General features: G+C 37.4%; 3 protein-coding genes across 7 annotated transcripts; 1 reads left to right on the top strand and 2 right to left on the bottom strand.

The window, feature by feature from the left end:
• Positions 1 to 11,910: 11,910 nt before the first annotated feature.
• On the bottom strand, positions 11,911 to 21,146 carry LOC107766539 (ent-kaurene oxidase). Of its 2 annotated transcripts, none has more exons than XM_075232576.1 (9): positions 21,007 to 21,146; positions 20,683 to 20,906; positions 19,868 to 20,028; positions 13,695 to 13,856; positions 13,442 to 13,582; positions 13,093 to 13,347; positions 12,833 to 12,994; positions 12,553 to 12,747; positions 11,911 to 12,352 (listed from the first exon to the last, which is right to left on the bottom strand). In XM_075232576.1, the coding sequence occupies exons 2-9, from the start codon at positions 20,837 to 20,839 to the stop codon at positions 12,041 to 12,043; spliced, it is 1,545 nt and encodes a 514-aa protein (XP_075088677.1). In that variant the 5' UTR covers positions 20,840 to 20,906; positions 21,007 to 21,146; the 3' UTR covers positions 11,911 to 12,040. The 2 variants fall into 2 exon arrangements, with proteins under 2 accessions (XP_075088677.1, XP_075088678.1); XM_075232577.1 differs by having other exon boundaries at positions 20,683 to 20,850; positions 21,007 to 21,129.
• A 1,585-nt stretch (positions 21,147 to 22,731) lies between these two features.
• On the top strand, positions 22,732 to 29,807 carry LOC107766537 (B3 domain-containing protein Os01g0723500). 4 transcript variants are annotated; one of them, XM_075232575.1, is made up of 8 exons: positions 22,732 to 23,361; positions 24,317 to 24,857; positions 25,609 to 25,742; positions 26,366 to 26,635; positions 26,735 to 26,849; positions 26,940 to 27,103; positions 28,536 to 28,890; positions 29,445 to 29,807. In XM_075232575.1, the coding sequence occupies exons 1-7, from the start codon at positions 23,296 to 23,298 to the stop codon at positions 28,848 to 28,850; spliced, it is 1,605 nt and encodes a 534-aa protein (XP_075088676.1). In that variant the 5' UTR covers positions 22,732 to 23,295; the 3' UTR covers positions 28,851 to 28,890; positions 29,445 to 29,807. The 4 variants fall into 4 exon arrangements, with proteins under 4 accessions (XP_075088676.1, XP_016440817.1, XP_016440816.1 ...); XM_016585331.2 differs by having other exon boundaries at positions 22,738 to 23,361; positions 26,732 to 26,849; XM_016585330.2 differs by having other exon boundaries at positions 23,145 to 23,361; positions 25,597 to 25,742.
• A 3,579-nt stretch (positions 29,808 to 33,386) lies between these two features.
• On the bottom strand, positions 33,387 to 35,171 carry LOC107766538 (putative transcription elongation factor SPT5 homolog 2). Its single transcript, XM_016585333.1, has one exon. It carries the CDS (start codon positions 35,169 to 35,171, stop codon positions 33,387 to 33,389), a length of 1,785 nt encoding a protein of 594 aa, XP_016440819.1.
• Between the last annotated feature and the right edge of the window lie 36,918 nt (positions 35,172 to 72,089).

Here is a 72,089-nt window from a genome sequence, read left to right as displayed (position 1 = left end):
AAGAAAATATCTACAAGTAAACTAAAGAAAGAGACGACACAGTAATCAATGAAGAGATACCATCAAAGGCATACTCAGTAATAGAATAATTAAAAAAGAGGAAAAGGACCTTCATGGATTCATATATAACAGAAGCAAACAAACAACATTAGAGGCATTTCATGAGCTAAAGCACTTCACACCATTTAACAAACTAACAAGAGCATGGAGGAACAAAATAGATCGATACACGAACCTGTAATGTAGCAAAAGAAATTTATCCTTCTAAATATAAACAAAATCGGAAGCCGATACGAGGCAACAACCTTGAATTCTCATAACCGAAAACCGTACAAAACCTTTACTTCAAAATTTCGCCGGGACCTTGGACCTACTCAACTGGGTTTGGATATTGTTGAAATTGCAGTCGTTGGTCCAATCATACCCAAGGTCAATTAGGCTTAAGGATCACTATTTTAACGAACAGTAGAGAGTGGAATTAGTGTGGCTTAAATGTATTTGCTGGAGCTTGGCACACTGTTGTCAATTTCAGGCTTTTATTTTTCACATTCATTTGTTCTTTGTATCCCAATAGAGCATCTTTAATTGGAAAATGGCTGAAGCTTGGGAGTAACGTTCGGTTGATGAAAACAATGGTCACTGATATTTTTGTGGTTTTTCTTTTGATCTTTTTGGAGAGGACGAAAGCTCGCCGATCCTATATTTTTGGTCTACCTTTATTTTAGGTGTTATACCATTATATAGGGGTAGGGATTAGGTTAGGGGTATGGTCCTAGGAATTATGAGTTAGGGAATTGTCCCAAAGACTAGAGAAATAGACTATAAGATTTATAAAGACGGGATAAATCAACCTAAAACTAATTCCTCCTTCTAAAATTATGTACAATTATAATATAAAAATATAAAACTAATTTTAATTAATTGAACTAAACTATAAAACATAAAACTATTTTTTGTGTTTTCAAGATTATATAAAAATAAAGATAAAGTACTATTTTTGTATATTTTTTATTTAAATTTACGAAAGATACGTAAACTAAAATATTTTTTTTGTAATTTTTATTTTTTGTGACGAAATAAAGTAAAAGAGTCAAAATTAGCTGAAATAGCTATATTAGGCCTAAATTAAATATTTACGTGCTTAAAAAATGAAAAATCTTGGGGAGGGTCAAAAATCACATGTCTACAGCTCCCGTCGTCTACCTTAATTCTTTTTACATTGGTATCTGAAATTCGGAAATAATGACAAGAGCGTCGAAATGAGGAAAGGTCAAACCTTGGGTATCTGACTTATCGAAGATGATATTGTCTTCGAGGTCATCATACCGTTCATGGGTGATCGACCGCTTCAATTTGTGTGTGGTGGTGAACTTCACATGGTTGATTGTTGCTTCGTCGCCTCCGCCGATGATCATTAGGATGGTGCATGCGGGGAAGGGTGGCTTTGGGGGGCCTTGATGTGGTTCTCGTCCACGGCAAAATTGGCTCTCCCTTGATCGCTCATCAACTTCTTTAAATGTCCTTGGTGGAGCATGTTCACTGCTTCTTGTCGTAGGGCTATGCAATCCTCGGTCTTATGGCCTCGTTCCTAATGGAACTCATAGAGGGCATTCGACTTTCTGGAACTTGGGTCCAACATCATCTTTTGTGGCCATTTCACTTTTGGACCGAGCTTCTATAGGGCGTAAACTATTTCTGAAGGAGACACACAAAAATTATGAGCAGATAAAAGTGAAGGCATACCTCTTCATTTCGGTGAGTTCCTATTTGTGGCCGGGACGCCCCTTTGGCTTGGTGGGGAGGCAGTGGGATGGTCGCTCAGATGTACGGTTGGTACCTTTCCAGATTGAGGCGTGGACCTGCATGATCTCTTCGACTGTCATTCCGACGATCTTTCCTTGATTCCATTTGGATTGTCGTTAGCCATTGGGTTGGACGACACAATAAGCGTTGTGAATTTCTTCCCAAGTAGTGGGAGGGTATTTTATGAGTCTGCTTAATAATTTTCTAGTCGCCCTCGACCTGTTCCTGTTTAACCTGTTTTGAAAGGCCGCTACCGCCATCCCTTCTGATACGTTTGGCAGGCTCGTTCTTACTCTGTTGAACCGGGCGAGGAAGTCCTTGAGTCCTTCTCCAGGCGATTGTTTGACTGCGAATATGTCATTCACTCTGTCTTCTACTTTCTTGGACCCGATATAGGCGGTGACGAACTTGTCCGCCATTTTTCCGAACGTCATTATGGAACGTGTTGATAATTGTGAGTACCATGTTAAGGCTCCCCCTATTAGGGTTTTACCGAACTTCTTTAGCAGCACCGACGGTACCTGGTCTTTCGAGAGGTCATTGCATTTTACCGTTCTGACGTAATAAATGATATGGTCTTCAGGGTCCGTTGTGCCATCGTATATTTTCAAATATGGTGGCATTTTAAAAGTTTTGGGTATAGTATGTGAGGCTGCCTCCTCACTGTATGGTTGTTCCACGAACCAGACGGCATCTCGTTTTGGCAAGAGTTTCGGGGCGCCTAATTTTATCAACCATTTCTTGGTGCTCGCTCATTTGGTCGCGGAGCGCTTTATTCTCATTCTCCATTTCTTTCATTTTCTTCAGAACAGCTACAAGGGTGTCGTTACCTGCATCAACAACGGTGTGAGTGTTACCTGTTAGAGGAGTAGCATGTTGCTCGTCGATGGCTATTGGGGTGTCAATTGTGTGGTGTTCCTACTCTCCCCTTGAGCGGGTTTGTCGAGTATGCTACTTGGGGAACTTGTCAGCCACGCCTCCAATAACTTTTTCACCGCGGGCGACGCTTCTTGCATCTTAGACATGGAGGATCCCTTTTTATGTGAAGCGGTTACACTCCCATGGGGAGGAGGTGAGTCAATTTGTTTGGGTGAGGCGCTCGGCGTTACATTCTCCTCGTCTTCCCTGACCACCTCATTGATGGTATCTAGGAGGTTAGTAGTGACACCCATCATTGCTTTCAGTCCTTCCTCTCCTTTTTCTGTTATTGTTATTGTTAGCTTGTGCAAACAAGAAAAGTGGGGTTTTGTTGTTGTTGCTTTTTTTTATCTTAGAAGAAACTAAACTTTTTAACTAAGACCTCCCTACAGATTGTGCCAAATTGTTTGACCAAATAGGTTTTAACAAATTGTTTGACCAAATAGGTTTTAAGACTTTTTTGTTAAACCAATTTATTAAATAGACAAAGGGTGTATCCAAGTTAAAAGTAATAAATTCCAGATCTGAAGTTCAACAACTTGAACGATATGGGACCGTGTTTAAGTCAACGAATGCCAAGTTAATGCTCAATGACTGTTAATAAATATAAGAATGAAAACATGCAATAAATGTGACAAATAGCATTAAATGTAATAAGAAGAAATTTATCACCGAATATTGGATGAGATGGATGATTCCTTCTTCTAACTACAACGTGTGACAACAGATAGTGGAAGTGAATAAAGTGTTCTTGGATCTTGTAAATAAAGAGGAATATTTCGTAATGGAATCAAACAGAGGAGACAAGACAAGCTTTTTGTATATTCTTGATAGTCAACTCTTTACAAGATGTTCTTTCATAAAAGGTCCCGGAGCTTTTTGTTTCCTCTCTCCTCTTATTTATAAAGGATATTCTTAGAAAACCCTAAAAAGTACAATTGGGGGAATATTACTATTCATAATCCTAAGAACATTCCAACCGTTGTTGTTGTTTGTTTTCTACTCGACCTTGGCGCCAGTCTCTCTCTCTAGGGGACTCCTCGCCACTGGACCGTGCTTGGTTTCTACCTTAGCCTTCGCTCATTCATTTTCATTCGCTAAACTTGACGTAATTTTGACCCAACATTGATGCACTACTAGAATTCTTGTAAAAAGCGACCAAAAATTAGCGACAAAATTTGGTCTGTCAAGAAAAGCGACCAAAGTTGGTCGCCAAACTGCCGAAAATAATAAAAAAAAATATTTGAAATACTTTAGCGACCAAAGTTGGTCGCTATTTGGCCGCAAATTTAGTCAAATTGTTGACTGGACTGGTCAGACTTGCTTGGTCAAATATATACTGAGATTAGCGACCAATATTGGTCGCTAAAGTGGGACCCACATTAAATTTGTTAATAATTTTATTATTATTTTATAAAACTTATAAAATATAAATATATATAATTTAAAACTTGCGACCAACGTTGGTCGCTAATTGAAGGATAAGTTGATAGCGACCAACATTGGTCGCTAACATGGGACCCAGTTATAATATTTTAATAAATATATATTTATTTAAAAAAAATATAAATAAATATAATTCAAAAGCTAGCGACCAAAGTTGGTCGCTTAATGAAATAGAGACCAACGTTGGTCGCCAATGTGGGACCCAGTTCTAACGTTTAACAATTTTTATTATTAATTTAAATATTATATAAAATATAAATAAATCTGATTAAAATTTAGTGACCAAATTTGGTCGCTAAATTAAATTCATGTACTGTTAGTGACCAACTTTGGTCGCTAAATTAAATTCATTTACAGTTAGCGACCAAAGTTGGTCTCTATATGGTCAAAATTAAAAATCACTTTTGTATTTACTATGTAAATAATATAAATGTAAGTCGTTAACACTTTTGTAATACAAGGGATGAATAGTACTACGAAGCGGGCGTGTGTGTCTATATATATAATATATATATACTTACGCTATATACTATGCACTAAGTATAAGTGTATTAGGTAATACTGTATCGAATATAGCTTATATATATAATATATGTACTTACGCTATACTATGCACTAAGTATAAGTGTATTAGGTAATACTGTATCGAATATAGCTTATATATATATAATATATGTACTTACGCTATACTATGCACTAAGTATAAGTGTATTAGGTAATACTGTATCGAATATAGCTTATATATATATAATATATGTACTTACGCTATACTATGCACTAAGTATAAGTGTATTAGGTAATACTGTATCGAATATAGCTTATATATATATAATATATGTACTTACGCTATACTATGCACTAAGTATAAGTGTATTAGGTAATACTGTATCGAATATAGCTTATATATATATATAATATATGTACTTACGCTATACTATGCACTAAGTATAAGTGTATTAGGTAATACTGTATCGAATATAGCTTATATATATATATATATAATATATGTACTTACGCTATACTATGCACTAAGTATAAGTATATTAGGTAATACTGTATCGAATATAGCTTATATATATATATATATATATATATATATATATATATATATATATATAATATGTACTTACGCTATACTATGCACTAAGTATAAGTGTATTAGGTAATACTGTATCGAATATAGCTTATATATATATATAATATGTACTTACGCTATACTATGCACTAAGTATAAGTGTATTAGGTAATACTGTATCGAATATAGCTTATATATATATACTTACGCTATATACTATGCACTAAGTATAAGTGTATTAGGTAATATTGTATCGAATATAGCTTATATATATATAATATATGTACTTACGCTATACTATGCACTAAGTATAAGTGTATTAGGTAATACTGTATCGAATATAGCTTATATATATAATATATGTACTTACGCTATACTATGCACTAAGTATAAGTGTATTAGGTAATACTGTATCGAATACAACTTATATATATATATAATATATGTACGCTATACTATGCACTAAGTATAAGTGTATTAGGTAATACTATATCGAATACAGCTTATATATATATAATATATGTATTTACGCTATACTATGCACTAAGTATAAGTGTATTAGGTAATACTGTATCGAATATAGCTTATATATATAATATATGTACTTACGCAATACTATGCACTAAGTATAAATGTATTAGGTAATACCGTATCGAATATAGCTTATATATATATATAAAAGAGGAAAATAATTATTTTATTTATTTATTTTCAAATATAGCGACCAAAGTTGGTCGCCATTTTGGTCAAACGGTCAAAAATGGCGACCAAATTTTGGTCAAACGGTCAAAAATAGCGACCAACGTTGGTCGCTATTTTGGTCAAACAGTCAAAAATAATTTGGCTACCAAAATAGCGACCAAGTTTGGTCGCTATTTTTTTTAACAGGAGCCAAAACGGGTTTCAGGTCCATTCTTTCAAAATTATTCCCCAAATTAAAATCTTTCTCCTCTAACACTCAAAACCCCTTCCCCCTCCGACTTCCAGCAGCAGCGACGCCCCCGCCACCGGCGACCCCTGACGGCAGTAGCAAATTCCGGCGACCTCCACTCCCAAGGTTAGTTTCTCTCTCCTTTCTTTTATTTTTCCGAAAAACAGTGATTTTAGGGGTTTAACTCCAATATATTAGGGTTCAATTCCAATATATTAGGGTTCAAAGTTATATATTATTTGTTCAACTATGTTTAGTTCAAAGTTAATTCCATGTTATGGTTTAATTTCTCCATGTTAGGGTTCAATTTCTCCATGTTAGGGTTCAATTTCTCCATGTTATATATTATTTGCAATTTTTAGGGTTCTTATTAATACTTTTAGGGTTCAAATAAATTAACTATTTAGGTAGACTAATTTATATATGGGGTTAAATTTCATTTTATGAAGCAACAATAATAGGATATGAATTGGACTTTTAGTTAACTAAAAAAAGATTAGGCTATGAATTAACTAATTTAATTTGTTCTTGCTTTATTTAAATAGATGGAACATCGTTCTTGGATGTACAATAGGAATTATCCTAATCGGCGGGGATTGCGGGAGGATTTTGTAGAAGGGGTTGAGGACTTTATTAGACATGCAATGTCACTTCCGCCATACATAAAAGAAGGAGTAATTAGGTGCCCTTGTGTTAAGTGCGACTGTATGAAGTTTGGAAAACCGGAGGAAGTTAAGGTTCATCTTTATATGGTGGGGTTTATAGCGAATTACTTTGTGTGGACTAATCATGGAGAGATGGATGGTAGCCATGGGATATTTCATAACATGGTTGTTGGTGAAAGTAGTAGGTCGAGGGAGAATAGAAATAGTGATTCCAGAATTCATGATATGGTTGCGAATGCTTTTGGAATGCACTTTGGGGGTGAGCCCAACGAAAATGTTGAACAAACTCCTAATGATGAAGCAAGACATTTTTATGAACAGTTAGAGGAAGCTAGTCGTCCACTACGTGAAGGACGTCCGCACTCTGAGTTGTCTGTTGCAGTTAGATTACTAAGTATCAAATCTGATTGGAATATTTCTCAAGCAGCCATGGATTCTTTCATTGACCTTATGCGTGAACTAGTTGACAAGGAAATCGAATTACATGGTGATTTCTATAAGGCAAAGAGATTAGTTTCTAAGTTAGGACTTTCGTCAATGAGAATTGATTCTAAGGGATGATTTGCAAAGGCAATGGCTTACTGCAGAGTTCTTACAGTAGAGCGAAAAGGGAAAGAAAGCTTGCGCATCTGAGAAGGGAGGATCATTGCACACTGGAGGTGCGGTCAGCCAGGGGACAATAAAAAGAAGAATAGTACGTAATTGCTTAATTTATTTTAATTTTCAAAGTATATCTATTCTATTTATTAATTAAAATTTATGAGTTTTCAGGAAAAGAAGTTGGGTCGTCCGATGAACCAAGATTAGCTATTCAGGTAGACTCATATTGTGAAGAAGAAGAAAGAGACGGATCAAGAAAGGTGGGTCGAGGGACGTGCCTCGACTGTACATGTAAGTTTTCACTTTTCATTAAGTATTTTCATTTACTTTTATATAAATTTTGAAATACTAATTCAATTTACTTTTTCTTATAGGATCGCTTCAGAGTTGAAGCTGAGGAATTCATATGCAACCAGCCACCTAATGAGTCGGGCGCGCCATTTCAACTTTCGGCCGGGGATGTTGAAAGACTATGGACGCAGGCTGCAGGCGGTCCAAAATGGGGGAAGGTATACGGCCTTCCTACTAAGACATTCCATTGCTATAGGTGTGAAATGCAAGGAATAGGGACTTCCTCGCAAGTCGAGCAACTTGATGGGGAGAGCATCTCCGCTATGCGGGAGACTGTGACAAAGCTCACATCCGAGCTAGAAGCGTCCAAGGAAAGAGAAAAGCTTAGAGATGCTCAGTATATTGGCGTGGTCGCTCAGTGCCAGAGCATGCAAGAGCAGATCAAAAATCTCCTAGCTGGATCTTTTTCAATTCCCCGGTCTCGACCATCATCGCCAGAGGCTGCCCGTCCCCGTGCTCATTCGTCCCGTCCTCCAAGTGGTCGTTCCTCCCGTCCTCCCCGTGATCATTCTTCCCGTCATCGACAAGTAGACCATTCTCAATACCGTGATGATGATGAAACTTCATCAGACGGTGATGATAATGATATACCAAACAATAAATGAATTTTAGACAATTTGAACTAGACAAATACAATTTGTTTTCCATTGGGTTGTAATAAGAGTTAACTTAGTTTGGTAGTTCTATTGAAATTTACACTTTCTTGGTTTTAATGTAGCTTTTAATGTTGTTTTTGTGTTGTTGTTGTTGTTGTTGTTGTTGTTGGGTTGTTGTTTGGTATTGTTATTGGAATTGTTGTTTGAATTGTTGTTATTGTTGCTTGTTAGGGTTTTGGTATGACTGGCAGGTGGTGTAGCTGCCAAAACAGGCAGTTTCTACCAAAATAATACACAGAAAAGCGACCAAAGTTGGTCTCTATTTGGTCGCTTTTCATGTTAAAAAAAATAATTTTCTGGAGAATAGCGACCAACGTTGGTCGCTATTTACCCAGATTTCTACAAAAAGCGACCAAACTTGGTCGCTATTTCATTAAAAAAATAAAATTTCTGGTGATATAGCGACCAAAGTTGGTCGCTAATATTTAAAAAATAAATTAAATTCATGTATTTAGGGACCAAAGTTGGTCGCTAGTTTAATAAAATAAATAAATAATTGAATAAAAAAGCGACCAACATTGGTCTCTAGTTTCCAGATTTTAAAATATAATATTTGGATTAGAGACCAAAGTTGGTCGCTTTTTAATGATTAATAATAAATAAATAAAAAACGTATTTTATATTTAGAGACCAAGTTTGGTCGCCAAATTTATATTATTAAATTAATAAAGCGACCAAAGTTGGTCTCTATAGTCAATATCCAGAAAAATTGGTCCATTTAGCTTAGAGACCAAAGTTGGTCGCTAAACTTTGGTCCCTAAATAAAAGGGACCATCAATATAGCTATCAGACCCTTTTGGTCGCTTTTTAGCCCAATAGTGACCAACTCTGGTCGCTTTTTCCCGGATTTATAGTAGTGATGGCTGAGGAGTCGGGAATCAAAGTAACACAAAATATAATTTGAGGAACCAAAGGTAATGTGGAAAAAATGGGAAAATAGTTATACCTATAGCATATGTCTGGCATGCGCTATATCCTCATGACCAAACATCCCAACCAAGTTTGACTAGGTAATCTGTATGCCTACCATGCGCTATACCTTTCCATCCTTCGTAATCGGATTCCGCTAAGCTTGTATTTGCAAAAGTTGAAATATTACCTATGGCTAAACAGATTATGTGTATCTGCAAATACACATACTCAAATTACTATTCAAAAATACTAAATTTAGTATTTGCAAGTAAAGAAATACTATGTTTAATTGTTTATGCTCAAAAGGACCGAATATTATGCACTTATTAGTGATTTTTGAAGTGTTTAAAACTTGCACCATTCCAATTTGATACACTCTCTTCATTTCAATTAATGTGTTTTACTCTTTTTTCATCTGTTACAAAAATTAAATTTTTGTATTTCGTAAGTTCTTAACTTTTGCATTTCCATCTTATCATTTTAACACTACTCCCTTATAAGAAAAGAATGTCATAACATGTCTAAGAACATAAGATTCAGAAAGTATTTTGTAATATGTTATACACACCTTGGTTAAAGAGCATAAAATCCAAAAAAGTTCTTTATATTTTTAAATTTCACGTTCAATTAAATTAAAACACATAAATAAAATAGGAGTACTAAACATGTATCAAAAGTATAGAGCACTACAGAGAGAGAGATTATGGTGACTCGTTGCTAGTCCTATGTTTAATGCAGGAGCGAAGAAAATACGCGTTCGGAACCCAATTGTGATCTTTTTGGACAAGTGTGACATAAATATATGTAAAACAAAAAAGAATGACCATTCTATATATAACGCAGTTTTAAACTGTGCTATACTGCGCTATACATATAAGTGTTGGGTGGTGCAATGGTTAAATGATAGCTGAGAAGTTAGCTTTGGCCTTGAGGTGTTGGGTTCGAATCCCTACACAAGCATTCCTTTGACGGCCAGCACCTCAAGGCCAAAACTAACTTCTCAGCTATCATTTAATCATTGTACCACCCAGCACTTATATGTATAACGCGGTTATTAAAGACGTTATACATGCAATTTTAAACCGCGCTATATTTTGATGGCCAAAACACCGTTAAAGTATAACGCGGTGTAAAACCGTATTATATATAGAATGGTCACTCTTTTTTTTTTACACATATTTATGTCACACTTGTCAAAAAAGACCGCAATTGGGTTCAGACCCATCCAGTAAGACCAAATCACGGAATGGTGCAAACATTGGTCTGATATTTGTTTTTGTTTTCACTATCGTTTTCTTATAATTTCAGCCTGTCTTTGTTTCAGAACTACACACAGATATATGCCAAACAAACCCGGCAAGCATGAGGCCTGTCCCTCTTGCTTAATCCCAGAAATTGTATAACTCATCACTCATCTGATGTGATCTCAACTCACTCTGACTTGTAATTTTATGCAATTGTCGCTTTCACTGCTGTAGTCTAATGAAACCATTTGGAAAGGAGTGACTTCAGTCCACTGCCTCACCTTTTTCTATTGCCTTATTTGTGTAAGAATATACTCCATATGATATGCTTTCTGGAGCATTCAATTGTTTTCTGCCATTTTATAGAGATAAGTATATATTGTAAATTTAAACCCTCTATTCTAGTGAAAATCCTAGGTCACTTATATTCATTACCCCTATATTTGAAAATCAATTAATTCCTCTAAATCAGTCTAGATATCCCTATTTTATGCAAGATTTTTCATTGTCTGGTTGTTTAAGTATTTGATCTTGAGATATAAGGAGATTTATCCTAATTAACATGAAACAATTAAAATAAAACTGTGTTTCTTTTTATTTCTCAATTACTTTACAAATGCAAATTATATTTAGAACGACAACCTAAAAGTGGATACAGGTAATAAAAAAGCCACATTAAGACCTAGTCCGTAAACTCTCCGGCCATCAGCATGTGGCAAAATCTCAAAAAAAGAAAAAAAAAAAACAAACAAATTCAAACTAAATGCTAGGTGTGCCTCTATCCTTCTCCACTTAAATACTAAGGATTCAAATCCATGACTTAAATACTAAGGATTCAAATCCATGACGTGGGTCTAACTCACACATTATATGTTGTGCTCTTACCACTAGATCAAAGCCCTATAACCGATGGCATCAAGGTGCGATATTTCTTAGTTAAGTTTAACTCGATTTTTATGGTTTAAGCTCAAAAGTGTCTACTTTTGGCATAACGCCAGGATTCAAATCCACGACGCGTGTCTAACTCACTCATCATATATTGCGCTCTTACCACTAAATCAAAGCCCTATAACCTTGGGCATTGAGATGTGATATTTCTCAGTTAAGTTTAACTCGAATTTTTAGGGGAACCGTTAGTTTTATGGTTTAAAATCAGAAGTGTCTTCTTTTTGGCATAACTTAAGGACTAGTTATGTTTAGCAGTACATATTAAGAACCAAAACCACTTTGATCATTTTCTCCGTCCCTGAAAGTCTATCTCAGTGATCATTGATCCATAAGACTCAAGTCGGCAACTCTAGTATTATTATCGTTGTGAGTTTAATTGGATTAAGCTGGAACTAGAGAAGTTAAAGTAAGAGGTCTGCATTGATAACAAAAGCTATCAAACACAAACTAGCTTCCCTATTACAGAGATGACAGATGTAAATCTCAAGGCATCATTTTCTTGGCTTGATATTAGCTTGCATTGGATGAAGTTTATGAGTAGTAAGACCCATTGTTGCAACATTTTCTTGTTCCCCATCTTTTAGACTCCATTCAAACTCTTGTATCAATCTAGCAATAGTTGTGCAAGTAATTGTCATTGCTTGAAGAGCACCAGCACATACCCTTTTTCCACCTCCAAATGCCATCGTCTTCTGTAATTCCATTGGATCATACTTTCCATCAAGAAATCTCTCAGGCTTCCACTCTTCCGGACTCTCCCACACTCTATTGTCCCTATTGCAACCGTATATATTTATAGCGATCTGCATATACAATGTGTATAAATAATTTAGATTATCTGATAATAAGAAATGCAAGGTCAGGCTGCGTACAATAGACCCTTATGGTCGAGCCCTTCCCCGCGCATAGCGGAAGCTTAGTGCACCTGGCTGGCTGCCCTTTGCTGCCCTTTATCTGATAATAAAAAGGAAAAATTCACAAGTACTATGAAAAGGCTAATTACCTCAGCTCCTTTAGGAACATGGTACCCTCCTAGCTGTGTGTCTTCGTGGACGTATCTTAAAGGAACTATAGGTACAGGACTATGTTTTCTCAAGGTTTCGTGAAAAACAGCACATAGGTACGGAAGTTGGCAAAGTTTGTCTTCTGTGATCTTGTTAGATCCACAAACATTTTGTATTTCCAAAAAGAGTTGTTCCTATGTGATTAACAGTCATGAGATACAACTAACTTTGGAGAAAAACAAGGCAGGAATAAGAAAAATGGCGAAACTATGATACTACCTGCCGTTTTGGATCTTTGGCCAATTCATACATAGCCCATTCTGTGCTCACTACTGTGGTGTCTGATGATTCAATAATTGCCTCCCAAAGCAACATTAGGATTTGCTTCTCTGTTAATGTATTGGCTTCAGACAACAAGTAGTCAATATAACTGTTCAGTTCCTGTATATACATTCCGCCGATTTAGAAAATTAGCAAAGGACCAAAACATAATTACTGGAGTGGTATATTTATATGCTTAAAAGGAAGAGCAAGATCACCTCTCCTGAATTAATACGTTTTCGTTGCTCCATAATTAGGGCCTTCATCACGGCTTCCCTGCGCAGATGTTTTCGCTGAATTCTGTTCTCAAAGCTTTTATTAGGAACCCATTTTAGATAGGGGAAGAAATCTCTCCAGTCCACATCAATCGCACCCTCCATTATATCAAGTACTAGGGTCTTCAGTACGTCCTCTCTTGGCAATGTGGCATCGAGTTCCTCCACATAAATAGACTCGATATCCTTTCCCAAAGCCTGCAAATAAAGTTAAAAGTTTCAAATAATTGAGCAGATTAAAAGAATTGCCAAAACCACAAATTAGTAGTGAAACCGAGTTTGAAAAACTCACTTGTTTCATTGCCAAACCAAAAAGTTCTGACTGGAATATCTTCCTGAGATTTACTGCTTCATGAGGATACTTCCTAACCAAATCATGCAGTTGCTTAGACACATTTTCTATCAAAGTGTCCCTGTGGATACGGTGGCGTTTCTGCATATTAAGCGGAACTTCCCGTTAGAAATCTAGTATACGAATCAAAAGAAGAGAACCAAATGATAATGCAAAATAATGAAATGTGGAGGCCAATTTCTAAATGACAAACCTGGGCATTTGGTCCTAGAACATTGGTCAGTACGTGTCGCTTCACTGTCTTGTGAAACTCATCATAATCACTTATTGCAACTATACTCTTGTCACAAGTTAGGATTTTCAGTGCATTTGTTAGCTTTCTTGTTGAGATGGCTGAATATCTAGTCACCATAGCCTAAAAAGATGAACAAGCACAACAGCAAAATTTCAAAAAATTTATCCTATCATTCATTATGAGTACAGATATGATAAGCCACACAAATCACACAACAGTGCTTAAAAAACAATCATCAAGCATTACTCTATGTATTGGCTTTACATCAACTTATTGGTGATCTTGATATTACCTGTGTCGTTCTAAGTAACAACTACTTTGGTATTGATGCTTCTACTACATGATAAAGGACTATTATACTTGTTAGGACCGAAAAAAACAGGTATCATGCGGAATCTAGCAAAGCAAATCTTGAACGACGATAAATCATACAACAAGAGAAATATACCAAAAGAGACACAAACATTTAACGTGGTTCAGTCAACTGACCTACGCCCACAACGAAGATAAGCAATCCACTATAATAAAAAGAGAGTACTAAATATCGAGAGAACAACCTCAAGAAGAGGCAAACACAAGTGACACACTAACACTTGTCCCGTAAAGTTCTCCCCTTAAACACGACTCTCAAGCCCTCTATGGCTACATTGTGGATGCTACTGAATGAGAAGGACGGATCTTCAATTTATAGAACTCCAAACCTTTTCCTACAAGAAAAAGGACTAGCCAAATACAGGAGAATTATAATTACCTTAATTGGGTTTTCCTCTTTGTAGAAGGAAATTATAATTCTCCTATATTTGGCTAGTCCTTTTTCTTGTAGGAAAAGGTTTGGAGTTCTATAAATTGAAGATTCGTCCTTCTCATTCAGTAGCATCCACAATGTAGCCATAGAGGGTTTGAGAGTCGTGGTTAGGGGGAGAACTTTATGGGACAAGTGTTAGTGTGTCACTTGTGTTTGCCTCTTCGTGAGGTTGTTCTCTCGATATTTTGTACTCTCTTTTTATTATAGTGGATTGCTCATCTCCGTTGTGGACGTAGGTCAGTTGACTGAACCACGTTAAATGTTTGTGTCTCTTTTGATATATTTCTCTTGTTGTATGATTTATCGTCGTTCAAGGTTTGTTTTGCTAGATTCTGCATGATACCTGATTTTTCGGTCCTAACAAGTGGTATCAGAGCGAGGTTCAAGATAGGTTCATCTTGGCGGGTTCAGTTCTAACCGCAACATATTTGACGATAATCGTGATTTTTGTCTGAGAAATTTGACCAGTGTGCTACGCACATAGAAACAAACTTTGTGGTGGAGATTTGGAGATGCAACCTGTTGAAGGCTATGTGAAGAAGGTGGATCAAGTTTATTTTGTCAGAAAATTCCGGCCAAGGGGAAAAATTGTTAGGTGTTTGCCATAAATTTTTTTCCCATAGTTACAAAACCCTCAGGTTGCTCCATATAAATCTCCTCATCTAAATCACCATGAAGAAAAGCAGTCTTGACATCCATCTGCTCAACCTCTAAATCTAGACTTGCAGCTAAGAGAAGACATCTTCACAACAGGGGAAAAAATTTCATCAAAATCAACTCCCTTCTTCTGGCCAAAACCTTTAACAACTAACCTCGCCTTGTATCTAGGCGCAGAGGTATGATTATCTTGCTTTATTCTGAATATCCATTTGTTAGATAAAACTCGCATACCTTTCGGCAATTTCACTAACTCATATGTGTCATTCTCATGGAGTGACTTCATCTCATCTTCCATCACTTCGATCCACTGATCTTTGTGCGTATCTTGCATGGCTTCATCATAATTTTCAGGTTCTCCCATGTCAATCAAAAGTACATACTCATCAGGAGGATAGCGCATGGATTTTTGCTTCTCCCTTGTAGATCTTCTAAGAGAGGTTTCAGGAGCATTCGAAGTAGTTACCTGTGCAGGAATTGGTTGTTGATCAACCACAACTTCATCAAATGGAGCATCCATAACATCTACACCATGATGATCATTTTGATCTTGATCACTATCTCTATCATTGTCTTGGGTTCCTTCATGTGCAATACATGCCTTAGCAATTGAAACTGGATCAATATCAACTAAGCTCTCATTACTCTGAGAATCTATCTTCTCAGCTTTGTCAATATCTTCAATAGTTTGGTCTTAAAAGAATATTGCATCACGACTTCTAATAATTTTATTGTCAACTAGATCATAAAAACGATACCCAAACTCATCTTGACCATAACCGATAAAGATGCACTGCTTAGTTTTGACATCCAGTTTCGATCTCTCATCTTTAGGAACATGCACACAAGCTTTACACCCAAAAACTCTCAGGTGATCATAAGAAACATCTTTGGCAAACCAAACTTTGTCTGGGACATCACCATCCAAAGCAACTGTAGGAGACAAATTGATAACATAGGCAACAGTGTTAAGTGCTTCCGCCCAAAATGTATTTGGAAGTTTAGCCTCTGAAAGTAAGCATCTAACTCTCTCAACTAGAGTTCTATTCATCCTCTCTGCCAAACCATTCAATTGAGGTGTCTTGGGCGGAGTTTTCTGATGACGAATTCCTTTTTCCTTGCAATAGTTATCAAAGGGACCACAATATTCACCACCATTGTCAGTGCGAATACATTTTAATTTCTTCCCCGTTTGTCTCTCAGCTAAGGCCTGAAATTCCTTAAACACGCTAAGTGCTTTTTAAAGGATACACCCAGAGCTTACGAGAATGATCATCAATGAAGGTCACAAAGTAAAGTGCACCACCTTTTGACTTTACTTTAAAAGGACCACACAAACCAGAGTGTACTAGCTCCAATAAATCGGGCTTTCTTGAGGGAGGATGGCTATGAAAGGAAACCCTTTTCTGTTTGCCAGGTAAACAATGTATGCACATTTTCAACTTTGCTTGTTTCACTCCAGAAAGCAAACTTTTCTTGGCCAAACACGTAATCCCCCTCTCACTCATATGACTCAATCTTCGATGCCACAATTCTGACAAAGTATCACTTTCCACCAGATTTATCGAGTCATTAAGAATAGAGCCCTGTGTCACATATAAATAACCAGACTTGACTCATCGAGCCACTACTAACGAGCCCTTGGTGAGCTTCCATTGGCCATTAAAGAGGGCATTATGGTAACCTTCATCGTCTAATCTTCCTGCGGAGATCAAATTGAAAGGAAAGTCTGGAGCATGCTTGACATCTTGAAGAACTAACGTTGAACCATTATTAGTTTTCAAACAAACTGTGCCAACACCAAACACCTTAACTTCACTGGCATTGCCCATTTTTAACACTCCAGAATCAACAGGAGTATAAGATGAGAAAAAGTTTTTCTTGGTATGACACGTGAGGTAGCTCCAGAATCTACTATTCAGCTCGTCTCATGGGATATCAAATTGATGACATTTTCATCATAAGCAAAAAGAAGATCATCTCGAACAATAGCAACAACATTGATCTCGTTATTTTCAGCTTTCTTTCCTTCTCTAGTGTCTTGATTCAACTTACGGCAAAACCTTTTGATGTGTCCTTTCTTGCCACAGTGGTTGCATGTTATATTATAGTATTTGGACCTTGACTTACTTCTACTTTTACCTCTATTCCTTGAGCCTCTTGTTCTATGTCTCCCCGGTCTTCAGTAACCAAGATATCTGCTTGTGAGGACGAACCCTGAGATATTCTCCTTACTTCCTCGTTCAACACACCACTCTTGGCATATTCCATGGTCACCTTACCTCCAGGAGCTGAATTTGTCAAAGAAACACGAAGAGCTTCCCAAGAGTCTGACAGAGTATTAAGAAGCCAAAGTCCTTGTATCTCATCATCAAAATTAACTCCCATTCCAGATAGCTGATCAAGGGCGCCCTGAAAATCATTTATGTGATCAAGGATAGGGCTGTCTTCCTTGTATTTAAAGGTCATCAATTGTTTTAGCAGAAACAATTTGTTGTTCCCGGTTTTTGAAACATAAAAAGTCTCTAGCTTTTCCCATAATGATCTCGCATGTATCTCGTTCACAATATGGTTGCGAACATTATCTTCAACCAATTGTCGTATATATCCACATACTTGTTGGTGCTCGAAATCCCAATCTTCATCGAATATACTCTCGGGTTTATGAACTGAAAAAACGGGTAGATGCATCTTCTTCACGAACAACAAGTCTTTTCTCTTGCTTCTCCAAACATTATAATTTCTCCCATTTAAACATACCATCTTGCTCATATTCACCTTCATTCCGTAACAACCCGGATAAATAACCAAGGTTTTGATACCACTGTTATGACGAGGAAGAGGCAAATCCGAAAATAAAGAAGATAAAGAACACCAAATTTTAACGTGGAAAACCCTTCAAATCGAAGGTAAAAATCACGAGATCATAAAGAACCAAACACTCCACTTTTCATTCTAAGACCAAACATATAAATAGAAAGTATCATTGGATAAGAATGGTCGTGAAAGAGAAATTATTTGAGGTTGAGAAGATACACACTGATGAAAATCCTTCGGATATGCTGACAAGGGCGGTGGTTGCAGATAAACATGAATTTTGTAGAAATTTGGCAGGCATGAAGCCTGTCAATAGTTCCTCTACTTATAGACAGGCCCCTTGGCTGGAGGGGGAGTTTGTTGGGAACATGCCCATGTTGTCCAGCCAAAGGCCCAATGGCCTAATCCTATTCTCTTTTGGTTTCCATTCCTATTTGGAATTAGAGTCAGTTTATTCCTATTTTGAGTGGGTTTTGGCTTTAAGAGAAAACACCAATCATGATCTATAAATAGGACAACCTTGGAGAATTATTCTATGCTCATTGATACAAGTCTTTGAAAAACTTAAGCACATAAGAGTGGTTTTTGAGAGAGCTTTCGTCAAGAGAGAAGAGAGAGAAAAATATTTGTTTTGCTGCAAATTTTTATTCCGACCAGCCAACTTCAAATCACATTTTCCGATTCGTTAACCGTTGGATCGGGATGAAAATTTGACTGAATGTTCATAACATCTTGGTCTTTGATTTGAACGGTGGAGATCGGATTTGGAGGCTCGTAACATCTGATTTAGAGCCTCGAACAACAACTTCGTTTTTGTGGATTATACTCTTTCTTCAATTGATTAGTTGTTACTCTTGTTACAGTTGTTGCTCCGTGTTTGGCACTTGTTGTGTATCCAATTTGAAGAACTTTTGTAACCCTCTTATTGTTATAGTAGAGCTTTTTGGATCTTTGTGATCTCGTGGTTTTTACCTTCGATTTGAAGGGTTTTCCACGTTAAAATTTGGTGTTCTTTATCTTCTTTATTTTCGGGTTTGCCTCTTCCTCGTCATAACAATACCATGAATATTATGATACTCCGTGTTTTATCTCAAGCTCTCCTCTTGCAAGGAAACTGGTGTACTTACTTTTAAGCTCTGTGCAATAATGTGTGATTAGTTGTCTAACCTCAACATTAGTTTAGAAGGATCTTCCCATTCTTTGTATTTTCTCCGATATTATCAGAAACTTATAAAGCCTCAACCATCTGTATAGTGAAAAATGGAATTTTTGCTGATACATGATCAATATATACCACGAATGAGGTGGTACACGACACTCTTTTGTCATATTTAGTATAGTGACTTAGACCACAACACAAGAAGCTTTTCCAATAGAACAGTTGAGGACTTGAGGCCTTTCCAGAGACCAATCAACATATAATCCAGGGATATATATAAACCAAATATGCAAATAGCAGTTGTCTAAACCACCAACTACTTCACCTTCATAGTATGGCCTAGTCTTTACAAAGAGGAACTAGGGAATGCATTCCCTTTAGCAACTATCTAGAGGTTGTGGATGCTTACTTTATGTTCGATCATATAGGTAAGCAGATTCTAATATCCTAATTCAGTGAGACTGGATTGAAGCTTTTCTAATTCTAACTACTTATTAGAAAAGAAGCATGTCCAAGTCCAGCTGAATTGTGCGGTCTGAAGGACCAAGTTTATCTGTCTATATTTCTCCGTCAGTCACTCTCCTCTTTCTGCTTAACATTTTAATTTACACTATATTAATAAGTTAGGGTTCAAACTGCCTTTATTTTTGGATTAATACAGTAAAGAGGTTTGAGAGTGGCTATTTCGATTACCTCCTTGGCAAGTTCATTAGTATTGAGGACAACAATTGTATTGGCGCCGGTTTTGATGGAATAGATAGGTCCATAGGTTTCAGCCCAATTTGTAAATGTCTTGTGGGGTTTTTTCTCAGTAAGCTGCAGTAAATTCCCAATCACTGGTAACCCTGGAACCTCTGCACCAAATTCACACATATTTCTCATCAGCATTTACCTATCTACATGTTATATATGTTACAGCTTACTCTGTTATACATATTGTATCATTTAACTTCAATCCATATAATCAGAGGCAGATGCAGCCTTTGTACAATGGATTCAACTGATCCTAGAATTTTCGACACGGAACATAGATATAAAACATCACTAAAACTTCAACAAATATCAAATTAAGAACCCATAATTTTAAAAGTACAATAAGTTAGTCTAAGAAGCTTAAAGATTGAACATATTAAGCTCCCGTTTGGTCATAGATTGTGACAACTTTTTTTCATTTTTTTATTGGAAAACATTGCTTGTTCACGGAATATGATCAGTTTTTGAAAAAATATTGATTTTTTTTTCAAGTTCCCAAATCCGGTTAAGGGCAGTTTTTGGGAGAATTTTTTCTTACGCTCACAAAACTTAACATTTTTTCAAATAAAATGCATGTTCAAACACAATTTCTAACTTCCAAAAATTATTTTTTAACACAAACTTCAAAAACTCTTTTTTCAAGTTTTAACCAAATCTATGTCCAACGCTAGCTAAATTTAAATCTTGGATTCGCATTTGTAGATAACAGAATGAAATGAAATTGATCACACAAGATTCAGAAGAAGTGGAAATACCTGGCAAAGGTGGAAGAAAATTAGAAGATTTCCTCTTTTGATCATTAACATACTCTTTAAGAAACCATAGTGAAATCCCACCAAGAGCAACTGCTGGACCACCTATTGTAATAGCAGTTCCTAACGGCACTGTTTGAAGATTCAAAATTGCATCCATTTACTCTACTTCTGTTCTCAAAAAACCACAAGAACAGCAGGAGAAATGAAAATCCTCAAGCTGAAAACTGAAAGTATAAAGAGAATAGTAAGAAGAAGCAGAGTAAAGTTGGTAAGTACGGCTATGCATGGAATAACAAGTGTCGATATAAACAAGAAAGTTCTTACCTTTTGGAACTTGATACCCCCAGAAACTGATGAACAAGAAGACAGAGAGAAGGGTCTTTGTCGTATACTTAACTTGAGTTATGGATCGAATATACCAATCTTATTAATTATCATAAAAAGTTGCAATATTTGGAGGTTTCTTTACAGGTATAGCAATCAAATAAAGGTAAAACAGAGACCATCTTGGACGATCATTGTTGTTGGTGGTGGGTGTTTGGACTGGCTAGACATGTTCTGTCCCATTGGCGTGTTTGTGTGTGCGCATATTGTAATAGATATATATGTATCGCCTTTATCTAAAAAAGGTAAATTGGATAAGTAGATGCACAGTCAAACCTCTCTATAACAATCTTGTTTTTTCCGAATATTTTTGGATGTTATAGCAAAATATTATTATAGAGAACATATATCATAACATAATATGAAAATTAATTCCGAAAAAGTTTGTTTTTATAGTAAAATATTGTTATATAGGGATGTTGTTTTAGAGAGGTCCGACGGTATATTATAACTTAAGGAGTAAACAACCTAAACAGTATTTAGTGCTAGTGACTTGATGCGATTCCAAAAGTTGCATATTGAGTAGTGATGCCTCAGTGTGATTTTATGTAACTTGATATGGCCTCACTTATGGTATACTCCATGGTAAAAACTTACCGGTATCATATGTTTACGCTAATTCCAGTTAAGTTAACTATGAGAGATAAATAAAAATTTATTACGAGTTTTAAGTCTATTAAAAGTTTTAATTTTAATAAACAAAAAATTTAAATAGGTAGAGAATTGGAATTACCAATGTTATCATTTTCTGGCATTCTGCATCTTGTGTCTTCGTACTTTTATTTCTCTGTTAAAGATGAAAAAGTTTTTCTGAAAGTTAGCATGTGAAGAAGAGGAAGTAGGGGGTTACTTATATAGAAGAGGAGAGTAAACAGCTGAAAATTGTGAAAAATTACTAGAATTTACAAGGCTCTGAAAAAAATAATAAAAATTGCGATTATTATAATACATTCAAAAAAATTATTTAATAACGTATCGTTAAGATTTATTGAAAATAGTTAGAATATTAAGTAAGTAGTATTATTTTGACATTATTGTTTAAGATTATGTGCATAACAAATGGAAGTTAGTTATGATTATAGATCATTAATTATAGTTAAATAAGGTGACAAATATTATTTATTTATTGGCTTGGTATAAACATCAGTAAATTTTTACCTCTACTTCATTATAGTATTTGTGGGAATTGGAGAAAATAAGGTTTAACACGATTCAAATCCGTTTCTAATGTCGTAAAAGTAATAAAGAGAAGAAAAAGCTCCCCTCAAAAATTATTAACTTGTAAGTAGCTTAAATTCTATAGTAATTTATTCAATTGTCAACTTTACACATTCACTATTCAAGCAAAGTGCGAGTTTTCTAATTCCTCTTTGATGTACATTTTTATGCTCGGTTCAAATTTCACAGAGGTCAAAATATTAGATAATTTTTTCTTATTTGTCCAAATTTAGCTGAATAGAATTACCCGGATGAGAGATAGCGTATGCTCCATAGAATTAGCCAAGATTCTTCTCATTTTTTCAAACTTAGGTACAAAGAGTTACTTTGATGGGAGATAACGATATTCCATAAAATTAATTGAAGTATGCGCAAGCTGGTCCGAATATCATATTTGTCACTTATCCGGTGACTAATTGAATGCTTTAATTTTTCTAATTTCTCAACTATGCTATTCGATTTTGTCATCTAAATCCTAATTATGATCTGTATTAATATCTCTTTTCCAAGTAAAATTGGCCCTTTCTAATCAATTGGAAATTTGGAACTTTTTCGACACCTTGGATCTAATTCATAACATCACAAGTATTGTACTTTCTTTCTTCACTTGACCAACGCGCCTTGATTTCCACGTACGATTCACAGCGCTCAAACCATTGCAGAAACGGAACATTTTGTTCTGCGTGTAACTCACGCTTCATCTCACAATGGGTACTACAGGAATTTCACTCACCCCCGACCCCCGCCAGCTCCCTCGTGTCATTTCTCTATGCAGAAATTGGTACTCCAATTTTCGTCTAAAATTTCTTCATTTTAGGCGTGAATTGAGTTTTCATTTTTCACGATTTTCAGTATTTGCTTTATGAATTTGATTACTTTGTGTTTGTTACTTAATTTTACATTCCCAGATTCAGAAATGACATTCTAAGAAAAATGGAGTTGAAGAAATTTTTTGGGGTTCTTTAGGGTTTTAACTTCAAAATTTAGGTTTAAGAGGGGACTAATACAGAGATGTGGGATGCAAAAAGGCCTCATTTTCTTGTGGGTTTTAACCCTTCAATCCAGTCTGAAACATTGGTAAGCATTAGTTGCTTCACAATTTGTTGGTACATTCCTGTTTGCTGCATTGTGATTGTTTTTTATTTAGCTGCTGTTTTAGTTAGTATTTTTTGTTGACTACTTTAAGCTGAAGGTAGTTCACTTAGTAAGCAATTATGTATACCTATATGAGTATTGGATGTGCTATGTATCAGACATTGGTTCATTTGATGTTTAAGTTTAACAAACTTTATAATCTATTCTAAACTGAGGTGTTAGCACTTAGAATGCAGTGGTTTACATAGCAATGAGCTACATAGGGGTAACTTCCTGTGGAGTACGTGGGCGGCCATATTCTTCTTGTTCCTAAAGAAAAGATTGGATCTAGATAAAGTACCCTTCAGTATCTGTTTTGTATGAACGTTTCAAATTACATTGCTCTTGAAACGGCTGGCCTCCTGCATTTTAAATGATGAAAAGATTTATTATAAGAATAGCTGAGGAACTTAGTCTTGTATTTGGTGAAGCTACAACTGGATATATTCAATGGGAAATAGAGCAGATGCCTTATCTGTGTGCTTGCACTTCTTGTGTTAAGTGTCGCCCATAGATATTCAGTGAGACGTATCATAGATGCCTTCCTGTGTAGACTATATTTATCTATGTGCTTGGCCTTCTTAACTCACAAGTTCTAAAGCATCAGCCTTCTGGAGGCGATGTATACATTTAGATGCTATGATTAGTAATATGATATGTATAATCGAAATTCGAAACCAAGCAGTTGACGAGTATTACTCCGGGGATAATTATTGGTATTTTCCATTGAGATTAATTGATGTAACATCCAGTGACGAGTTATGTTGTTGAAGTTATAGTCTTTCTTAAGAAACTAACTTACTTGATCTGTTTGGCAACATATTTAGCATTTTGTTGAAAAGACCAGATTGTTCAACTCTTGCAAAGTTCATTAACTGCTCTGAATTCTCTGTTGCAGAAAATTCCATCAAAATTCATTAAACATATGGAAGGAAGAGCTTCTGGAACAGCATTTTTGGTGGGTCCCAGTGGTAATTCTTGGCCTATGGACTTAATACAGCAAGATGATGGTTTATTCTTCCACAATGGATGGGCTTCATTTGTTAAGGATCACTGCCTTGAAAGTGGGGATGCTTTGGTTTTCAGATATGACGGTGATTTGCATTTCACTGTGCTAGCATTTGATGAAAGTTCATGTGAGAAGGAAGCTGCTTATAACGCTGACTGCAGTCAAGGAGCAACAAACTTGTACAATCTTGCTTTGAAAAAAAGAGACCGAGGAAACTCAGCTTTATTAGATTGCATTGTTGAAGGTGTTCCTAAGAAAATGCGAAGCACGCAGAGCCCTTCCGAATGCACAGCAGAAGACGCAGTTTGCTCAAATGGAAGAAGTTATGCTTCTAGCTTTCTGAATGAAATCGAGAATGCTGGAAATGCATCAAACAATACAGTTACCATTGCTGTGCCATCTCAAACAGAGATTGTCTGCAGTAACCCAGGTAAATGGTTAGATTATAGTTTATTATATTATTGTTGGCAGTTCGATTTTCTAGTTTGAGAAGTGTTGTTTGAGTTTGCCAGAAGTTTAATCAAGCCCAATTTGATGTTACAGTTCCTATTAATTATGAAAAGTCATTTACATTTTTAAGGAGCTAACAATTGCTACACTCTTTTGTAATTTATGCATCTTCTTGATGCCAGTAATGAAACCAATTACGTCATCAACAAAAAATTAATTATGAAAAGTAATTTAGTAAAAAACAATATTTCGCATTGAATTGCAACCGCCTCATCTAAAAGCTTTAGCTATTAGGGAGCGAGCACTTCTATTTGTATATTTAGGTTTGCAACAAGCTTCCACAGGTGTTTGCCTGATTCTTTTTCCTGGGTGCACGTTGGAACATTTTTCCTTTTTGCGTTCACTGACTAGTGAGACTTGAACTCAAGGTTTTTGTCTGATATCATGTTGAATTGTGTGACCATTTCATCTAAAAATTTAAATTGTTGGAGGAGACACTTATATTTTGATATATTTTAGGCCTTTATCACTTTGTAATGTAAGTTCTTATAGTGCAAAGCATTTTGTATACATTGTTGCCCTGCATTTCTATTACAAATTAACTTTTTTTTCTTTCTGTTTTCTTAATGGAAAGGAAATTCAGTTGTTAGCAACAGCTATATTACAAATTTGTTAGTTACAAATTTGGAAAATTTACTGCTATTTTGAATCTAAAGCAGAGGTGAAAACAGGCAATGGTACCTCCGAGGAACCTATGTGGTTGTCTGCACAAGAAGCAGAAAAGGTTGCCCGTTCGTTTACCTCGAGTTTCCCCAACTTTATGAAGGTTATGAAGAGGTTCAACGTTAGTGGTTCATACACCCTGGTGAGTAGGTCTTCTGTTTTCTCTAAAACAACATTTCTTGTGATTCTTGGTGCAACTACAAAATATTATGAGTAATCTTAGCTTCTGTAATGTATTGCCTCAACATTTCTTGCTATCAATGACTGCATTGAATGAGCTGTCATAAATATTCTTTGACAATAAGGAATGTTGTGGTTTAGGATTATGTGCAGCGTGGTAAAGTTGTTTAGCTTGTTATACTTTTGTGTGCCAACAATATCTGAACTGCTCACTGATGTTCCTATATTAGTTGCTGCATGTTTGTCCTTAACCTGCCTGTTTCTAATTGAATCACAAGGCTATTTTGTTGATGTTGCCATCTTTTTTGTTGTTCTTGTTGTTGACTATATTACAACAATCTAATCCAGCAAGGTAGTTGTGGCGTTCACTTCCCTTTGTAGCGTTCTGTATCATTATTGATTTGCTGTATGCCTAAGCTTTTCCATGTTGGATTTGCTTCATCTTAGGAGATGATTCAATCTGAAAACATTGGCTTTATTTGATGTTTAGTTTGGAGTAATATTGCATTAGACAAGTTTATTCTCCTTTCACCACCTGCACATGCATCACTTGGTTTGTTGATCTCCTTCATATTTTCTTGACAGAACATCCCTTATCAATTTGCCACAGAACACCTACCCAAATGCAAGGTGAAGATTTTACTTCACAATTTAAAAGGAAAAACTTGGACTGTGAATTCAATCCCGACTACAAGAGTACAAACATCACATACCTTTTGCGGAGGTTGGTTATCCTTTGTTCGTGACAATAACATTGATTTGGGAGATATCTGCATCTTTGAGCTTGTCCACAAGTGTGAATTACGCGTGCATGTTCTGAGGGTGGAAAAGGAAGGAAATGATTACAGTAGTAAGGTAGTTAAACTAGCTGCTGATTATGCTGCTACCTCGGTTAAATTTTTTGGATGTAAGTTGACGAAAGTGGGATAAAATTCTGATCACTGTTTACAGCAGGTAGCAAAGGCCAAGACATATGATAAAAGAGGATCTGCTCATGGCAAAGAGAAACATGGTAATATGTTGAAGAGTCATCAGCTCCATTTGTCAAAGATTTGCAGTGGAGATTCAGGTGAATTCACATGGTGATTAACTAGCATATTTTAGCTGTCCTTCCTCACACAACGCATATTGAAACCTTTCAACTTTCTTGCTCGAACAGTAATCAGGAAACCTGCTCAGGTTAAACAGGGTTCTTTCACCAAGAGCTGCATGTCAATGAAATCAGTACCTGAAGAGAAATTAGCTGCTGAATCTTTCATTTCTAATTTTCCTCATTTTGTACGAATCATGAAAAAGTTCAATATTAGTGGCTCTTACACTCTGGTGAGTAGTTTTTTGCATGTTATATCTTTTTATATATTGTTATTGTCCCGACCTTTTCCATCCCATTTGATTTATTCATTATTTCTCAAATTATATGTCAAAACATTGTTCGCCAACATGACGAATGATTTCCCGTGTAGAATTTAAATGCCTACAGGACTTAACACCTAATTTAGTGTCTAATACATTTGAAAGAGAAGTTTTATTGTGTGTCTCACACAACTTACATTAGTTGTGTGAGGCTCCTTTTTGTCTCACAAATTTGTGGACCCCAATCTTACACTTCTGGGTCCACAAAAAATGTGGGTCCACAAAACTGTGAGACAAAAAGGGTGCCCCATACAACTAGTGTCAGTTGTATGATACACAAAATAAAATTTTCCCATTTGAAGAGTACAAAGTTAATTACTGTCAAAGTTCAAGTGCTATTTTTTGTAGTTGTTGATGTTCTAAAATATTTATGTGCACTCACTTTTGAGCTTTGACAATACCGTGTTCTTCTAGATATGTTCTTTTGCCTCTGTATAGAGCTGATGTGTTTGGTAGTTGAATCCTCTTTGCCTTCTAACAGAACATATGATCAACTTCAAAAAAATCATAAAATTGTCATCCGAGTGAATCTTCTACCTCAATTTTTGCTTATAAGCAAGGCAATTGTAGGTGCTCTAGGCACCCTTGTGAACGATGTGAATCTTGGTAGTGATACCTTTTTCTTTTGTTTTGTAGTGAGACCTGTAACGGTAATTATAGACTTTTTCAACCTAAAAAAAGGTAATTATAAATTTAGTGGTGTCTATATTTTATTGGTCATACATCAAAGTAATTGCTTTTGAGAGAAGATAATGTTTAGCTTCCCTATTATGTTACTTTGCGTAACAAGCATCGGGATGACGTTTATATTGGAATACTCCCTCCAATTCAATTCGTATGACACTCATTCCGTTTTGGGATGTCCCATAATGTTTAAAACAATTCCATTTTAATACAACTTCCACAATTTTGGATATTTCAATTTCATTCAACTATTCACATTTTAAACTTCAATATGATGTTTTCTTCTATCAAATAGACTTTTCAACCTCTACTTTAATACTTAAAAAGAACTGCTACTTTAATACTTTTCTTCACTAATGCTAATACAAAATTTATGTCGAAATAAGATCTTAAACTTCGTGCATAGCACCATCACATAAAATAAGATGGAAGAAGTAATATTGGTCAGTTTTGTTTCTTTTCCTCTCTCCTTATTATTTTTTGAGGGCTTAATAACATTCACGGGGGTAAAAATTCTACCGTAGAATGTTTGTAAATCTTGACTTATTTCTGTTGATAATTGTTCCTTAGGCCAATTTTAGGTGTTGGGCATTGTGACATTTCTCGTACTGTTATTTGCTTTAAATTCATATTCTGAGAGCCTTCTATCTTTGAACAGAAAGTTCCATATCAGTTCTCAATGGAACACCTCCCAAACTGCAGAACGGAGATCGTGCTTCGTAACTTGAAAGGAGAATGTTGGACTGTGAATTCAATTCCGACTATGAAGGTACAAACGCTGCACACATTTTGCGGAGGATGGTCGGCATTTGTCAGAGATAATGACATTCAGATGGGAGATATCTGCATATTTGAGCTGGTTGGGAAATATGAAATGCGTGTACATATATGTGCAATTGGGAAGAAGGGGTTAGATTACCGGAACGGGATAACTTCTAATGAGTCGGCTATCCTTGCGTCCTTGACAAGCTAGAGACATTCGATGTAACATGCAAAAGAATGCATAATACGAGGTGAGGGTTAAACTCTCTTTAATTCTAATAAGTATGGTTCCATTGCATTTGGTAGAGAAGTATCAATAGTTATTCATAAGGTTGCACTTTGCTACTAGAAGCTTTCAACATCAGTACACCTTGCTGTTCCACCACATTTTTGCCAAAACATTGAGAGAGTGGTCATATGAGTGTCACATTCCTTTTTACAGTTTTTGTTCTTTTCAGATTGGAAGAGTCCCAAAACCCTGTTGCTGTATTTTTGAAAGCCTATGTTGCCAAACTCTTTTTTCTATTTTTTAATTTGCTTATGCAGTGCTATTACAGCTCGCTGGTGTTTTGAGAAATGGCATAGTGCCACAAATTTTTAAAAGGGGGTATGGTACCAACTTCAAAAATATAGTTATCTTCTTTATTTTTTGCAACTGTGGATGACAAAATGATGATTCCATTCCCTTGCCTATTTCAGTTTTTCTCTTCTTTTCTTCTTCTTTTTGCTGAACACATTTATTATTTCAGTATGTGGACTCTCTTTTTATCAACCTACTGACGTTCCTGGTCGATTCCATTTTCAGGTGCCTATTACTCTTAGTTTCAGGCCTGGCTTTTTGCTAGAAGTGGATACATTGGATCAGAAAAGGAATGCACGTAAATGCTATGGAGAAGCTTAAAGTAAATCATCTAACATTTGACCAGATTGGACATGGCTTCAGTCACCTAGATGTTCTGTTCTCAGTGTTTTCTAAGCTCTCATGTTCAGACTCTGTGTTAGTTTAAATACTATGTGAAAAGCTTCTCATTTTCTTAGTGTCGTAGATTCTCCTTTGTAAATAATTCACGTGTCTGTAGTTAGTTTAAATGCCAGGAAACATCTGGTGTTGTATGTATTATGTTAAAACAGAAATTGGGACATCTAGAGTGAGAAATCGAAGTTTCACTCAGCTGAAATGAGTTCGGAGATATTTCCTCCACGAAGTTGTTTTTACAGTTGCAACAACTTTGTCACTTTAGATTCATTCAACTGCAACTGTTACATTATCGCTCTCATACATGTGCTGTCTTGGGCTCACGAGCTTCTGGATTGATCTCAAAGTTGCAGCTTTTGAATTCTGCCTTACCTAGTCACTGGTATTCTCATGGCCAGCAGCCTATCCCCCCTATACGGCACAAGTTTCCCATTATCCTTGTTATTGTTTGTAATTGCCGTATTCCTTTCCTCTGTTTCCTCTTCATATTAGTAAACAATACCACGAACTTGATCTTCTTTCGCCCTTTGATTTTGGATATTGTAGGAGTATCAAGGTTGAGGAGGTTGTGGGAGCTATGCGTAAGATGAATAGGGGCAGAGCGACCGAGCCAGTCGAAATTTCGGTTAAATTTTGGAGGTGTGTGGGAAGAGCAGGTTTGGAGTGGCTGATTGGTCTGTTTAATGTAATTTTTAGGACGAAGAGGATGCCAGATGAGTGGAAGTGGAGCAAGGTGGTTCCGTTGTATAAGAACAAAGGTGATATCCAGAATTGTAACAACTATAGGGGTATCAAATTACTGAGTCATACCAAGAAGTTTGGGAGAGGGTAGTAGAAGTGAGGGTGAGGAGGAAGGTGTCTATATCCGACAACCAGTTCGGGTTCATGCCGGGTCGTTCTACTACGGAAGTTATACACTTTATTGGGAGGTTGGTGGAATTGCACAGGGATAGGAAGAAGGATCTGCATATGGTGTTTATTGATTTGAAAAAAGCGCATGGCAAGGTTCTAGAGAGGTTCTCTGGAGATGCTTGTAGGCAAAAGGTATGTCGGTTGCCTATATTAGGGCGATTAAGGACATGTATGATGGAGCTAAAACTCGAGTTAGGACAGTAGGAGGCAACTTAGAGCATTTTTCGGTTGTTATGGGGTTACACCAATGATCTCCGCTCAACCCGTTCTTATTTTGCCTGGTGATGGATGCACTAACACATCATATTCAAGGGAAGGTGTCATGGTGTATGTTATTCGCTGACGACATAGTATTGATTGATAAGACGCGAGCCGGTGTTAACGAGAGCCTGGAGGTTTGGAGACATGCCCTTGAGTCTAAGGGTTTCAAGCTGAGCAGGACTAAGTGGAGTGCAAGTTCAACGCCGAGCCGAGGGAACTGGGTGTGGACGTGAGACTTGAATCACAGGTCATCCCAAGTAGAGGCAGTTTCAAGTACCTTGGGTCGGTTATTCAGGGGATAAGGAGATCGACGAGGATGTCACACATCGTATTGGGGTGGGGTGGATAAAGTGGAGGTTAGCATTTGGAGTTCTGTGTGACAAGAGAAAGCCACTGATCCACAAAGGTAGGTTTTATAGAGCGGTGGTTAGACCGGTCATGATGTATGGGGCCGAGTGTTGCCCAGTTAAGAACTCACATATCCAGAAGATGAATGTAGCAGAAATGAGGATGTTGAAGTGGATGTGCGAGCACACTAGGATGGATAAGATTATGAATGATAATATTCGGGAAAAGGTGGGCGTGACTCTCATTGATGACAAGATGCGGGAAGCGAGGCTCAGATGGTGCAGACGCGTATAGAGGAGAAGTCCAGATGCTCCGGTAAGGAGATGTGAGCGGCTGGCTTTGGAAGTCACGAGAAGAGGTAGATGGCGGCCTAAGAAGTATTGGGGAGATGTGATCAGGCAGGACATGATGTGACTTTAGATTTTCGAGGACATGACCCTTGATAGGAAGCTGTGGAGGTCGAGTATTAGGGTTGTAGGTTAGGAGGTAGTTGAGTCTATTTCTACTTCGTACCTATGTGAGGTTAGTCTGATAGGATTTTTGTCCTAGACTGCTAGTCGTTAATGTTGTGTTCTCACTATTCTTTCGTTTTTCATAGTGCCGGGTCTATTTATTGGCTATCGCTTTTGCTTTTTATCTATTTTCTGGTCTTTATGATGCTGTTATTATTCCTATGGTATCTGTTGATGGTACTGATAATGTGTTTTTTCGTCTTCTTGAGTCGATGGTTTTTCGAAAACAACCTCTCTATTCCCTCGGGTAGGGGTAAGATTGCGTACACACTACCCTGATGAGAATTTATTGGGTTGTTCTTGTTGTACTTTTATACTGTATGTAACGCAAATGTAATTGTAATATGTGTCTTCAATAAACAAACTTTTGTTCTTCTGCCATTTCTTCTTTTGAAATAGACCAAAATGTGAAGAAAGATTCATATAGCTAATATATTCTGTTTGGTGTGAATGTCCCGGTGCTTTCTAGTTATGTTTCTTCTATCTCTGATCTGATAAAATTAGGGAGGATTTGGATTATAAGCATTACGTATCATAATCATTTGGGTGTTGCAGAAAATGTGACATAAAGTTTTGAAGAAGATTTTTGTTGCAAGGCATACGAGGTTAAAATTAGGGAGGATTTTTTATGATTAAGGCATATTTATCATAATTTTATGGTTGCTGCAACAAAATGTAACATTAAGTTTGAGGATTAAAAGTCCTCCTTCTCATCCCGTTCCTATTCTGATAATGACATACATAAAATTCTATTGCAGATATAACACATCTCAACTTATATTCGAGGTCCATCACTTGTGAGCTGGAATAATATGGAAAGCAGATTGATCTGACCACTAACGTAATAGTCATTACTCATTATCATACTGTTTGCAACAAATTTGTGCAGAAAAAATCTGCAATCACAAAAAAGCTATAAAGAAAAAAAAGGATTTTATTGATAAACGTTGTGGGTGACAACTCTGTTTATCCTTTGATTCTTCCCTCCGATTTATTATCCATAATTCGAGGGCCTTAACTGCGTATTTCTCAAACGTAAAATGATATGCATCTCCTTGATGTATTGGATGATCAAGAGGCATGTAGTAACACTCCCTTTGGATCTTGAATGATGCTAGAAAGATCTCTTAATGATTATTCCAGAGTTTTATGAAATTTCGAAGATCAACTGCTGAGATGTCTTTGAAGGACATATGTAGTCTTATTTATAGGCATGAATTAGGGTTTGGGTAGAGTAGTCACCAAATAACCCTAATAGACTCCTAATATTTCAAGAGTCTGTCTTAAATTTAAGATTTATCTTGATTTGCTAAAATTTCAGTGTTTACAGATACATTTAAGACTTATTTGGTATGAGGGATAAAGAATAATTAATTCCGGGACTAAATTTAAGAAGTGTTTATTCCATGTTTGGTTGGTAGAAAATTGTGGTATAATTAATATCAGGATTAATTATCCTAGGATTGCAGTGTTTTTTTTTATCCCTATGGAAAGGTGGAATAACTAATCCCGCGATAATTAATCCTGGAATAACTTTTTTCCAACCAAACGACCCTTAGGATGCTACCAAGACAAGTGAAATCATAAAATTTGATACTCCATTAATATAAATCCAACTCTGCATATCGAAGAGCAAAACCATATTGCAGAATAAACCTAATGGTAAACATATTAACATTCAGAAGAAAACTAGGAACAAAGTACGAACTAGAAGAATGTTAAAGACTACTTCAATTAGCTAGTAACCATTCCATGCTCTACTTGGCATTGGTGTTCTCATTCCCTCATGAATAGGTGTTGCAGCAGAATCTCTTGTTGGAGTCAGCAATGGATGCATTGGAGTTGTTGCACAATACATAGGAGTTTCACCCCCTAAACCAGAGCCAGAATTGTTCACTTCCACGTTCACATTCTCACAAATTTGACTGCGATTAACATAAACAGAGTTCATTTGAGCCTCTAATTCTACCCGAACTTTACTCCCTCTAACCTCTACAATGGTTCCAACCATCCCATGATAAGGTCCTTGACGGATTTTAATTCGCGCATTGACCAATGGATCACGCCTTGCTCTTCCAAATCCGTGTCCTTTTTTAGGAGGTGGAGGTCTAAAGTTGGCTATTGATCCTGATGTTTCATCCCTATTTCTACTTTTGTTGTTATAAGTTTTACTAACTAGTGATACTGATTCTTCACAATATGCAACCTGAGAAACATTATCTTCAAGTAGCTTGGTCAAATCTTTGCTCTTGATTTCAAGACAATTTTGAGGCAGATCTCCATTTGTTGGTCTGAAATAAACAATATCATCCTCAACTTTCAGAACCAATCCCTTTATGTGTATTAAATCTCCATTGACAACTACTACTTTATCTCCTGCTGTAAAGGAATTTTTCTTTATATTCTTTGCTAGCATAGCAGAAAAAGATAAAATTTCTGCATTAATGTCTTCATCATCTACTCTCTCCTTAGCTGCATGAAATTTTTCAAGATCATCTACAGTTGGCTGAATCTTATTACTGATTGACTTAAACGACACTAATTTATACAAGAAACCATCTTTGAATTTCTTGCCATCTACAATATCAAAATAATCCCCAGTAATTCTATCCCTCGAACGCTTCACTGAAATGCCCAATGCTTTAGCTTTACTAGCACTCCAAAATCTTGGTTGAGGACAAATTTTACTTGAAACTTCCTTTGGTTTATAATTACCTTCATATTTGTTAACCAAATCCTGATAATCAATTCTTGGAATCAATTTTACAGTGACCCTTCTCTGAATATCATCTACGTCCACAATCTGAGCAATGTCTCCTTTGTAATTCCCAGTTTTTAATCTCACCAAACAATCCTTAGTAAATTCTCTATCTCGGCCTTTTACACAAAGCAAATTGGACATCTCTGAATTTGGAACTAAAACAATCTTATTTTTCAGCAAAATATGTCTCATCCCTTTGCATGCTTCCCTAACATGAGATTCTTTATCTGCTTCTACGTATATATAATTCTGAAGATGATCGAGTGCTATAACCGATTTAATTTTCAAGTTAAAAGCTTTGTCAATTTGCTTCTGCATTAAGCATATTGCTACTTCCTTTTCATAACCAACTGCGCATTTAACCATCCATAACTTAGACTCCTTAATTGTAGGCAAAAGCGCTTGCTGAACTACCTCTGTTTCATCTTCCTCGTCTTTATATCTCGATTTTCGGCCATACCTTTCTTCAATTCTCCTTTCAAATTCGTCTATATCTTCCTCTTCGTCTTCTTCTCCAATTTGTGGATGAATAACCTGACGTTTTCGAAAAGCAAAATCTTCGTTTTCGTTGGAATCGGAGTCCACGACTTCAGCATCATCAATAAAATCATCTTCGCCTTGTTCTTCGTCGTCCTCTTCTTCATCATCAGTGTCTACTGCTTCTAACTCGAAAAACTGTGAAGCCGCTCTCCTCCTATAGCGAACTTCTTCTTCTTCTTCTTCTTCTTCGTCTGAAACCTCTCTTCTCCTCCGCTTTGCCATGATTTTCTCTGTTTTTTGTAATTCAACACTTTTCACAAACAGAAGTTATGTAAAGGAATTAGTGAAATGCTGCTGCTATTTATAAGGTGGCGTTTTACGTTTTATTCCGAAAACAAGTCGGTTTTGGGTTTTGAAAGGCATAATATATGAGGCAAGTATACCCTCCAACTTTAAATGTGTACAAGTAGGCACCTTAATTTATATAAAGTTAAACACTTAACACAAATACTGACATGACACATAAATTTTAAAGGTGTTTAAATGATCATTTTATATGTTAGAGTGTTCAACTGACAAAGTAGAGACAAGTTAAGTGCTTACTTGTACACATCCAGAAGTTAGAACGTATATTTGCCAGTTGAGGTCTATTTATGTATTATGCCGTTTTCCTATGTTTTAATTGGGGGCCCACGTTGATCCTATGATTATCGCTTTCCTTCTTTAATGGTCAAAAGTGTAAAGAATTTTCACAAAATTAATATAAATAAGGAAAATATATATTGGATTACTCCATAAAATATCATATCTATATATGGTATTTCACTTAAGGAGATAAAGAATTGTATGAGTTTATTATTAAGTTTTAATTAAAATCACTTGCCGCCAAAAGTAAAGTGGATAACGTCTAATTCTTTTAATAATGTTTATCTAATTTTCATATTCTTCAAAGATTTAAAAAAAAAAATGAAAATAGACTTCATATGTTTTTCCAATATGCACCGTGCTAAGTAATATAGTTTATACTTTTGATTATTATCTTTTTAATGTGAAATCAAATAAAAATATGTAACTTGAGACAATGATGTACAAAATTTTGTTAAATTAACATTCAATATTAGTATTACTTGGTAGAAAACAAGGATTTGATAACTAATAAAACAATAAAGTAAAATAATTTATATTCAAAAAAATGAATAGTTCACATGCTACTTATAGATATTTGTTAAAGAAATTTGTTATTCATTTAAGTTTTGTTTGGTATGAAAGTTTTCTTGAAAACAAGTTGGTTTTGGGTTTGGAAATCTTACAATCTGAAGGTTTCATTGGGCCCATTGTTATCTGTACAAAAAATAAATGTAAAAATTGCACGGGACGTCTTATTTAGTCGCCCTCATTTAATCTATATCTATTTTTTTTAAAAGTTTCAACTTGTATCCACTTTTTAAACAACTTCAGCCCCCTTTCTTCTCCTCATTCTCTTCCTTTGTTTTCTTCTTCTTCTTTTTCTTCTTCTTCTTCTTCTTCTACTGTTGCTGCTGTTGATGCTGCTATGAAACTTCAGTTCATGAGATGATTGTCATAAGTATGTTTATCAGATTATTTAAAAATAAATTATAAATAATTACGTAAGTTAGTAGACAATGATTTGTGAATATTTTCACGTACGGGAAGTTTAAGGTCACATTTAGTGATTCTTTTCATGATAATTATGTTCTTTTCACGTTTATTGTTTCCAAAATTTATGATTTAAATATTGTTGGCAATCTTATCTAGTATGTTAGAAAGCTTTTTCAAAAACTTCAGCTGAAGTTTTTACAAAACTAATGAATTCAGGACAAAAAAAACTTTAGCTTATTTAGTGCTGAAGTTTTTATAAATGAACTAAATAACTTCAGCATCTATGCTGAAGTTTTTGAAAAAGCTTTACGACAAAACTATTGAATCCAAGATAAAAACTTCAGCATCTAGTACATTTATTGAAGTTATCTAGTACATTTATAAAAACTTCAGCATCTTCTACTGAAGTTTTTGAAAAAGCTTAATGATAAAACTAATGAATCCAGGACAAAAAAAAATATTTCAGCTTATTTAGTGCAATTACAAACAAAAACTTCAGCAAATAGAGAACAAAACTTTAGCTACTATGCTTAAGTTTAGCAATTACAAACAAAAATTTCAACAAATAGAGAACAAAACTTCGGCTACTATGCTTAAGTTCAGCAATTACAAACAAAAACTTCAGCAAATAGCGAATAAAATTTCAGCTACTATGCTTAAATTCAGCAATTACAAACAAAAACTTCAGCACACTTGGTTCAGCAATTTTTGCTACTTCAGGCCTGTCTACTAGAATATTGAAGTTTTGCGTGATTGTCTTTGCTACTTCAGCTCCGTATGCTGAAGTTACGCGAAAAAGTGGGTACGTTTGCAATTTTTTTTACAAAACGGGCACAAGTTAAAACGTGACCCAAAAAACGAGTATAAATGCAAATTCCCCAAAATAAACAATATTGGAATGAGAATTATTGCCACAGAAGCGTAAGGTATATACATGAGTTTACAACTATCAACAAACTCCTAAGTAAACTAAACTACCAAACTAAGACACAAACAAAAAAGTTACAGCTATTAAACAAACTCCTACATGAACTAAACTACTGCAATAGATGTACACAAAAGACTTCAATATGTTATGACCGAAAAAAGTAGGTGTCATGTGAAATCTAGTAAATCAAACCTTGAATGATGATAAATCAAACAATAAAAGAGAAAAATTCCAAAAAAGACACAAACATTTAACGTGGTTAAGGTAAATTGACCTACATCCACGGCGGAGATGAGAAATCCATTATAATAAAAAGAATACAAAAATATTGAGCGAACAACCTCACGAAGATAAAAATACAAGTGATTCACTAACACTTGTCCCGTAAAGTTTTTCCCCTAAACACGACTCTCAAACCCCATATGGCTACATTGTGGATGCTCCTGAATGAGAAGGAAGGATCCTCAATTTATAGAAGTCCAAATATTTTTCTATAAGAAAAAGGACTAGCTAAGTATAGGAGAGTTATAATTTTCTTCTACAAAAAGAAAAACCCAATTAAGGTAATTATATTGCCCTTTCCTTCAACAAATAGGACAACACCTAACACAATACCCCCCTCAAGTTGGAGCATGAGGATCTCGAATGCCCAACTTGCGAAGAAGAAAGTTAAATTGATCTTTTCCCATTGCCTTGGTGAAGACAACAGCAGGTTGCATTGAACTACGTACATAGTCTGTTTATATGTTACAATTAAGTATCTCATCACGGATAAAGTAATAGTCTACTTTAATATGCTTGGTATGCTCATGTTAAACAGGATTAACAACTATATGCAAAGTTTCTTGACGGTCACAATATAATTGCATAGGTTCAGAATGTGTCACACCAAGAGAATCCAGTAATTCATTCAACCATTTCAGTTCACTAGCTGTAATGGCCATAGATTTATGTTTAGCTTCAGCTGATAAGCGAGAAACTGTTTGTTGCTTCTTAATCTTCTCGGAGATAGGTAATTCTCCCAAGACAAAATAACAGTCAAAGATCGTCTTGTCAAAAGATAATTAGGCCAATCAAAATCGCAATAAGTAGACAATTTTGGATTTCATCTCTCATTGTTTGTGCCTAAATTATATATTTTCTAAAAATATTTTCTCTGCATAAATTCTTGCATTAATAGATAATCTCCACATAAATTTACAATACTTAGTTACCAGTATTAAAATTCGCATGGTTTATGCTATATTTTACTACCGATAACTAAATATTATATAATTAATACGGGTAGGAGTTATACGAGAATCAATATATTATTTTATACATTATAGAAGGTGAAATAGTAATACATGTATTTACAATAGGTAAATCTTATTACAATAGGTAAACCTTAAAACAATCATTCAGAACTATGCTAGACCTAAAGCCATATTTACTATGTGACTTCAAAACCATGGAGGGCTGCTAACAAAAGATATGCTGAAGAGATGGGGTCTCCATATGTATGAGAGATGTGTATTGTGCCAGTCCGATAAGGAAACAAGGGAACACTTGTTTGCAGTATCTGCCTATGCCAACAGATTGTGGACCAGGATATCTCAGTGGGCTCAATGCCGCTCCACTGTTCCCAATACTTGGATACAGTATTTCCAATTTATCATTCAACACTCAAAGGGAAAGACAGCTTCATCAATGCTACTTAAAATGATGTATGTTGAATATATACATGTGCTATGGAGAGAAAGAAATAATCGAATATTTGAGGGTGCAAATAGAGAACATGAAACCTTGGCAAGGGAGATTGTGAGCATATGCCACTTCAGGGCAGATAGGAAAGTGAAGGGTTTTATACAGAATCTATATTTTTTTTTTAAAAAAAAGATAGTCATAGTGTTTTGTGCTTATTTAGATACCGCTTGTCTAGGGATATGAGGAATAGATAGTATTAGGTTCTTGGGTACTTCTTGTAGAGAACAGCTAGCTGGGAGATGCTATGCTATGCTTTGTACTGTTATCCTTAGTGATTAATAATAATTTTAATTACCAAAAAAAATAATCATTCTCGTATTATTTATTCACTGTATTATAACAATTTATTATATTATTTATTCTCCGTATGGCAGTCTACATATTATTTCTTCTCTACATAAAGATCTTTGTATTACTAATCTAGGTACAACCCATACATTACCCTTATATAGCTAATCCATCAACCAAATAACCCCTAATAGTTAATTTTTTATTTATTTTTATGTGAAATCAAATGTGGATATATATTTTCTTCGATCCATTTTAAGTAGGGATATTTATCAGGCAGATCTGGACGGATAATTACATTTATTGATTCGCCTTATCGATTATCGGATTATAAATATAGTAATCCGCTAGCTATCTAATAAGACAATGAGCGGATTGGTATCAGATTAATGATTATCGGACGGTTATCGGGCGGTTTATCGGCTAAACTAAATAATTTTTTTTGAACATTCAATACCCAACCGAGTGAAGAATAAAAATAGAAAGTCTACCTTGACTCTACTTTCTAGCGATAAAGTCTACCGTTTCGAGGAAAGATTCTCCCTTGAATCCATCGAGAGATTGCAATACGTATTTTGTTCTTATACCATTCGATCCATCAAACACCTTTGTCTCTTTTCTTAAATCTATATCTTAGGGTTTGTAGTCAAATGAAATCAATTTGAAAAGAATGTTCACGGTCGATTGGTTCTACGGAGTTCTCGCATTGCTTGGTCTGTGGTAGAAAGAGGCTAAGATCTTGTTTTCGGCCTTGATAATGTTGGCAAAACTACCACAATAGACTTTATCATTAGAGAGTAGTCAATTACCACGGTGTTTTAATAGAACTTTTTATATATATATATATAGAGGTAAAAGTGTAAATATAAAAAAAAAATTAACAGGTTAACGGTTTACCTGATAAGAAAATTGAGTAATCCGCCTCCAAATCTTTAAGCCGTTAATTATAAAATTTCAATCTGTTCACCATTTATTACCCCTATAATCTGAGACCAATAAGCCATGAGTTTAGTTCGATTTTGAACAACCCTAATTTTAAGTGTCCATTGCATCTTTAATAATAGTCCAAAATAAGTGTCATTTTAAAACATAGTTTTTTTTTCCAACTTACCTTTGTTATAATGATTGTGTGAACAACTTTCTAAATGATTTAGGAGAGAGAGGGGGGAAATGTAGTCAAATGACCCCTTTTAATTGATGTGATTAACTCAAATATTTTAATGTGTGTGCCACACTTAAAAGAGACTTTTTAAATGGACTGGAGGGAGTATGTAACTTGAAAACCGATATATAATTTTTTATAATAAATACTATGGGGTCATTTGGTTGGGAAACAAGTTATCTCATGATTAACTATTCCGGAATTAATTATCTCATCCTTCTGTAGTGAGGAAAAAATACAATAATCCCGAGATAACTAATTCCGGAATTAGTTATATCACGATCTTATATCAACCAAACATGAGATATATTAATCTCAAATTTACTTCCGGGATTAATTATCCTTTATCCCTCATAAGTCATATCAAACGAGCCCTAAGAGCGTGTTTGGAATGATACCTATCACACCTCCTTTTTGCGCCCCCGCCCCCGAAGGGTTAAATGCACGAGGGGACTTTTTTCCAATTTAAGTGACAATATTCAAAATGGGATTATTTATTTAATTCAGAGTTGCCACTTGGGAAAGGTTTGGCTTTTGGTGTCCCAAGTCACCGGTTTATCTTGAATCCCAAATCGAGGAAATTTCCGACTTTTCCAAATGAAGTCTGCGAACCAGAAATTCTAAGTAAGGAATTCTGTTGACCCGAGGGAAGGTGTTAGGCACCCTCGAATCCCGTGGTTCTAGCACGGTTGCTTAAATTGTTATAATGGCTAAATATCTGATTTAAATACATGTTGTGACTTATGTGCTTTTATTAAGTTTAAACCGCTTTTATTATTATCATTTATTTTTATAGAATTGCAACGTCGTGAAAATGCATCTCGAACCACGTCACAATCAATGCACCCGTGATCGTCAACACATTTTGACTCCGTTGAGATTTGGATTTGGGTCACATCAATGTGCACCCGCATTCAAGAATATAATTTAATTAAGCCGCGCCTAAAGAGTCTAACGCGTTATTATTTTTGGAGAAGGCCATGAGATTCACTAAACGGCCTGTCCTGAATTCTAAATATTTATTATGGTTAGTTATTGAGGGCCCCGCAATTTGCATTTTTATTTGGCGAGACTCGTCTCATTATTTTTTAGAAAAAGGATATCCTAAAGCGACTACATTTCTATTATATTTGTCTCTAAAAATAAAAGGGAAAGACCAAACTTACTTATTTAAGCAACTACATACTAAATATCTACTATGTTTAACGAATCCGAATTTTGTTTGATTACCTAATTGGTTGTTTATGAGATGAGAATTACCTCATGCCTTGTCTTCAAGGAGTGAATGAGCTTTGTTAATTTGCTAAGGGGGATTGCAAGCAAACTAATAACGTACACTAAATTTACATTAAACGACCTTCCAGTTTGAATTTTAAAACTAACTCATTTGGGCTTGATAAATGAAATCAGTTGTTTATTAGGAAAACTACTATTAATTGAACTCAAAAAGTAGTCACATTATTTCGAAACGGTGAATCTATATCGAAACCCATATCGAACCTATATAGGAACAAGTAATCTAACAAGAGGGTTGGCATACATGGTCATCCTGTTAACGTAACACCACATGAGAATTAGCTTGGGGTACATTTATCTTGAAATTAAATGGAACCAAATATAACAGATTTGACAGTTCAAAAGTCTAGATAAAATACATACAGATGCTTGCCATGATTCTATATTATACTGTCATAGCTAAATCGAGACCTAATGGTTATACACATTGAAAATATATCGGATCTAATAAACAATATTATCTGATATGTCAATCAAGATGTGCATAATTCATACAGAGCAATCGCGGTTGGAACTAACTTAAACAAATACAGACCAAGCTACCATTCAAACTACTTTTGAACACAAGGATTGTAAAGTAAACAGATGTTCATTTCTTTATTTCTACTTCAAACTTCAAACTTTCAACCAACAAGGTTTCAGAAGTGTGTACCTGGGAATGCTTACAATCGAAGAAGAAAGGAAGTCAGTAGAGTGACAATGGCAACAGAAACAGCAACAGTAACAACAGGTAACAAATAGAACAAACTCCCAGTGCAAGATACAGTTAGAGCCGATGGAAAAATGACCGAAAGACAGCAATAACCAGTAGCATAGAAACAGAGATCCAGGCAATCCAATTCCAGGAGAAACAAACAATACAAACCAAACAATAGACTTAGCCGATACTTGCAAGAAGATAGAACTGATTTGAACAGTTTGAACAAACTAAGAATCGAATAAACAGCAGGAAGAAAACAGTTTCTGATTTTTGTGATATCCCTCTCACTATCTCCTTTCTTTTCAAAATCCGATCTCAATTTTCAGTCTTGAAATCTATTTGAGCTATCAAAAAGAATTCTTTCTCCAGTTTTTCTATTTTTCAGAACTCAGCTCTCAATATTCAATCTGAGTTTTTTTGTGTCTCTCCTCAAAATCTCTCCTTAAACTGATGGAAGTTCTCCCTTTTATCAACCTAAAATCAGCCCTTTAATAGCCTGTTAGACAATCAGAACACCCCTCCCATGTGCTATCTTCTTTTCAGTTTCCACTTACTATTTAAATAAAAACACACCCCCATGATATTCCCTGGCAGACTTACCTTTTGAGTAAGGTTTATTATTTCTGAACTAAAGCAGAATATGGGCAGCAGAATGTAATCTGACAGCATGTGCTGTCAAACTATTTTAATCCAAAGGGGCCTTTATGCACATGTTGTGCACCAATGCACATGCCCTCCCATTCAGTTTTCAACTACTAAAAAACCATTCCTTTTACATTTCTGATTCAAATTAATAACTATAAGTAACTAAACTCAGTTCCTAATTGATTCAGGTAATGCTTAACAGAAGCAGGTCAATTTGTTATTGTTCAGACAACTAAAACTAATTGACGACATATGTCGACTCGACTATACTATCATAACATGTACAATTGGAACCATGATCAGATGTCTAACAGTATCGAACACATGACTCGAATCGTACTGATTAATCGAGCAGTTTCAAATTCCATTGACTATACAGTTTATCCTCACACACATTACCAGTAAATGAAAGAAAGATTCAATCAAAACAGAGATGGATAGAAACAATTGATAAAAAAATTTAAGGACACAAATTAAACAACCGACTGGACACACAAACAAACATTCAAATACAAAAGACAAAACGAACTGATAAAGAAAAACGAACATTACCTCGAAACTTGAAAAAATCAGAAAACCTTGTCTTGGATTCAAACAGACCTTTCTTGGGGTTGAACGGACTTTAATCGAAGTGTTTCTCAAATGAGAAACACTTCGATTAGGGTCCATTAGACCCTAATCACTTGGCTCAAACAGACACGGATCAGTCACGAGGAAACCTAGGGTTCTAGAGGGCAGATTTGGGTTTTGGGCTTTCTTGGTTAGATTCGGACCAAACCAAGCATGGTTTGGTCACGAGGGAGGTCCGGGGACTGTCTGGTATGAAACTGGGGTGCATCGGTGTAGATCGAGTTTTGCTCGAATATTCAAATGAAGATTCGAGAACCTAAGGGATGATTCGAACTAAACGGCCAACAGATCCATGTTCAGGGGGGTGAGGCGGTCCTATGGTGTTAAGCTGAAGGCCACCGGCGTTCATGCCGTAGGGATTAATGGTGAGGAATAAGGGGGCGGCTAGGGTTTCGTGGGGAAGGGGATGATGACGAAGGTGGGGGTCTTGGATAGTGGGGGCAGGGTATGGTAGGAAGCTTATATATGGAATGGGTGGGTTGATCTCAGCCGTTGGATGAGGCGAGATGGAAGGCCAAGATCTTTCACCTGATGGGGAAACGGTGTCGTTTCTCATGCCAGGGTTTGGGTTGGTTTGGGTAAGACGGGTCGGGTCTGTTCGTGGGTAGGGGGTGTGAGATCTTGGTCGTTGATCATTCAGAGATCAACGGCCCAGATCAGACCAGATTAAAACGGTGTCGTTTGGATAGTTAGGGGTTGAACTGGACTGGACCGGGTAATTCTGGTTTTGGGTTGGGTTGTTTGGGCTTGTTTATTTAAAATCAGACTGGCCCAAGTCCGAAACTCTTTCTTTTTTTTTTCCTTTTTAATTCCTTAAATTAATTTTGCCAAATAATACCATGTAAAATATTGGACAACAATTATTGCACAATTAACATTTAATTATACTAAACACTTAATGACAAAATACAATGAAGGATGTACACATTTTATTTTTCTTTTAATAAACGGATTACGGTTCACACGACATATAGACATATATTTTTGTTTGAATAAAACAACCATGGGCAAAATCACAAATAACTAGCAAAAAATGCCACGTAAAAATCCAGCAAATGTACAGCAAGACCAATTGCTATTATTTTGTTTCTTTTGGAGTGATTGTCGCGTAAAACAAAAATCACGTGCTCACAGCTGCCCCTCTTTGTTCGGAAACACGAAGAGTTTTCGCGCAAAGATAAAGTGAGCGGATATGAGCGATTTTTGCCTATTGGACTACTCCGTGTGAAGCGTGTTTTGAAAGATTTGACCGAATCTTCGCTTCAAAGATTTCCTACATATCCTGGGCTACACAGGAATCAGGTCAATGTAGTTCGGGAATTTTTGGCAGCTGGGATTGCAATGCTTGTTGTTACTACTGTTGCTGTTGTCACCATTGCTTTACTGACCGCCTTATTACAACCAAAGAAAAATTTGAACTGAACTAAATACTTATATGCATGTCAACTGCTAGTTACAAGATTCCTATCTATGATTCTTTTGCGACTTGATCATGGGTCTTAGCTGATTTTGCTTGGAGACTTCGATCCGAATCTTGATGTTTGCGAGTTGTAGGTGCTTGTTTAATCTCTGGGATACTCAGTGACTGGCAGAGTTCTGGACCTCAATCAAATCTTGGAGTGATCCGCCTTCCATTTTCTCCGGTATCTCGGGACATCTTCTTTTTGTCTTTTTCTTCTTAGATTCTGAGTTGAGACTCATCTCGTGGGTCATTTCGATCCGTGTGGCTCGAGGTTAGACCTGCGGGAAAAACAAACGAACGAAATTTTCTGCCCCAGTTTCACTAGGAAAATTTCGTGAATTATTCGCCAAGAAGTTCATAAAATTTATGAAAGAAGATATGAATGATTAGTTCAGGGTTGGAGCCCTAATACCGACTAGATGGGGAGAAGTTCAATTTTAGAGTTGAAACTCTAATACTGACCAACTGGGGAAAAGTTCAGTTTAGGGTCGGGGCCCTAATGCTGACTAAAGGAAAAGGTTCAGTTTAGGGTTTAAAACCCTAATGCTGACTGAATGGAAAAGTTCAGTTTAGGGTTTAAAACCCTAATGCTGACTGAATGGAAAAGTTCAGTTTAGGGTTTAAAACCCTAATGCTGACTGAAAGGAAAAAGTTCAGTTTAGGGTTTAAAACCCTAATGCTGACTGAAAGGAAAAAGTTCAGTTTAGGGTTTAAAACCCTAATGCTGACTGGATGGAAAAAGTTCAGTTTAGGGTTTAAAACCCTAATGCTGACTAAAGGAAAAGTTCAGTTTAGGGTTTAAAACCCTAATGCTGACTGAAATGAAAAAGTTCAGTTTAGGGTTTAAAACCCTAATGCTGACTAAAGGGAAAGAGTTCAGTTTAGGGTTTAAAACCCTAATGCTGACTGAAAGGAAAAGTTCAGTTTAGGGTTTAAAACCCTAATGCTGACTAAATGGAAAGAGTTCAGTTTAGGGTTTAAAACCCTAATGCTGACTGAAAGGAAAAAGTTCAGTTTAGGGTTTAAAACCCTAATGCTGACTGAATGGAAAAAGTTCAGTTTAGGGTTTAAAACCCTAATGCTGACTAAAGGAAAGAGTTCAGTTTAAGGTTTAAAACCCTAATGCTGACTAAATGGAAAAAGTTCAGTTTAGGGTTTAAAACCCTAATGCTGACTGAAGGGGAAAAGTTCAGTTTAGGGTTTTAAAACCCTAATGCTGATTAAAGGAAAAGTTCAGTTTAGGGTTTAAAACCCTAATGCTGACTGAATGGAAAAGTTCAGTTTAGGGTTTAAAACCCTAATGCTAACTGAATGGAAAAGTTCAGTTTAGGGTTTAAACCCCTAATGCTGACTGGCTGGGGATAAAGTTCGAGAATACTAACCGACCTCTTTTTTTGAATTTTCTTGTTTTAGTAGAAGATAAAAGGGAGTCTCGTGGAAACTTACCTTTCGAGTGAATTCCTTATTGCCAAAATATTTCTTGTACCCATGTACCTTCTTCTTTGGGCGACACCTGCTTCTTGCACGGTTGTCTTGGATTATACCTGTTTCAACTTTTCAGACAAAGAACAATTGTTAGTTCGGAAATGACGGTCGGTTTGGTGACCTTGATCGTTCCCGTTGCTTTGTTGTGTCCTTATTTCTGTCGCGAAGTCCCGCCGTTGATTGGATTCAAATGGCGAAACTCTTTTGATTGCTCAGTCTTGTATTTCCAGATTCTGTGATGATTTGCCTCGTAAGGCTCTTTTTTTTTTCTTTTCTCTTTTTTTTTTGTGTCCCATCTTGCTTGGAGATTCTCAACGGGGATTTTATTGTGGATACTCTGTGGGGATTTGTACAAAAGGAAGCTCTGTGGGGGAATATTTACAAAGTGGATTCTTTGTGTGGATTTTTGTACAACGGGGCATGCTGGGGATTTGTTTCAAAGCGGGCTTTCTAGGATTTGTTGGGGTAAGCTTGTTGGGGAATTTTTACAAAGGGACTCGCTGGGGATGTGATGGGGATTTGTGTCCCATTTTTTTTTATTTTTTTTTAACAAAGGGAAGACCCTGTGGGGATCTGTACAAGAGAAAATCTGTGTGGCTTTCGCTGGAGCAGACCTTTTGGGGAATACTTACAAAGTGGATTCTTTGTGCGGATTCGTACAAAGGGAGACCCTGTGGGGATTTGTCCGAGGCAGACTTGCTGGGGAAATTTCTCTCTTTCCTCTTCACTTCGAACGCCGTCAAACATCATGATTCTTCAGGTTTGGACAGACGTACCAACGAAACGAGGTGTTTTTCTTCAGGAAACGGAATTCCGTGCAACCAAACCTGCCACCTATCCTTTCCGGTATATCTAGAACTTGGGGTTAAACATGAAAGAGATTTGAAGAAAAACAAAGAAAAGAGAAAACGAATTTCAGAAAAGGAGTATCGCCTTCGGGACGAGAAAGACTTATCTGAGGAAGACAATGCTGGCTTTAAATGATCATGACATGCTTTTTGGACTGGACGCCTGATCTTCAATGAACTTGCGTTTCCTGCCGAACCAAAACGGATCTGTGATTCCAAACCGGTGGAACTTTGCCGAGATCTCCTTGGGGTGGAGTCATTCTTTTCGGCCAACAGCGCCCTTTTGCGGGTTTTCGCTGGCTGACCTCTCTCATTTCTCTTCCTGTCATCGCTTGATAGCACTCTTTGCGAGTTTTTACTAAACAAGCTCTCTCATTTTGGTTTCTCTACTCCCGTCGCCTCGTGGTGCCCGAAGGTTTTCACCAACGAGACTCTGTCATTTTATCTCTCAATTTAGAGTGTGCCGGTCTCCATTCGTGACGCTTATTGGCTTCCCACTATCTTTGGTAATTTGATTTGAAAGCTTGTGCTTGCCAAAGAGAGGCAGATGATACTAACTTCTAGGCCGCTTGACATGCCCCAGTTTCAATTTCAGGGTGAATGGGATTTTATTGTTGGTCTGACTGAACCTCAGGGAGAGGCTGCCTACGTATCCTTTCGGAATCAAGTTAAACGTAGTTCAGGACTCAATCAATGTTTTTTTTTGATCGCCGAAGGGATGTGACCGGCTCAAATGGCTTGTAGAGAGAGTTGGTAGTGTTTGGGAGTAGTGGGGAATAAAACCTTCGTCATTTCAAATGTGTCAAGACCACTGGAGTATAATTCAAACGTAGTATCTCTTGACTGCATCTGCATTTACTGCTGTTTCGGGGTCATTTCCCTCGATATCACCTAGATACAATGCTCCTCTTGGCAATATCTTCCTTATGATGTATGGGCCTTTCCAATTTGGAGCAAACTTCCCTTTTGCTTCCTGGTGATGTGGCAGAATACGCCTCAGTACCAGCTGACCTACTTCGAAATTCCTGGGTTGGACTTTCTTGTTGTAAGCACGGGCCATTCTTCGTTGGTACAACTGTCCGTGACAAACCGCGGCCATTCGCTTTTCATCGATCAAAGTCAACTGCTCCAACCGAGTCTTGACCCACTCGATGTCTTCGATTTCTGCTTCAACAATGGTTCGAAGAGAAGGAATTTCTACTTCTGCTGGTATCACAGCTTCAGTCCCATAAACCAAGAGATAAGGGGTTGCCCCTACTGATGTGCGTACCATAGTACGATATCCCAATAATGCAAATGGTAGCTGTTCATACCACTGTCGGGAACTCTGGATCGTCTTCCTCAGAATCTTCTTGATGTTCTTGTTTGCCGCTTCCACTGCGCCATTGGCCTTGGGCCGATAAGGGGTGGAATTCCTATGCACTATCTTGAATTGCTCGCATACATCTCCCATCAAGTGACTGTTTAGGTTTGTTGCGTTATCTGTGATGATAGTTGCAGGAATACCGAAACGACAGATAAGATTTGAGTGTACAAAATCCACTATGGCTTTTTTAGTGACCGACTTGAGAGTGACAACCTCTACCCATTTTGTGAAGTAGTCTATGGCAACCAGTATAAATCTGTGTCCATTTGAAGCCTTTGGCTCGATTGGTCCAATGACGTCCATGCCCCAGGCGACAAATGGCCAAGGCGCAGACATGGGATGCAGTTCTGTGGGAGGTGTATGAATCAAATCACCGTGCACCTGACACTGATGACACTTCCGAACGAAGCTAAAGCAGTCCTTTTCCATGGTCATCCAGTAATAACCTGCTCGAAGGATTTTCTTCGCTAAGACATACCCGTTCATGTGAGGTCCGCACACACCTGCGTGTACTTCGTGCATAATCTTTCTTGCCTCCTCGGCGTCGACACATCTTAGGAGGTTGAGGTCCGGGGTCCTCTTGTACAACAATTCACCGCTCAGAAAGAAACCACTTGCATGTCGCCTAATGGTTCTCTTTTGATCTCCAGTAGCATGCTCGGGGTATTCTTGTGTCTTCAGGAACCTCCTGATGTCGTGGTACCAAGGTTGTGTATCTGCTCCTACCTCGATTACGTTGCAGTAACCGTGTCTTTCCTTGATTTGGATTTCCAAAGGATCGACGTGGGCGTTGCCCGGGTAGGGTAGCATAGAAGCCAGAGTAGCAAGTGCGTCCGCCAGTTCATTGTGACACCTCGGGATATACCTGAACTCTATTGATGTAAAGCGCTTGTCGAGGTCCTCTACATGCTGTCGGTAAGGGATGAGCTTGACATCCCGCGTTTCCCATTCACCTTGGACTTGCCGGATAATCAGGTCAGAATCTCCCATAATCAGTAAGTCTTCGACATCCTGATCGATTGCCATATGCAGGCCCATGATGCAGGCTTCATACTCAGCTGTATTGTTTGTGCAAAAGAAATGCAGTCTAGCTGTGGCGGGATAATGCTGACCGGAAGGCGAGATCAAAATTGCCCCGATCCCTACACCTTTGGCATTCACGGCTCCATCAAAGAACATCTTCCAAACATGAGCGTCCTCCGAGACTACTTCTATGGTGTTTACTTCTTCATCTGGAAAGTAGGTACTCAATGGCTGGTATTCCTCATCGACCGGATTTTCGGCCAAATGATCTGCTAGCGCCTGGGCTTTCATTGCCGTGCGAGTGACATAGACTATGTCGAATTCAGTAAGCAAGATTTTCCACTTGGCCAGTCTCCCAGTAGGCATCGGTTTCTGAAATATATACTTCAAAGGATCCAGCCTGCTTATGAGGAAAGTAGTGTGGGCTTGGAGATAATGTCTCAGCTTTTGAGCAACCCACGTCAGAGCACAACATGTCCTTTCCAGCAGAGTGTATTTGGCCTCGTAGCCGGTGAATTTCTTGCTCAAGTAGTAGATTGCTTGCTCCTTCTTTCCGGTTATGTCGTGTTGCCCGAGGACGCAACCGAAAGAGTTCTCCAAGACTGTCAGATACAAGAAAAGTGGTCTCTCTGGCTCTGGAGGGACCAAAACTGGGGGATTCGAAAGGTATTCTTTGACTTTATCAAAGGCTTCTTGACACTCAGTTGTCCATTTGATCGCCGCATCTTTCCTTAACAGCTTGAATATGGGCTCACACGTGCTTGTCAGCTGGGCAATAAATCGACTGATGTAGTTCAACCTGCCCAACAAACTCATCACGTCTTTCTTCGTTCTCGGGGGAGGTAGATCTCTGATAGATTTTATCTTAGTTGGATCTAGTTCGATACCTCTCCTGCTTATGATGAATCCCAAAAGTTTGCCCGACGGGACCCCGAAAGCACATTTGGCTGGGTTCAACTTCAAGTCGTACTTCCTTAGTCTCTCGAAGAACTTCCTCAAGTCTTGGATGTGATTATCCTGCGTCCTGGACTTGACTATCACGTCATCCACGTACACCTCTATTTCCTGATGCATCATGTCATGAAAAATGGCAGTCATGGCCCTCATGTAAGTAGCCCCGGCATTCTTCAGACCAAACGGCATGACCCGATAACAGTAGGTGCCCCAAGGCGTGGTGAAGGCAGTTTTCTCGGCGTCCTCTTCATCCATCAATACCTGATGATACCCAGCGTAACAATCTACGAAAGACTGTATTTCGTGTTTGGCGCAATTATCAACGAGGATGTGGATGTTGGGCAGTGGGAAATTATCTTTGGGACTTGCTCTATTCAGATCTCGGTAATCTACACATACCCGAGTTTTCCCGTCCTTTTTCGGTACTGGAACCACATTTGCCAACCATGTTGTATACTGGACTACCCGAATCACTCCCGTTTTCAATTGTTTGGTGATCTCCTCTTTAATCTTGTCACTGACCTCTGTTTTGAACTTTCGTTGCTTTTGTTGAACTGGAGGACAATCAGGATGGATCGGCAATTTATGAACCACTAGATCAACACCTAGTCCCGGCATGTCATCGTATGACCAAGCAAACACGTCTTTAAATTCAAAAAGAAGTTGAACTATCGCATCTCGCGTTTTCTTGTCCGTGTGAATGCTTATTTTGGTCTCCCGGATTACTTCAGGAGTTCCTAAATTAACCGGTTCGGTGTCATTCAGATTTGGCTTAGGTTTATTCTCAAAATGTTCCAACTCTCGGTTTATTTCCCTAAAAGTTTCTTCCTCATCATATTCTGGTTCTGGGTTCATTAATTCACAGTTAAATAGCTCGTTGTGATCTGGGCGTGAAGTCCGCAAGCATGTCATATTTAAAGCCGCATTATTATAACTGAAAGGAAAGATAAAAGGAAAAATAACAAAAATCAGAACAAAAGAAAGAATGGGAAAGCAATGATGATTTTTTTCTATTTTCTTTGGAAAGTTGGAAGACAACAATGTTTACAACTTAGGAATTCAAAACAACAATTGAAAGGAAGAAAACGTTCAAGTTATGTCCTGGAGACAACTTGTGACACAGGAAAGGTGGCAGGACAGGTCTATCCGGACTTCCGTCTAGTCGGGAATGGCGTGGCCTCCCAGTTTCGAAGTTTGGCGTTCGGACCCACGTACAGCATCTCAGCAGTGCTTGTGTCTTCACCTGGTTGAACCATGTGAGTCTCGTAGAGCATTTCTCTCATTGCCCCACATATCTCCTCGATTTCCTCAGCCATGAAGACCTCGTCGTCCTCTTCTTCGGTGTATCTTGGCCTGATGAAGGTTTCATATAAACCCGGCAATGGTCGAGGTAACTTCCAAACCTCATGTTTCCTTTTCTTTGCCCACTCTTCATCTTCTGGAGTGGGTTTGAAACCTAGTCCAAATGGTTTCTTGGTGACTAGCAAGGTAATGGGTTCTGTTATTCCCTGAAGGGTTCGTCCAAGCCCTTTCCCTGGCCTAAATCCGTGCCGGATCATCTCTTTGGCCACTATAACCGAGGCGTTAGACAAGAAAGGCTGGGGGCAGGGTATTCCCTCTTCGTGCTGCTCTGCCAGTACAATCTCGAAAGCTTGATAGACCGTATGTTCGCTCCCTTCTCTTGGTTCAAGATATGGGATGGATGGGTCCCGATAAATAGCATGCTCATCTTCTCCATGGACCACGATCTCTCGGTCTTCGTACTCAAACTTCACCATCTGGTGAAGAGTGGAAGGCACAGCTCCTGCCGCATGGATCCAAGGTCTGCCGAGGAGAAAATTGTAGGATGTATCCATGTCGAGCACCTGGAAGGTTACTTCAAACTCGACTGGTCCTATGACCAACAACAGGTCTATTTCCCCCATGGTATCTCTCTTGATGCCGTCGAAAGCCCTTACGCAGACATTATTGGGTCGGATTCTTCCGGTCCCAATTTCCATTCTTTGTAGCGTGGAGAGTGGGCAAATGTCAACACCTGAGCCCCCATCCAACATTACCCGCTTGACATAGTAGTCCTCGCATTTAACTGTTAGATGCAAGGCTTTGTTGTGTGCCGCTCCTTCTGGGGGTAAATCGTTCTTGCTGAAAGAGATTTGGTTGATGGCGAAGAATCTTTCTGTCATCCGCTCCAGTTGTTCAACCGAGGTTTCAACTGGCACGTATGCTTCATTCAGGGTCTTCAGTAAGATCTTTTGATGCTCGGTCGACCTCATCAACAATGATAGCATGGACACTTGTTCGGGGTACTTGCGCAATTGATCTATCACTTCGTAATCCGGCATTTTCATTTGTTGGAAGAACACTTCCGCTTCTTCAACGCTTACAGACTTCTTTGGTGGGAAGCGCCTTTGTGTGGCGTTGTTCAGCTCTTGGGCATTTGAATACCTTCTAATGAAAGTATTTTCTGGAAGTTCTCCCATGACCTCTTTACCTTTGTACATTACCAAAGTCTTCTGATAATTCCACGGCACTGTGGACGAGTTGGTCATCGGCTTTTGTGGCACGCGTCCGATAACCACTGGCTCATTCAGCCGAAGTGGTTGAATCGTCCCCCGGACCACATAGGACCCTTTTGGCACGTACATAAGTTTTGCCTTTTTGATCCTGAAGTTCTGCGTCTTCTCAACTCGACCTCGTGGTATGTAAAGAACTCCATCCTTTACCGGTACCACTTTCTTCTCCACCTTCTTTTCAGGCTCGCTTTTTACAGCATTGGCCTCCTCCCCCTTTTCTGGTTTCTGGTCTGTCTCAGGCCTTTTCCCCGTGTCGACAATGGCGATTATAGCTTTCAAAGCAGGGTCGAACTCTTTGTCTTCGCAAATCATTCCGATCAGCGGCCCATTATTGTGAGCAGGCAATGGATTGTTAGTCACATTTGGGATCTCCTCGTCCCTTAGCACTATTTTCCCTTGCTCTATCAAATTCTCGACCACTCTTTTCAACGACCAACAGTCATTTGTATCGTTTCCCTCGGCCCCTGAATGATAGGCGCATCTGACTCCAGCTTTGTAAGAAGGTGACGTCGGGTTTTGCCTCGTTTGAGGGATTGGTTGCAAGAAACCCAACTGGACTAGCTTCGGAAACAAAGTAGAGTATGGTTCACCGATGGGCGTGAAAGTCCGCCTTCTAGGTGGTTCCTGAGGGCAGAAGTTATTCTGCGGAGGTTGTGGGTTATAGTGGTTGCGGTAAGGAGGCTGATTTCTGGGAGGTGGAGCTTGGCCTCGGTTGGCTTGTTGCGGCGGATGGGCATAAGGCTGGGCATTCATGACCATATAGGGTTGATGAGCATATGCCAGATTTGAGTGGGGGTAGTAGTGTTATGGGGTTCTTTCCGGAAAACGGGGCCTGGGATGACGATATTCCCTTGCTTCCGAGGCTGCCATGGTCGTTTCTTCCTTTTTCTTCCCTCTTGCCATTCCCCCGGACCCGCTTTGGACGGCTTGGGAGGTCGCCCTTATGGCTGCTTGACTCAGAATCCTACCTGTTTTCAGACCATTTTCCACCATCTTTCCAATCTTAATTGCTTCTGCAAACGGCTTTCCCATGGCTGACATCATGTTTTGGAAATAGTCAGACTCTTGAGCCTGGAGAAAAGTAGTGACCATTTCTACCTCATCCATGGGAGGCTTCACCCTCGACGCCTGCTCACGCCACTTAATAGCATATTCTCTGAAGCTTTCTGAAGGTTTCTTCTTCAAATTCGACAGAGAATTTTGGTCTGGTGCAATGTCGATGTTATACTGGAATTGTTTCACAAAATCTCTGGCGAGATCATCCCATATATGCCATCAGGACATTTCCTGGTCCATATACCATTCCGAGGCTATCCCTACTAGACTTTCCCCAAAATATGCCATTAGCAGTTCTTCTTTTCCGCCGGCTCCCCGCAATTGGTTGCAATATTTCTTAAGATGTGCAATGGGGTCACCGTGCCCATCGTATTTCTCAAACTTTGGGGTCTTGAAACCCACTAGCAGGTGCACGTGAGGGAACATACATAGGTCGGCGTAAGAGACGCTCTTCTGTCCACTCAAACCTTGCATATTCTTCAAACTTTGTTCAATGCTTCTCATTCTTTTGGCCATCTCATTTTGTTCTGCAATTCTGGGGTTCTGATCCTGCCCGGGTGCAAGCTCGCACTGAGGCGGTGGAGGATTAGTGTTGGTAGCGAACCTAGTTGGTTCCATTAAGAACGAGGGTGCCTGGAATGTAAAAGAGGATGAGTCAAAGCTTGGCTTGTACGTAGCAGGCTGTGCCGTAATCGGGTAGGGCGGTGCAGTAAAGATGTTCATGCTTGCATCGGTGGCTGACATTCGGGGATGAGGCTCAGAATGCGATCCAGCAGAGAAGGCTGAAGTGGATGGGTACCCGAATGGGGCAGCAGGATAATTTATGGGGACATTAGAAGTCCCGCTTGACTTGGAGAATAACTCAGGGAATCCGGGGACGACACTTGGCGGTTCTTTTCCGTTATTCCAGTCGTCCAGCATTTCCAACATACGGAGTCGTAGGATTCTATTTTCTTCCGCAATTGCGGATTCAGGTGTGAGGACGGCTGAGATCGAGCTCTCCTCGGAAACAGGGATTGTTTGTAACGGAATTTCTGAAGAAATTTCCACACTTCCTTTTGACCTGGTGAAGTAAGTGTGAGTACTGCTTCCGGTCTTAACAACAGGTAGTTGAACACTTCTCTTTGACCTCGTGAAGTATGAGTGCGAGGCCAGACTTTCACCAAACCAACCGTCTTTTCCAAAAACCTGGAAGAACTCAACGACACACGAGTGGTTAAACCGAAATAAATAACAGATAGGCAACCTCACGTTGAGCATGATGCACCTATACAGTTAAGTGAATTCTACATGTTTGCGACGAAAGCATGCGTCATTCCGGCATTCTTTTTAGGCTTCCCTTTTCTTATCATTTTTTCTTCTCTTTTTGTTTTTCTTTTATGTTTTTATTTTGCGGAAAAAATGCGACTGGATCCGATGAGGATTGCCTACGTATCACGACGCCACGTGAATCAGATCATTACGTAGTTCAAAACACAAATGAAAGAAACACACCTTTTATTGTTGAAACGGTCTATTACAAACTACATTTTGCAAAAGAAAGAGCAAACTTTAAAAATAAACCTAGACTCAACCTAGACTAAACAAACTGATGGGAAAAACTGGCAGAAGATGCTAAGATACAGACTCGACTTATGAGTACATTATGGTTTTGAAAATTTGTGTCCGCGGGGCATCGTTCGGCCTCGCCATGGTCCTAGGTGTGAGATCCCTCTCAAGTTGCTCCAGCTCATGCATGGTCTGCTTGACATAACTCATCACTGCCGAGAGGACGGTAACGCTGGTCATGTTCTCACATCGTAGACATCGTCTGGTGATGGCATGGGCAATGGCCTTGATCCTATCTCTGGTTTGCTTCTTCTCTATGAGTAGGCGTTTTATCTGATCGCTACATATCTTGAATACCTGAGCATCCTGTATATGCTGATGCTTCAGTTGCTGTACTTCTAACTTCATCTGAGCCAACAAGTCGTACCAGTATCTGCTCTCAATTTGGAAATCCTTGGCCTGATTAGCTGCTTTGATCTCAAGTGTAGCCATCTCTCTCTTCATTTTAGCAACAGTTTTCTCGTGGTCGCCTTCCAATTGATTCAAGTATCGGCGATGCTTATCTGCTCTTGTATCCCACTGTGCCCTGAGCTCTGCTAAGACGTTTTTAGATTTCTCTAAATCCTCTTGCCATTCCCTGACTTTGCTTTTTAGCCTTTTTATCAACTGCTCATCTGATCGACGCCTTGGCTGTTTATCCGCATCCATCCTTATCTGTTTGATCTGGGCTATGAGCATTTCGTTTTCCTGAATCAACCTGTTCCGTTCTCCCAGATTGGTAGCAACTTGCACGTTGTGATCATATTTCAGGCTTTCCACTTGTTGCTTTAACCTGCTGATTTCGGCGCAATAGCCTCTTTCTTTTGCTAGCCAATCCCACTGCTTTTGCGACGATTCGGCGAAATTCAGGATGTGGGGTCTCTTAGCCGGCCTTTCATGCTCAAGTTCCCTTATATACCATGCAAGGTAACCCGGCGCCGTCTCACCTTTGGCTCGATCCTGCACGCAAGTATCTGATTTCAAATATTGACACTCACTCCAGATTTGGCGAATTTTCGCTTCTGGAAACTGTCCGTTAGGACTTATCTCAACTGCTTGAGTGCTAAGATCTTCCTCATGAGGTACTGTCTGGCATCTTCCGAGCTGTCTCAAAACTCGGCAGAGCGCGTAAGGTTGAATGCTCTTAAGCCCCATCAGTAAGAAATGAGTTTTAGCTACCGGCATATATATGACCTCATCAACAGGCAACCATCCCAGCGTCCATTGTATTTGGCTGGCAGTAAGAGCTTGAAAGAACGAGGTCCATGCCCGGACTCCTTTGGGCAAACTGATCTCTTTGGTTCTCGTGTAAAATTCTTCTATGCAAGTCTTTTCCGGGGAACCATGGCTCAAAATCTCGGAACGATGGCAGAGGTGCTCGGTCATCCACATTTGTAGGAGCAAGTTACAACCTTCGAAGAAATTTCCCCCAGCTTTACAAGCTGTGAGAGCTCGAAAAATGTCAGATACGACCATAGGCGCGAGAGTACTGTCACTTTGCGTGAGTAAAGTGCTGACGACCCCGGATATCTTCAAATCAATGTTTCCGTCTTTCCTTGGAAATACCAGAAGGCCCATGAACATCATCATGAAGGCTATCCGTCTGTGTTTGTCCCACTTCTGACGAATACCTTTGCTGCACAGTTTGTTGATTGGATTATTGAATCACTCTTCATGACCGTATCTATCATATATGAAGCATGGAGTACAAAAACCGGCAGCCAGATCCGGGTTGTGGACTGTTCTAGGTATCTTCAGTGAATCTAGGAACCGATGTACCGTGACAGCTCTTGGGGCGACCAAGTATTTTTGCCTTAATGGAAGTTCAGCATTTCCGATGTACCCATCCATTTCTTCCAAAGTCGGGGTGAGTTCAAAATCAGAGAAATGGAAAACATTGTGCGCCGGGTCCCAGTAGGTAACCAAAGCTCTTATGATATCTCCCCGAGGCTGGATTTCCAACAAACCGACGAGACCTTTCAGATATTTCTTGACCTCATCTTGTCCCTCAACACCCAGATCATTCCACCATAGCCGTAACTTGACAGGGATTTTGGTCATTATTGAAAAATGTTCATTTTGTATTGTGCTCATCCTGCACATTTATTAAGGCGTTTTTAACGAAAATAACTTGACTCAAAATATTTTACAAGGAAGATCAAGTTTTCGAACACGGCCTTTCAGCACCTCGGGGATGAAGATTTTGAGGCCGCGAGGGTCAATTGGATGAAAATCCTAAAAATGACCCGAAGGTGGTTATTTATGCAAAGTCAGCCTTCCGGTGTCCCTTTCGGGAACATTCGGCTATTTATGACAAAACAACATCACCTGATTTATTCATGACAGAATTTGACACACATTTTTTATTATTATTATTACTATTTGTTCCCCTTTTTTTTTAGTAAAAGGTGGGGTTGAACCCGATGGGGGTTGCCTACGTATCTCACATCCGGTGAGAATCAAACCGGTGTAGTTCGTACATCATGAATAGAGAAAATCAATTAAACCCAGAAAGCAAGAATATATTTTTTATTATTTTTGAAAAGAGGCAAAGACTAAAGAAAATATTTATATATATATATATATATATATATATATATATATATATATATATATATATATATATATATATATATTAAGGAAATATTTGGACTATTAGTCTGAATTTAGAAAAGAGGTACTACGAAAGAAACAACATTTTCTTTTTGAATTATGCATTTCCCGTTTTTTTTTTTGCTTTTAAATAAATACCCTTTTTTTTATTTTGAAAGTGATAAAAAAGAATTTTTTTTTATATGTTTTTTTTAATAAATCAAACTAGAAGAAATTTTTTTTTATTTTTTTTAGGAAAATTCCGTCGAGGTTTTGACACTACTTGGACATTGGTTTTATTTTTCCAAAATAAGTAATTATCTCCCTACGCTGATATTTTTCCCCCTTTTAGAAACCGGTCAGCATGCGGAACCGAAGCAAATAAATGCGCAAAACAAATAGGATGCAACAGGATGGTCTTTTCATTTCAGGTTGCCTGTCCTAGACGGACCCAACCCCTGTGTTGAGCCCCCTAAGTCAAATGCAACATGATGCAAATAAACGTTCCTACTAGGGATCCGGCATGAAGTTTCGTTATACTAGGTTTATAACCTGGGCATTTGTTCTAGACTGTGTACCCGAGCGGACAACTCGAGTCGAGGAGGGGGCTACGTACCGGGGACCCGCGAGATCGTCCGGCTTTGTAACTTGTCCGACCTCTTTCTTATTTCAGGTATTGACACTAACAGAATAGGGAGTCTCGACCAGCGAGCTTCTCCCCGGAGGTAAGAAGAGAAGGGTTTCGGCACAGTTTATATACAATTCAGATAATATCAAAGCGGTAAAAGACAAAATTTAGCACGTTATGCAAAAACATGTAATAAAGATCAGATAATAAAGCCAAATATAACAATTATTCTAAGCTCGAATTCTTGAACCCTGAACCAGTGGTTCTGGGTTAATATATCCCCATCGGAGTCGCCAGAGCTGTCACACCTCCTTTTTGCGCGCCCGCCCCCGAAGGGTTAAATGCGCGAGGGGAGTTTTTTCCAATTTAAGTGACAATATTCGAAATGGGATTATTTATTTAATTCAGAGTCGCCACTTGGGAAAGGTTTGGATTTTGGTGTCCCAAGTCACCGGTTTATCTTGAATCCCAAATCGAGGAAATTTCCGACTTTTCCAAATGAAGTCTGCGAACCAGAAATTCTAAGTAAGGAATTCTGTTGACCCGAGGGAAGGTGTTAGGCACCCTCGAATTCCGTGGTTCTAGCACGGTTGCTTAAATTTATAATGGCTAAATATCTGATTTAAATACATGTTGTGACTTATGTGCTTTTATTAAGTTTAAACTGCTTTTATTATTATCATTTATTTTTACAGAATTGCAACGTCGTGAAAATGCATCTCGAACCACGTCACAATCAATGCACCCGTGATCGTCAACACATTTTGACTCCGTTGAGATTTGGATTTGGGTCACATCAATATGCACCCGCATTCAAGAATATAATTTAATTAAGCCGCGCCTAAAGAGTCTAACGCGTTATTATTTTTGGAGAAGGCCATGAGATTCACTAAACGGCCTGTCCTGAATTCTAAATATTTATTATGGTTAGTTATTGAGGGCCCCGCAATTTGCATTTTTATTTGGCGAGGCTCGTCTCATTATTTTTTAGAAAAAGGATATCCTAAAGCGACTACATTTCTATTATATTTGTCTCTAAAAATAAAAGGGAAAGACCAAACTTACTTATTTAAGCAACTACATACTAAATATCTACTATGTTTAACGAATCCGAATTTTGTTTGATTACCTAATTGGTTGTTTATGAGATGAGAATTACCTCATGCCTTGTCTTCAAGGAGTGAATGAGCTTTGTTAATTTGCTAAGGGGGATTGCAAGCAAACTAATAACGTACACTAAATTTACATTAAACGACCTTCCAGTTTGAATTTTAAAACTAACTCATTTGGGCTTGATAAATGAAATCAGTTGTTTATTAGGAAAACTACTATTAATTGAACTCAAAAAGTAGTCACATTATTTCGAAACGGTGAATCTATATCGAAACCCATATCGAACCTATATAGGAACAAGTAATCTAACAAGAGGGTTGGCATACATGGCCATCCTGTTAACGTAACACCACATGAGAATTAGCTTGGGGTACATTTATCTTGAAATTAAATGGAACCAAATATAACAGATTTGACAGTTCAAAAGTCTAGATAAAATACATACAGATGCTTGCCATGATTCTATATTATACTGTCATAGCTAAATCGAGACCTAATGGTTATACACATTGAAAATATATCGGATCTAATAAACAATATTATCTGATATGTCAATCAAGATGTGCATAATTCATACAGAGCAATCGCGGTTGGAACTAACTTAAACAAATACAGACCAAGCTACCATTCAAACTACTTTTGAACACAAGGATTGTAAAGTAAACAGATGTTCATTTCTTTATTTCTGCTTCAAACTTTCAACCAACAAGGTTTCAGAAGTGTGTACCTGAGAATGCTTACAATCGAAGAAGAAAGGAAGTCAGTAGAGTGACAATGGCAACAGAAACAGCAGCAGTAACAGCAGGTAACAAATAGAACAAACTCCCAGTGCAAGATACAGTTAGAGCTGATGGAAAAATGACCGAAAGACAGCAATAACCAGTAGCATAGAAACAGAGATCCAGGCAATCCAATTCCAGGAGAAACAAACAATACAAACCAAACAATAGACTTAGCCGATACTTGCAAGAAGATAGAACTGATTTGAACAGTTTGAACAAACTAAGAATCGAATAAACAGCAGGAAGAAAACAGTTTCTGATTTTTGTGATATCCCTCTCACTATCTCCTTTCTTTTCAAAATCCGATCTCAATTTTCAGTCTTGAAATCTATTTGAGCTATCAAAAAGAATTCTTTCTCCAGTTTTTCTGTTTTTCAGAACTCAGCTCTCAATATTCAATCTGAGTTTTTTTGTGTCTCTCCTCAAAATCTCTCCTTAAACTGATGGAAGTTCTCCCTTTTATCAACCTAAAATCAGCCCTTTAATAGCCTGTTAGACAATCAGAACACCCCTCCCATGTGCTATCTTCTTTTCAATTTCCACTTACTATTTAAATAAAAACACACCCCCATGATATTCCCTGGCAGACTTACCTTTTGAGTAAGGTTTATTATTTCTGAACTAAAGCAGAATATGGGCAGCAGAATGTAATCTGACAGCATGTGCTGTCAAACTATTTTAATCCAAAGGGGCCTTTATGCACATGTTGTGCACCAATGCACATGCCCTCCCATTCAGTTTTCAACTACTCAAAAACCATTCCTTTTACATTTCTGATTCAAATTAACAACTATAAGTAACTAAACTCAGTTCCTAATTGATTCAGGTAATGCTTAACAGAAGCAGGTCAATTTGTTATTGTTCAGACAACTAAAACTAATTGACGACATATGTCGACTCGACTATACTATCATAACATGTACAATTGGAACCATGATCAGATGTCTAACAGTATCGAACACATGACTCGAATCGTACTGATTAATCGAGCAGTTTCAAATTCCATTGACTATACAGTTTATCCTCACACACATTACCAGTAAATGAAAGAAAGATTCAATCAAAACAGAGATGGATAGAAACAGTTGATAAAAAAATTTAAGGACACAAATTAAACAACCGACTGGACACACAAACAAACATTCAAATACAAAAGACAAAACGAACTGATAAAGAAAAACGAACATTACCTCGAAACTTGAAAAAATCAGAAAACCTTGTCTTGGATTCAAACAGACCTTTCTTGGGGTTGAACGGACTTTAATCGAAGTGTTTCTCAAATGAGAAACACTTCGATTAGGGTCCATTAGACCCTAATCACTTGGCTCAAACAGACACGGATCAGTCACGAGGAAACCTAGGGTTCTAGAGGGCAGATTTGGGTTTTGGGCTTTCTTGGTTAGATTCAGACCAAACCAAGCATGGTTTGGTCACGAGGGGGGTCCGGGGACTATCTGGTATGAAACTGGGGTGCATCGGTGTAGATCGAGTTTTGCTCGAATCTTCAAATGAAGATTCGAGAACCTAAGGGATGATTCGAACTAAACGGCCAACAGATCCATGTTCAGGGGGGTGAGGCGGTCCTATGGTGTTAAGGTGAAGGCCACCGGCGTTCATGCCACCGGGATTAATGGTGAGGAATAAGGGGGCGGCTAGGGTTTCGTGGGGAAGGGGATGAGGACGAAGACGGGGGTCTTGGATAGGGGGGCAAGGTATGGTAGGAAGCTTATATATGGAATGGGTGGGTTGATCTCAGCCGTTGGATGAGGCAAGATGGAAGGCCAAGATCTTTCACCTGATGGGGAAACAGTGTCGTTTCTCATGCCAGGGTTTGGGTTGGTTTGGGTAAGACGGGTCGGGTCTGTTCGTGGGTAGGGGGTGTGAGATCTTGGCCGTTGATCATTCAGAGATCAACGGCCCAGATCAGACCAGATTAAAACGGTGTCGTTTGGATAGTTAGGGGCTGAACTGGACTGGACCGGGTAATTCTGGTTTTGGGTTGGGTTGTTTGGGCTTGTTTATTTAAAATCGGACTGGCCCAAGTCCGAAACTCTTTCTTTTTTTTTCTTTTTAATTCCTTAAATTAATTTTGCCAAATAATACCATGTAAAACATTGGACAACAATTATCGCACAATTAACATTTAATTATACTAAACACTTAATGACAAAATACAATGAAGGATGTACACATTTTATTTTTCTTTTAATAAACGGATTACGGTTCACACGACATATAGACATATATTTTTGTTTGAATAAAACAACCATGGGCAAAATCACAAATAACTAGCAAAAAATGCCACGTAAAAATCCAGCAAATGTACAGCAAGACCAATTGCTATTATTTTGTTTCTTTTGGAGTGATTGTCGCGTAAAACAAAAATCACGTGCTCACAATACCTTATGATTGAATTTGGTATAATTGTTATGGTAATAGTTACACAATTAGGTAATTATATGATATAGTTATTACATAAACCTTTCTGTTCGGCATGTATGCAATTATAGTGTAATTTTATGCGTAATATTTGGTAGCATAAGTGTAAGTACATAGTTCAAAAAATTATTTTAAAATAAAGTAAATCAGTTAAACCTTTTTTAGATGTACAATTAAAAAAACTATAATCTGAATATTAAATTTGATTTATTACTAGTAGGTATAGAAAATTCATTTTGTAATTATTTCATGTAGTTACCAACAATTCTCACCTCCCTTTTGAGAATTGAAGGATATAATTGGTCCTCTTTATTTACATCTAATTCTCTATTGACCAAGTAATTCTTAGGCCAGACAAACAAACAAGATTAATTTGCATTCTACTCGTAGTTATTTGATGAATTTTCAATATGGGTATTTTTAAAATAAATGAGATTGTATACCGTTTTCTTTTATTCTGAAAGATTAAACGAATTTTCCATTTTGCAGTTTGAAACTTGGAATCTTACCTTTGAATAAATATAAGATATATAATTATATTTTTGGAAAGATTATATCAACAACTTAAAAGTTCTATTAGTTTGTATAATATATCATACCAGAAAATATCTTTTCTTATAAAGGAATCTAATGTGACATGTTAAACATAAGTATTAAGAAAGTAAGCTGTAAATTTCATCGGGTACTATTATATTAGCTCACAATGTAAGTTAATTAAAACCATCTTTCTTTTAGTATTGCGTATCCTCAGGTTCAGCTCCCATTGATGTCTATGTGCAACTATTCTTGTGGTATGCTCACTAGCAGTGGCGTATGCAAGATTTTTCATAAGTAGTGTCACTATTTTAAGAAGTGAGCAAATAAGTAAATTAGTAGCAATATCATATTAATAGTAACAAAATTCGAATCATATTAATAAAGCGCAACTCAAGTATATTATTGAACTCTTTATGATGAACATTTATTTTTTTGAAATGTATTCAAAATAACCTGATTAAAAATTATATTATATTTTGTTAATTTTTTTTTTTTGTAGAAGGCATTAAACAATCAGTCAAAAGCTCATTATTTATTTGATTCCTTAAATCATTTTTAACTTTATAGTCGAGAAGCGGGATGTAGAAGAAAAAAAATAGTTGAAAAAACTTATTGATGGCAGGAAGCAAGAGAACTTAATGCCGTTACAATCTGCATCGTTAGTCTTGATGCAATGGTTTGGTGTTTTGTTAATACAGTAATACAAAAGGCACAAAACTTTAAAACGAGGAAATGAAGCTTCAGGGATTCGAACCTTGGCTTTCTCTAGAAAAATAATGCGCTTGACCAAAGGAGCTACTTAGCTCATTCCATCAAATGGTGTCACTGTAATATATTTATTCAAATTTTAGTTTTGTATTTTAATTATATATACCCATTTATTAAAATTTTCTGACAAGCGGTGTCACGTGATACCGCTTGGACTAAGGTAAATTCGCCCCTGCTCACTAGAGTGTGCCAAAGGCTGTTAATTTGTACAACTTATTATTTTGTAAATATTTTGAGTACCTATGTGACCGAGATATCAATAAATCAATCATCTATGTTCTTTATTTGATTTTTTACATAATTACTTTGATATTAGTAACACAAATAGAGACTCACTATATAAATTATTGATGAGGTGAGTATAAATCAAGCAAAGTGATAGAGAACACAAAAAAATTATATAAAACACTGAATAATGATATAAAAATAAAATTCAGACAGGTTTGGATAAATTTGGTGGAAAAGAAAAAAAGAGAGAAATATAAAAGAAAAACATAATAATAAGTTAAAAAGTACTATTCCGGTGAGAGCGGTGAAATTAGGACCATTAAATTTGGTGGAATAGTACTTTTTAACTTAAATTTGGCAGAATAGTACTTTCTTGGCATAAGTCATAATCCACAGGAAAAGCTTCGAAAGATTGATCTAATAGAATTGTATTTACTTTACCCTCCATTGTGATTATGGTACCCGTTTGGCCTTCTTTGGCCCCCGATGCAATTTTAACACGGTCACCAACTTTTAATAGTTTTATCACATCATTAGCAAGGTCCATTCTATCATTGCCATCTTCGTTTTTTACCATAAGGATGTCGATCATCTCTTTACGTGGTACCACGACAATATTCTTGAGGATAACATTACGCAGCCCCTTACATGCCTCTCTAACGTGGTATTCTTTATCAGCTTCGACATAGATATTGCCCTTGATATGATCAGGGGCTATAGCCGATTTTATTTGCATACCATAGCTTTTCTGCAGCAAACATGCCACCACTTCCTTTTCACTGTCCTTTTTGCACTTAACATCCCATAATTTAGATCCCACTTTAGCAGGCAGCTCTACTTCCTCAATGGCTGAAGTTGGAGTAGTCATCATACTTTGATTTCTTGAACCACCATGTAGTTGTTTTGGTTCAGCCAGTTCTGTTTCTTGAACTTCTACATTCATCTTCCTCTTATTCTTCTCATTTATTTTTGACATCTGAGATTTTTTTTTTCTGACTGGTGATCCTTCTTCAAAATGATGAATAATGCAGTCGAGCCTTGATTACGAGAACTTGAATTCAGAGATGAAATAGAGTTCACAACTCAAATTTCTTAACTTTCTTGTATTAAGATTGAAATGATGAATAAAGTCACGTCAAGTTTTGATATTTTCAGAAGAGAAGAAATGAAGTTGACATAGAAGTGAACTATAATTCTGAAATCGTAAATATAGCCGTCCCTCTTCGAAACGATGAATAATGCGGGCAAATCTTGATGAAGAGAGAACGAGAATTCAGATAACAAATAGAGTTCACAACTCAAATTTCTTATGTTCTTGATCAAAGATCCACCTAAATGATGAATAAAGGCGCGGAAGTCTTGATTTTTTGAAAAGAGAAGAAATAGAGTTGACAGAGAAGTCAAGTATTTTTTATTTCATTGCAATAACTGAATTTTATCCTTTATAATAGTAAAATTACTAAAATTTACCAACTATGACGACAAATTAAATCTATCCATCAAGGTAATTTTAATGTTATATCAGATAAAATTTGATGACTTCACTGTTATATTAGATAAGTTTTTTTTACCGCTTTAGAAGGTCAATTCAATTACTTTAACGTGACAAAAGAATTACAATGACTTACTATTACAATAGGTAATATTTAGCTAGTTTGATGAGACAAAAGATTGATGGGCTTAAGGTTTTTTAATCTATGTTTTGATGATATAACAAATTTTCTGTATGAAACCAGATAAAAGACCAAGAATGATAGTAAAAAGTCGGGGGAAACATATGTGGAAACATGTGTGAGTAAGGGCATAAAGTCAATGGGAACATGTGGTCTCCTGGTTATTCAATCTGGTTGTGTGAACTCTAACTCCTTGTTTTCAATGCTAAGTTTGTCATCATCAAAAAGGGGAAAATTGATAGGATTGATAGGTTTTCAATATCTTTGCCTTATGTTTTGATGATCTAAAAAACTTAATGTCAAGAACCAGATAGGGAATCTGACTCACTTGGATTACACTGCATCTAATGGATTCCAGCCAAATGTGAACTTGCTACAGCTTCAGGAAGTAGGAACCCAAACAAGGACCTGATACTCTTGTGGGTTCCTCATGACAGTACAAAGTCAAATTGGACACAGCTGGAAACGAAGATTCTGCCGCACTGCACTATTTCCAGCGCCCACTCATTCTCTGACCAACTAAAGTGCTCACATCACTTCAAGTGATGTGATTAAGATGTACCTACAATGAGTCTATACAAAGCATCATTCAAGTTACTCAACTCAAGACAATTTTGGCGGTGTGCACAAGAACCAGATCAGGAACCTGATCCCTTGGTACTTCTCTGACAGAAGTCCAAGTCAGCTATACAGCTGGAATGCAACTGAGTGACTGATTGCAACTGTACAAAGAGGAACACAACAGGGACCTGGTCCCTTAGGGTTCTCTGACAGAAGTACAAGTCAACTACAGCTGGAAAGCAATTACAGAAAGTGACTGCCTGCAACATTGCAGCAAACAATGCAGCAGTCACTTCCCATTGAGATTGGACATCACTAAGGATGTCTTGTGTAGTATAAACCTTATGCAAGGCACAAGTTTCGGGTTCGAACACTTGCAAATACAGAAAACGAAATTCTCTTAAGTGCTCAAGAACCTCTCTCAAGAACAAAGTTGTTGCAACCTCAAAGACCTGATCCAAGATTGAAGATATCTTAAATCCTTAGGTTGTTGAGTCTTTGTTATGTGTTCTTCATTGTAATTCCTAGTTTGCTTTCTTGGAAGCGTTATCTTAGGAACAAACCAAAATCCGTAAACTCCTTGAGTTTATGTTGTGGCTAGGTTAGTCATAAGCAAAAGCCTTTGTGACCGTAGTGTGACAAAGTGGTTTGTGGTGGAAACATCACAAGTTAGTCAAAAGCCTTTGTAATCGTAGTGTGACAAAGTGACTTGTGGTTGAAATACCACAAGTTAGTCAAATTCTTTGTAACTAGGATAGTTATAGAGTGGCTTGTGATGAGAGCATCATAAGTTAGTTGAAGTCTATGCAATAGAGTTATTGTAAAGTGGCTTGTAATAGGGAGATTGCAAGTTAGTGAAGTTAAAAGTCTACAGGTGTAGGTCGTGACTTTTTTGATCCTCTTGTGTGGGATTTTTCCACGTAAAAATCCACGGCCTTATTTACATTCAGCTTTACTAGCATTCACTGCAGAACCCGATAAAGGACCAGACACTCTGCTATTTGGTGGACTCACACAAACTTAGCACTATACCAAATTGATATAGGACCAGATCCCTATACAATTTGGTTCATCAGTACTTTCAGAGGAAATACATGGAGAACCCGGTTCTCTATACAGTCTGGTGGACGCACAATCTATAACAAAGATAATTTTATGACTTTACAGTTATTATGAGTGATCATACGTGAATTTACATATGATTGTACGCATAGTCAAATTTACCTACTAAAACGATAACGTATCCATCAAGGTAACTCGAATAATATATTAGATAAAGTTTAATGATTTTATTGCTACAGGACTAAGTAAATTTCTTTATAGCTATAGTAAAAAAATTTACTTACTTTAATGTAATAAAAAAGGTTTAGTGATTTCTTATTACAGTGGACAAAATTCAGTTACTCTAATCATGGGATAAAATATTATTTTATGATTTTATTATTATAGTGAGTAATGTTCAATGGCCATATTTTCGTGAAATTAAACCTGACTGTGGATATATTCATGTACTTATTGTATGAGACAAAATTTGCTCTAAAATATTTGAAATAAGATGATAATAAGGAAAGGATTTTCGAGCCGCCGTTGGTCGGGGTGGATCAGGAATCAGTAAAGCTCATAGTCGAAGAGTCAACATGGGAAGAGGTCGAGGCGTCCGACATGGTCGAGCTCGAGCACCGTCGATAAAGCTGTAACGGTTAGTTTTCAAAATAGAGTAATAAAGGGAATATTCTGTGAATATTCTCTATACATGTACTATTAGAGTTATTAAGAATGTGTCTCATATAAATAGGAGAAAGAGTGATAAGAGAGGCACGTGAGACTCAATTGTAAGAACAACACTCTGAAAAAGATTCATTCTACACTCAATACAAGACTTCACTTTTTATTAAGATTCTCGTCAGATCCACAGAATCCTCAATTGTTTGAGGATTTATTGTTCAATCATTGTCAGGTGGAAGGATATTCTGCTCCACCTTTTGCTTATTAAATTTTTTCTCTTAATTACAGGAGTGCCATTATATTGTCTGATACGCTCAAATTACACTTAAATTAATAGTGTAAGATGGTCGGTGTCAAATATAATAACCTAATAAGATTGGGGTCGAATCCCAAAGGGAATAGGTGTGAAAAGGTTACTTGAATAGCATGAAACTTGACATAAGTCGTAACTCTGCTCTTTTAGCTTAAAAAGAGAATGGTATAATTGTGATTAACAAGTTAACTATTTTGTCGTGAGAATGTAATTAATTTGATTAAGGAAATCAAGGTTGTGTCCCCAACAATGAAATGTAATGCTATCAGTATTAATATGATATATTTCTAATGAAAGGCCCTTTGATAAGTAAGTGGTTTCTAAATAACTACCCAATATTTCTCAATAGTTGGGTAGTATTTTTTTTTTTAATGATTTTCCCAAATATAAAGAGATGCAATTAAGAATAACCAATTTATGCCAAATAGAACTCACTTATTCCTAAGTGATTCTATTAAACAAGGTTTAAAGCCTTGAGTTCTTGATATTCACTTCTAACAAACCCTAACCCACTTTTCCAAGTAAAGATAGAGTAAAATGGAATGAGTCAATGTTTGCAACCACCAACAATAAATAAGCATAAGAAATGTGTGTGTGTATGTGTGTGTATATATATATATATTCAATGCTAAACACCCATTAACATTATACCTATTTAGGAACAACAACCTTAGTATTTAAAACTAGCTTCTCATACTAGAATCTAAAAATAAAGCAATAAATAAAGTCATAAAGCTTACAAAAGTACATGATTCTCTCTTCAAATGTAACGACCCTGTAAGCACGTGATTTTTGCTTCACGGACAATCGCTCCAAAAGAAAATAAAAATAGTGACAAATGGCTTCGCTGTACAATTTTTTGATCTTTCCGTGACATGTGTTGTTAGTCATTTGTGGGTCTGTCCATTTTGCATCTAGTCATTATCAAACAAAAATACAAAAAAATATATGTGTCGTTAAAAGAAAATTCAAAAAATATACGTATGTATGCATCGTTCGTTCTAAGCTGTTGATCTAACCATTTTCTTTATTTTTTATTTTTATTTTTATTCCATTTATGTGTGTTTATTGTTGTAGGTGTTACACAATATGTGTGCAAGTTTTATTTTAATTATTTACCCTATTTTAGAAATTTTTGGATTAATTGGTTGAGATAAAAAGGGAAAGGAAAATCTGTTTGGGCCCCAAAACGAGGCCCAAAACCGAAAACACTGATCCGGTCCAGACCAGGCCTACCCAGGCACCTCCTGAAACGACGCCGTTTCAGGAAAATCAATCTGAGCCGTCTGTCCAGGCCAATCCAACGGCTCAGGATCTCTTTCAGCAACCCATTTTCAAACCCGACCCAGGAACCAATCCGACCCAACCCCTCACTTAAACCAAACGACCCCGTTTAACTACCAAACGACCCCGTCTCATTTCTCACCCTCAGATCCAAGCCGTTGAGATCATCTGATCTAACGGCTCAGATCCAATCCCATAGACCATATATAAACCTTCCCTTACACCCCACGCCCCCTATACCAACACCCCATCCCTTCGTCCCCAAGCTCAAACCCGGACCTCCCATTAGAAACCCTAGCCGCCCCCGTCTCCCTCGCCATTAAAGCCGGCGGCATGGACGCCGGTGGCCACCTCCTGAACACCCTAGGACCACCGCACTCTCCTGAACATGGATCTACTATCCATTTGCCTCGAATCACTTTCGTTCGTCTCGAATCTTCATTTGAAGATTTGAGTCGAACCCGGACCTATGCCAAGTTACCCCATCTTCATACCAGACACTCCCCTGACCCTCCTCGTGACCAAACCAAGCTTGGTTTGGTCCGAATCTACACACAACTCCTAAAAAATCAGATCTGGAGATCCGAAACCTAGAACACTAATAGCCTTGGAATCCGGCCGGTCTTAACAAAGGTTTGAGGTTTAATGGATCTTAACCAAGGTGTTCTCATATGAGAACACCCTGGTTAAAATTTGTTCGGCCTCAAAGGGTCAAAGCTAAGTCGAATTTGGGACAGTTTGATTTAAACTCTTTCAGTAAGTTTTCTTTCTCTTTGTTTTAGTTTTGATTGAATGGTTAGCATGCTTTGTTGTGCCTGTTTGTTATTGTGTGATGTTTTCTTAATTTCTCCCGTCTCTGTCAAAGACCTTTTATTTGGTCGTTTGATTTTCTATGTGTGCTCTGATTATACTCTGTGATATACATGTTCGTCAATTAGATTAGTCGTCAAAAGAGTTTAATTCATATAGGTTCCCAGTGTTTGAACAAAGTTGTCTGAAGTTATTTGGGACTATATACGTGTTGTTTATATGAACGATTGATTTTTATGTGTTACAATTAATATAGTCGAGTCGATATATGTCGTCAATTAGTTTCAGTCGTTAATGGTAACAACTTGATTCGTGTTGTTTATTTCTGCTGTGATCGTATTTGAATCCCATTAGGAACTGAATTGAATTGCCAATTGA

This window comes from Nicotiana tabacum, chromosome 16, assembly GCF_000715075.1.
Source record: "Nicotiana tabacum cultivar K326 chromosome 16, ASM71507v2, whole genome shotgun sequence".
Lineage (NCBI taxonomy): Eukaryota > Viridiplantae > Streptophyta > Magnoliopsida > Solanales > Solanaceae > Nicotiana > Nicotiana tabacum.
Note: the sequence above shows the minus strand (reverse complement) of the source record. Positions and strands in the feature narration are given on the sequence as shown.

Bases quoted from the DNA above. Each gene is read 5' to 3' on its own strand.
- LOC107766538 (XM_016585333.1), bottom strand. From the start codon at position 35,171: ATGGCAAAGCGGAGGAGAAGAGAGGTTTCAGACGAAGAAGAAGAAGAA.
- LOC107766539 (XM_075232576.1), bottom strand. From the start codon at position 20,839: ATGGATGCAATTTTGAATCTTCAAACAGTGCCGTTAGGAACTGCTATT. The intron at 13,583-13,694 runs GTTTGTCATTTA...CTTAATATGCAG, and splicing joins TTCTAGGACCAAATGCCCAG to AAACGCCACCGTATCCACAG. The intron at 12,995-13,092 runs GTGATCTTGCTC...ATGTATATACAG, and splicing joins AACGTATTAATTCAGGAGAG to GAACTGAACAGTTATATTGA.
- LOC107766537 (XM_016585329.2), top strand. From the start codon at position 23,296: ATGTGGGATGCAAAAAGGCCTCATTTTCTTGTGGGTTTTAACCCTTCA. The intron at 24,858-25,596 runs GTAAATGGTTAG...AATCTAAAGCAG, and splicing joins GATTGTCTGCAGTAACCCAG to AGGTGAAAACAGGCAATGGT. The intron at 26,636-26,731 runs GTAGTTAAACTA...CACTGTTTACAG, and splicing joins GAAATGATTACAGTAGTAAG to CAGGTAGCAAAGGCCAAGAC.